General features: G+C 37.6%; 1 long non-coding RNA gene across 1 annotated transcript; it reads right to left on the bottom strand.

Annotated features, from left to right (window-relative positions):
- Positions 1 to 13,588: 13,588 nt before the first annotated feature.
- LOC121068459 lies at positions 13,589 to 35,512 on the bottom strand. The gene is made up of 3 exons (XR_005818895.1): positions 35,418 to 35,512; positions 21,690 to 21,694; positions 13,589 to 13,600 (listed from the first exon to the last, which is right to left on the bottom strand). It is a non-coding gene; the product is annotated as an uncharacterized LOC121068459 (long non-coding RNA).
- Positions 35,513 to 72,089: the final 36,577 nt, after the last annotated feature.

Genomic DNA, 72,089 nt, shown 5'->3' with positions numbered 1-72,089 from the left:
AACTAAAGATGAATACATTCTTCCAATGGAAAATTTAAGTAGCGGCTTAATTGCTTTTGCTGGTGATCATGGTTGGACCATACTGAAAAATTCCTGGCTTTTTGCTCACTTTTACACTGGTGAATCACATAAAGTACTCCGTGGTATAGATAAAGGATACCCTGCTACCAGCATGGTAAACTGATACATTTTATTCAGTGTGATACCTGGAAAGGCTGAATGTCCTCCGGGGCCTTCTCCACTTTAAGGCAAACTAAGAAACTATCCCAGTAACATAGTCCTTTTAATATGTTAGAATGTTCTTTTATCATCAAAGCTGAAAAGCTGAATTTAAGAAATATATATATGATTTTATCAAGTTGTTCTTTCAATACCATATCCATTTGTCCTCTTAAGTTGAAAACTGGACAAGAACAGGCAGTCTTAAAATGGCGCACATCAATCATTTGTGTTAAATGATTTTTGTTATATTCAGCAAGGAGATAGAAAACTCCTGTATGTTGTTATCAACTTCTGGATAAGCCCAATGAATGCTGAATTGTCAAGCTCCCCGCCCCCCCCCCCCCCCCCCCCCCCTTCCCGCCTCTCCCACTCCCCAAATATTTCTTCTTGTTTTAGACAGTCTGAGCAGGCTGTGTCTCTGAAGACTCTGAACTCTTCCATTCTTTCTGCCCATTGCAAGGGATTGCAGGATACTTACCTGGCCAGGTGTCCTGATTTTGGCTATGATAGAGTTAATTTTCCTCTTAGTAGAAAAATAGTACATTTACGATGGTGCTGTGTTTTGGATTTAGGATGAGAATAGTGTTGATAACACACTGATGCTGTAATTGTTGCAGAGCAGTGCTTACACTAAGTCAAGGACTTTTCATCTTCTTGTGCTGTCCTGCCAGCAAGAAGGCTGGGGGTACACAAGAAGCTGGGAGAGGACAGAACCAGGACGGCTGACCCAAACTGGCCAAAGGCATATTCCATACCATGTGATGTCATGCTGAATAATTACTATGGAGTGGCTGGCTGGCGTAGGGGGGAACCGCTACTTGGGGACAGGCTGGGAATCGGTCAGTGGTTGGTGGGCAATTGCATTGTACATCACTTGCTTTGTACATATTATTATTGTTACTATTATCATTGTTATTATTATTAGTAGTATTCATTTCTCTTTATTTGTTGTCCTACTAAACTGTCTTTATCTCAACCCACCAGTTTTTACTTTTTTTTTTTTTTTTTTCCTTTCTAAATCTCTCCCCTATCCCACTGGGAGTGGAGGAGTGAGTGAACGGCTGTGTGGTGTTTATTTGCCTTCTGGGTTAAACCAACAACATCAGGCAGCCTGTTCCATAAGTCTAAATGAATGAACTAGAGGAGGAGCAGTGCTCAAGTTAAAGTCTGTCCCACTCTAGCATGTTTTCAAGTGGCACTGTTGCCATGCTTTTGGCTAATGCTGAGTGCCAGTCTCATAGTGCTCAGGTTTGGTCATAGATACTGTGAATCAAGAACCTAGACTCATGGACAGTACAGTTAAAGCTACTTAGGAGAGGAAGAAAGTTTGCCACACTGGTATGAGATGCTCTAACTCAGGGTTAGGCAGCAGATTTTAGCCTGCTTTATTTACTTATACAAACACAACCATAGGAAAAAAGGCAATTAACTGTAATCATGAGTAGGCACTGCAGCACTCAAAGGCATTTATTTGTCAAATGAAAATACTGTGTTTTCACAAAACACCAAAGGATTTCACTAAGAGTCTTTTATTTCTGTCTAGTGTTCATTTGTGTATCCTTTCTATTTCAAAACTTGTGGACTTGATCTGGAATGTGCAGAAGTCCAATATCTGTTTTAACTGGTGTGTACCCAAGTACTTTTTAGTCTTGCAGAGTTTTCAAAGCACAGTAGTGGAGTAGCAAAGGAGAGATACAAATTAAAAATAGGTGATAAATAAGTCTCTAAAATTTAAAATGCCTTAAAGAATGGTGGAAAAGAAGTGTTGAATGAATTCATGTCAAATTCTCCTTGCTTTTTCTCTTGAAGGCAGATACTGAAAAACTCTTAAAACTTTTGTATACCTCTTCGGCTTGTCATCTCTTAAACATGTAGGTTTAAAATTTACATCAAATGAAGATCTCTAAAATACTAGCCTATAGGAGAAGATATAGAAAAAAAATCTTATTAAAATAATAAAATCTCTATCATATTTGTCAAAAAGAATGCAGATTTATAGATTTTATTTTACTTATCATCAATGTCTTCCTTATTCAAAAATGGCAACTTACAAATTCTCCAACAAAACACCATGTAAACAAAAACAAAAGATGTGTCAGTATAAATGCTTTTCTTAAGTCATATGAGGAATCAAAGTGAGATTGAGTTTTAATGAATATTGATTATGTTTCTATTAGATATTTAAGTTGCATACTACATTATTGAATAAGTGAATGAGGTTTCTTTAAATAATTTATACAGAGCATGAGAAAAATGGTATCCAATTTTGTTAAGTATTTCTAAAATTAAAACAACAAATTTTCTTTCATACAATATGTTTACCCCTAAAACAACGGAAACAGGAAGAATCTGTGAGACTCTTAACTGAATCCTGATGCAAAACACTTGGGGGTAAAAAATCAAAGAGCATCAAAAACTTTATCTGTCCAACATTTTCTGTGCTTAGTAAAGCTCTAAGATATTTTGAGTTGTAAGTGGATATCATGGATGTAAATAATGTCAATGGTGGAAACTCTAAGAATATATAAGAGCAAAAATATTTAAATTTCTTGTGAACCGTTCACATTAAAAGCCTTTATTAAGTGTTAATGAAGAATATTTTCCTAAGACAAGTTTGAATCTTAAACTTATTTACTTTTTCAACATATAATTTTGTTAGTTTTTGTTACATTTCAAAATAACAGACTTCTGGAAATGGAACAAAATCTTTTTTCCATATTGTAATTATTCCTATTAAAATATTTGATTTAATAAGACTTTAAGCAGGTGTTGTGCACACAAATTGCTATATAACAAAAAGGATTAGCAGATATTCTGTTTTGAGGTTTTAATACCATTTTAATATAGTAATCTATAAAATTATCTATTTTTGATACAAGAAAATTAATGAATCATCGAGAATCATGATAATCAACAAAGGTAAAAGTGGCATAGTCTATTCTTTTGAAATATGTATCAGAGATGTAAATTTTAAATGAATGTTCTACATTCCTCTCTCTCTCTCTCTCTCTTTTTTTTTTTTATTTTTTATTTTAGTATAGCCAACAGAAGATAATAATTGCACTTATAGTGGTAAAGGGGGGGAAGTAGTTTTTCAGGGTATGTTTTAAATTTAAATCTAGAAAAAGATTAAAAATGTAGAATTCATTTCTAGACATCAATATCCATTTTAAGATACTGTTTTCAAACACATGGTCTAATTTAGATACTGGACAGGGAGTTTGTCCTCTGTTCAGCTGTTATATTTCTCAGATTTCTTTTGTGAATTTAGTTCTGTCACCTAATCTCAATTTCCTGTTTGAAAAATAGTGTTGATAATTCTATACTTAGCAGAAGTAAATTAAAAATATGCATCTGTGTTTGAATTTTTCCTTTATGTTCGTATAGCACTCAGATGAGAGTAGTGGACTAACCACTGTTAAATTTCTATAGGCAGAATTGCTAAGGATGAGGTTTGAAAAATTAGGATGAAATTTCTTTTGGGATGCTGACTATAATCATATAGTCATAGAATCAGTTAGGTTTGAAGGGACTTCCAGAGATCATGTATTCCAACATCCTGCCCAAAACAAGTCCAGTTACAGCAGATTGTTGAGGGTTATGCCCAGTCAAGTTCTGGCTGTCACCAAGGAAATAAATTTCCCAGTCTCTCTGGGCAATATATTCCAGTAATATGTAGTGATTTAGATGGCCTTCTAGAAGGGAAATATGCAAAGAAAGGACATGGTCAGAACATATGGACAAGACTCATTAACCTCAGGCAGATTTTTGCTACTTCTAGGTATAGTCTGCTTCTTTTTGCATATCCTGTATAAACACATTTTGTTACAGATACAATAATCTACAGCAATAACAAATAAAAATAGCAAATCTCTGACTCTATATTCCATTATAAAATTTCAAGTGTCTGTATCATACTTAAATTTTGCAGTCAAAATGCATCTCCTGTTGTTTTATACAACTCCTTTAAAAGTAATAATACGAAGACAACAGTCAGAGTAATAAATATAAGAACCTGGTCAATGGCCAGTAGAAATTTCTGCCAAGATCTCCTTTACCTTAATGGTCTTCAAATCATGTTATTTAGCAATAACATCATATGTTATGCTTGTTTCTTTATAGTGAAGCACATGGGATTTATGTATGAGTGTGTTGAAATGTTTTGAGGAATTTCATAGAAGTTAAATCACTGTAAAACACAAAAAAGAACCTAGATCTAGTCATTAATGTCTCTGATAGCTTGTTTTATTTTAACACTATTTTGTCTGAGAACTGTTTTTGCATCTTGTTTTTAAATATCATTTCAAAATTCATTTTTTTTTTACATTTTGTTTTATTTTATTTTTTTTAACAAGAAAACTATTGAATTTTATTGCATAATTTGTATTAAAGCAAACCTAAAAATTAACTTCAGAAAAAAAAATTCTAACTTGCAAAGCAGATGCACGACTGTATTTTGGCACAGCTTCTTTCTTCCAGTATTTTCTTCCAATATTTTACTATACTTTATAATTATGTATGTATGTATAACTATGACTTTATAATACTTTACTACTACCTCTTTGTACAGAAGTTAATTTGTGTTTGCACAGTTCTAATTCGAACATTATTATCTGTCATGCTCTGGAAATAATTAGTAATAATATTAGTGAATAAACAATGAATCATCAAGAACAATGTGTTTTGGAACAGAAAGTATCTAGATATATGTGTGGTTATGCAACAGTTGGAGGAATTCTTCAAATGTGACCCATATATGAACTAAGAACTTCATGCATAATATCTTAATGCTGTTTAGGAGGCAGAGTTTGGACACTGTGAAGAGAAATAATGGGCTTATCCTAACGGAGTATTCATTTTTAACTGTTCAGCCACCCTGAGTATCAATATTTTGTAGAAAATAAATTGCTAAATGTACAACTACAAAGTACAATCCTGTAAGTGCTTAGGTTAAAATTCACAAATGTACTCAAAACTGGGCAAGGTTTCAGAAGGAATAGGAATAATGCTTGAAAATTTACCCCTTTAGCTTAGCAGATATCTTCTCATTAGAAAAGGCCTACACACTTATGAGTTAGGTCATGTATGTGTAATACATTCAAATAAGGAAGCAAGATGTAATGAGTGGTGATTTGTTAAACTTGACAGTCTATGAGCAATTATGTCAATTTGAGTTTAGAAATCATCTCTCATGGGAATAACACAGTGGAAAACAACTTAATTTAGACTTTCAAAAATATTTTGAAACCTCCCCCTTCCTTCCTGACCTGCAAGTTTTTTTTTTTTTGTTTTTTTTTTTTTTTTTAACAAGTTATTGTATCAGTCTAATTAATTGAACTTATTTGCAAACAAAGCCTTTGTGTTATCAACAATAAGTAATGGTGTATAGCTCTGTTAGCACATTCAAGATACAGCCACATAAATCTTAAGAAGTTAATAAACAGAGCTGTCACTGTAAATGCAATAATGTGCAGACTTCTCTGTGAATACTTAAGAACCAACATGTGCAGATCGTGATAGTGCCAGGAATGGTCTTCTTTCTCCTCATCCTTTCATTTCTCCACACTGATAAACTGCAATGAGCCTCTTCATTCACATAAGAGAGAAAGTCTCAGTAGCTTCTAAGCTTTTAGTGAACCTTGCCACTAAATGAATGACAATTATTCAAGTATCATTAAGGTGTGCCACTTACTGCAATAAAAGCCAAAATGTCTCTGTGGCCAGTGTCAATATATGACTTCTAGTAGCTCTTATTGTGGATTAAGAAGGCATTTAAGGCACTAAGGTATGCTTGTCACCTTGAACAGTAAAATACTCTGGTATTTTGGGAGACCTGCATAGGGACACATTGACTTATTTAGTTGTATGTCAAGTGATCATCATTAACATAGTAAAACTTATAAGATTTTTAAAAAGAGAAGGAAGAAAAATAACAAGATTGTATTAAATGAGGCTTTTACTTTAACAATCACCTTAATTCCAAGTCCTTCCAGATACAGAATCACAGAATCACAGAATCATCGGGTCCAACCCCCCTGCCAAAGCAGGTTCCTTAGAGCAGGCTGCCCAGGTAGGCATCCAGACAGGAAATACACACTATTCAACTTCATTAAAAAAAATGTGTATATATATATATATATATATATATAGTTTCAAATTCATTTGGATGTCATTAAAATTTTCATTATATCTACTCTGTTTACAGGAAAGACAGTGAGTTGAGATGGGCTGATCCTCATTTTTATTTTCATGTTGTTGAGGTTAATTTTTGTTTCCTTGAAAATAACAGAAATACATGTAAAAAAAGAGAAAAGCATAGCATATCTAGAACATGCAGCTGCCTCTTACAAATTTATTGTTGGAAAATGGCAGGGTAAACCAGAAAGATGCAAACTTTTTAGCATTCCTAATAAGTTCCTTTTCTTATTGGAAAGCTATATGTTTGTAACCAAGAAGAAAAAGAAACAGCTAATTCTTCTGCACTTATAAACATGGAATAGATGAGTAATATGCTGTCTTCAGGCAGATTTCTTTAAAAGGCAAAAACAAGATAGGCAACAAGAAAAAAAATGATAATTTAGACTGCAGTACAGAGGAGGCAAAGAACATAAAGCACATGTCTCATAACAGGTAGTGCTGGAAAAGAGATCTCACGTTCAGAACCATGAAAATCTGAAGAAGTCACTATGTTTGTCAGAATCCTTGGTAAGTCTCATCCCTCTTGTCCATGCATTTTCCTCCTATCATTACTGAAAGGTTTAAAGTAAAAAAAATAAAAATACATAAAAAATAAAAAATATCTAATTGTCTCATTACTTTCTAGAATTATTCATTCATCAGTTGCAGTCTATTGCTTTGTTTCTTACTCCTCTTGTTTTCATGATGCAGTGTTAACACAGTTCCTAGAATTTATCAATAGCTGATTTGATTTGATATGAGCTTGCTTTTCTGTTTTTCATTTCTGTTAACCCTATGACACGTTTAATATATCAAGCTGCTCTGACCTGTTGCGCTATGCATAAAACCTATTCTCTTCTCTTCAATCAGACAAACAGTTGTTTATGAAAACACTTCTCTTTGATTTTTTTTTTCTTTTTACCACGAGGAAGAAGAAATATAGATAAATTTACTATATATTTTGAAGTCTCTAACATATGAAAAATGTCTTATTTCTCCTATGTACTGGGTCTGGCTGGGATGGAGTTAACTTTCTGAAGTGGCCCATACAGTGTTGTGCTCTGCTAGAACATAGCTAGAACTGTGCTCATAGCTAGAACAGCGGGGATATTGCAGTAATGTATTGGCAATTGCTGATCCGTGCTGGCATAGCATCAGGACTCTTTCCAAACCCCCAGAGCCAGGAGGCTAGGGGTGGGCAAGAAGTGGGGAGAGGACATCACTCTAACCTAACAGCTGCCTTAACAGCAGCTGACCTAAACTGACCAGTGTGATATTCCATACCGTGTGGTGTCACGCTCACCAACAAAAGGTGGGAAAGGGGCAGGTGATGTGGAGCTGTTGTTATAAAGATGTCTGTTCTCCCAAACCACCACTATGTGTACTGAGGCCCTACTTCCAAGGATGTGGCCTAACATTGTTCATTGATGGGAAGCAGAGAATATTTTTTTTTCTCTTTCTCTCTGTGCTTCCATGCAGCCTTTGCTTGTTTATTTGTTTTGCTTTGTTTGTTTTTGTTTGTTTTCCCTCTTTCTTTTCCCTTAAGTTGTTATCTCAACCCGTGAGCTTTTTTTTTTTTTTTTTTTCTTTCTTTCCAGCATACTCTATTCTTCCTCCCTCTTTCTTTTAGGTTGTGGTGGAGTTGAACTTCCCAGTAGGGTAAAAACACCACATCCTATCAGTTTAACATATTGTGGAAATAAAATAACGAGGAAAAATAATTACTGGGTTTCTGTAGCACCTTACAATATCATGTTATTTATGGGTAGAACTAGTGAATTCCACTTTGACTAGGTAGTTTATATTTTCTTTTCTAGTTCATTGTCCTGTACCATAAATTCTCTAAGTATGCTTTTATTGTCTTCTCTTCCCCTTCACTTTTTCATACACTGATTATGCAATTATACACTACTTCCCCTACATCATATAGCTCATTAATCTGATACATGGGTGGCAAGCCAATATAGAGATATAAAACTACAGTTGCTTTAAGGGGATGAGCAGCTAGATGAAACATTAGTGAAACACATTCACAGGTAGCAACACATATTGCCTCTGACAAATTGTTTCTGACAAATATCATCATGGAATTGGTTGATAGAGTTGACAGAATTGGAAATTAGGTTTTGATCAGACTCATCAAAAACAATGAACACCTTTCTGTTGAACCCAAAGCCCACAGATCAAGGGAGAAAATATTTTTAGAGATAAGGGAATTGAAATACCCATGAAACTGAGCACTTTCAAAGAGCAAGACAATGCCAGCTTCTCAGAGAGGACTTAGCACATGGGTTAGTCAACTTCCAAAAAAAACCCTTCCATTTCACCATATATCTAGAAACCCATTTCAGACTTAGTGGATGCCATCCCCTTTATTCATGCATACATCACTGAACAGAAATGTTGCAGTTTTCCATTTCCTGCCTTCCTGCAATCACTGGTAGAACCTCTTCTCCCCCAAATTGATCAATTTCTCTTTGCTGTTCATCTGCTGCATCAGGAAAATAGGAATATTTTTTTGCTTGTCTTGTATTATTTATTTATTTATTTATTTATTTATTGTTTTCCCTGTTTCCTCTGGGGAATATGAATACATTTTTATTCATTTGACTTCATAGCATATCCTGAAAGCCACAGCTCTAATAATAAGGAAAGGCATGCATGGCAGAACCTGTGCAATATATGGGTGATAACTTTTCCTAGCTGTTTTCCTTCCATTAGTTACTTGAAGTTCACTATATTAACATAAACTCTGCCTTCAATCTGCAGAATGTCATGCTAACAGTTTTGCTTAATGGATTTTTTATCAGCATTTAAAGTCTTTGAATGGCAGACTGTTGTGGGAGATTAAGGAGACACAAGAGAAATAGTTGAAGTTGTAAAAAAAAAAAATTAAAAATAGTACTAAAGAAAAAAAAAACACAAAATAGAACAACCAAAACAACAACAACAACAAAACACAATTATATGAAAAGTGTCTAATGTCCATATCCTATGGATGCTGAATTTCTCTATTTTTATTTTTTATTTTTTTGAAAGACAGGAGGACCATTTAGGTTATTTTTAGAATGGTATTTGCATGGAAGAAAAGTTAAATTCTTAATTCTTGGGACCACATCAAGAATTTTCCAAAATAACGGTTTAATAAATGAGCTCAGAAAGGTATCAGAAACAGGTGAGGGAAACTGTCAGGATAGAAACAGCTGAAATGAGATCAGAGAGAGAATATCAATTGATAGAACATTTTAATCCAGGGAGAGCAGCACATTCCTGTCCAAAGACACTTTATTTATGCTTTATACTATTTTCTGTTGAAAGTCCTGATATAATCAGGAAACAAAAACAAGTTAAGCTCCAAGTTAGGTATCTCTAAGGTAGTCTGTGAACTTTTTGTTTGTAAAAGTGGATTCATTAAGTCACTAGAGAAAAAGTAAACTACAACAATTTCCATACATAAAGATTTTCAACAGGCTATCAAGAGTGCTGCCCATTATTTTTCAACACAAATTTTCCTGTATACAGTAAACAAAAGCAGCTTTCAGGTTTGCTTCTTTTTATAATAGTGGTGTTAAAATGCAACTTAAAACATTCTTCACTGATACCTGCCATACAGCCCACCTAGAACCATCTCTGTATTTGAGAATGGATAAAGTTGAGTCCAAATCCTAATAATTTTATCTGTTTTCAGAGATTTTTCAGAGAAAGTTTTAGCTCTCTAACTATAAGATGGCAGTGTGGACTGATGAAACTGCCCAGAACATTGGTCAGTTGAAGAGGATTTGTCAGATAATGACTTATTTAAAAACAAAAACAAAAACAAACATGCAGCATATTAAGCATAATCTTAATTTCATTATGGCCCAGAGTATCATATTTTATTATCAGGTTTTGACGTGCATCATTTTATTTATTGTTGTTGCTGTTTGTTTGTTTGTTTTGTTTTGTAAAAAGCTGTGCAAGACAGAAGTATCCTACAGTTACAGGAAAAAATACAAGAAAAGAAAAATTCAAAATGTTTGCACAAAACAATTCTGCAACCAACAGTAAATTTTGGTATCCACTTTTTTTTTTTTTTTTGGAATGGAATGGAATGGAATAAAAAATATTCTATAGAAATTGAATAGAGTAGAGAAGAGTAGAGTAGAATAGAGTAGAGTAGAATAGAATAGAATAGAATAGAATAGAATAGAATAGAATAGAATAGAATAGAATAGAATAGAATAGAATAGAATAGAATATTTCAGTTGGAATGAACTTCAAAGATCATCTAGTCCAACTGCCTGACCTCTTCAGGGCTAATCAAAAGTTACAGCATATTAACACCCAAATGCCTCTTAAGCACTGACAGGCCTGGGTCATGAACACCTCTCTAGGAAGCCTGTTCCAGTATTTGACCACCCTCACGGTAAAGAAATTTTTCCTAATGTCCAATATGAAAACAACTTTCTGCCATTCCCTTATGTTCTATCATTGGTTACCAGGGAGAAGAGACCGGCATCTCTCTCTCCACTTCCTCAAGAAGTTGTAGAGAGCAGTGAGGTCACCTCTCAGCCTTCTATTCTCCAGACTAGACAACAAAGTGTATTCAGCCTCTCCACATAGGACACCCCTTCCAGTTCTTTCACCAGCTTTCTTGCCCTCCTCTAGATGCTTTAAAGTATCTTGACATTCTTTTCATATTGTAGAGGCCAGAACTGTACACAATATTAAAAGTGAGGTTACAGCAGGGCTAAGTATAGCACCTCTTTTGACTGGTTGGCCCTGCTGTGTTTAATGCACCCAAAAATGCAATCCCAAAATGCGATTAGTCCTCTTGGCTGCCAGGCACACTGCTGGCTCATGTTGAGCCTGCTGTTGACAAGCACTCCAGATCCCTTTCTGCTGAGCTGCTCCCCAGCCAGTCATCTCCCAGTCTGTACCTGTAGTTTCTATATCAGAATTACTTTGAAGTGCATAAGACATGCATTTCTAGGTTTGTTTGTTTGTTTGTTTCACAATTTCCATGTTCTTAACTGATTTTTCTTTTTAAATAAGGGGAAAAAGAAATCCAGCAGAAGAGTTTTATGGTAGTTCTAACAAAGCATAATTTTCTGGGAAGGCATGATTGAGAAAAGCCTTTACATGAAATGCCAAAGAAAATGATACAGAGTTTTCAATATAGTTTGAATGAAAAAAAAAAAAAAACAAAAAAAACAACTCATGTCAGAGAGGTACTTTAACATGATGAAATTGATTCTGTCCATCCATCGAATGTTTCCTACAACAAGAATAAACTTGGTTTTAATCTAAACATCAAGGCATTACGTACTTCTACGTATGTCAAGCTATCTACTCTGATTGTCTAATGTAACTTGCACCTTATAATACATAATTCATGTCATAGGAAGTGAAGCATTATCACTTTTTCAAGGGTAAAAGTGACTTTACCATATTTACTATTCAAGAAGAGTAGTGGATATTTCAGTTTCTAGTCTCAGAGTTTATAAATCAAACAAATGTTAAATGGTCACATTTGTAAAAATCCTTCCATAAGAAAAGAAAGAACAAGAAGCATCCTTGCTACTTATGGCTTTTTCTACTGCTTTTTAAATTTTGGTATGAATATGTTCCATGTGGGGAAAAACAAACAAACAAAAAAAGACGAGGAAAATCACCAGATGATTTCATAATATCGTAAGTTACAAGAAAATATTATCTTTGGTAAAAAGTTTGTGCCAGCGGGAATGGAAAAAAGAATGTTTAAATTGGGTTGATTTCAGATAATTTTTGAAAATATTTATTTTCTGATACACCTTATCTGCTACAGGAGAACATTTCCCAATCATTTCTTCTCTTATTCTCTCAGTTGGAAAAGCTTTGCCTCTGGCTCACACGTTTTTATGGCCTAGGTATATTATAGGAGACACTTGTAAGGACATGCACTTTCCAGAAAGGTTAGATGAATGATTGAAATATAAAGCCAGATAAAATCAGACTTCATAGTAAACAAAATAACACTGTAGCAATAAGATGATAGCCAAATCTCAGATCTGTACTATCATTTGAGATGGCTTGGGGTATTGTGCTTTACCCTTAGCTTCAACTCTAAAAAGGTACAAGGGTCTTACTAGTTCTGGGTCCTATTTACCAGCTTCTTGTCTTATATTTTCTAGTGCCTTTAAAATAGTACTAGTTGCCTGTATTTGGGCAACCAAGCCCAGAGGCTGGAATGTAACTCAGTCAGATAGCTGAATGTAAACAACCACAGGCTCAGTGGGGGGGGGGAGGGGGGGGGGAGGGGGCTGGAGGAGGAGAGTTGTAAAATAAAGACTTATAAGAATCAACAGAAATCAACAGGCACCTAATCAATACAGTCAATGGAGAAAGGAGGGTATTTAAAGTAGGAAACTAGTGGTGAGACACCACTGACTAAATGTTATGATTGCAGTTTAGATGGCTAGTGCAGTGGGCTCTACATGTAAGCATAATCTATCTTGCAATAGAATGTATGTAGATATGCGTGTATACGTATCAGACAGCTAGAGATAATTATAAAGGGAAGGTTTAGAAGACTGTCAAATCAGAACAGTTTTAAGCTATAAGGCAGCTTTTCTAACAACTCTTTAACTACACATTTTTTGTTAATGATTAGTTCTTACCCAATATTAAGCAATGTCACTGCATATACAAAACCTGTTATTTTTGGACACTTAAAGTCTGTTGTGAGCATGCCATACCACAGAACTGATGTGTTTACACTGATACATAGAATCATAGAATCATGGAATGATTTGGGCAGAAAAGAATGTTAACAATCATCTAGCTCTGCACTCCTCTTCCTGGCCTCCCCCCATGTCACTAGCATGTGTAGTTTGCATTGACAAGTAGGCTCATAGCCACAGAGGTGATCAGGCTGGAGAGCTGTTCAACAAGAGAACAATAGAACTGTTCAACAACAGAAGTATATTGCATAAATACTTATTCTACATGTTCCTGTCTAAATTACTATGCAGCATTGGTAGAAATCCCTAAAGAATTGCCATTAGACAGAATATTTATTTTAAGAAAAGTTTTCCTGTCCAGTTGAAATTCTTTGGAGAAAACAAAATATTATCTTTAAGCCTTTTCTGCCTTTAAGGATATCATCAAAGAGATCTGGGAATCAAGTTGTTCTATGCATGCTGCCTAAGGCAGTAAACAGATAAGAGCAGATCAGATTACTCTCTCTCTCTATGGTCCAGTGAAGTTGTTGCAAATCAATATTGTAATGAAGTGTTATACATACACTCATCTTTTCCACCAAGAAGTCATAACTGAAATGATTAAACTTGGAGTGTGTTTAGGATACCTAATATAGAAAAGTGTAGAAAGTTGCTTCTTGAAAAAGGTGCATCTTTAAGAACTAAAATGCAGGAAATTAATGGTTTCAGAGTAATCTCTTTTCAGTGATGCTTTTCACTTCAATATCTCATATGTGCTAAGCATTTTGAAAGCGAAAATGTTAGCTGTTCAAGGAAAGTCCTTCAAGGTTCACTAGTGTGTAATACAGAAATAGAAAAACGGAAAGAATTTTACAAATGAATTTTATAATTCATTTACCAAATGAAAAGATCTGAATATCCACATTCAGTACAAATGAATATGCCATGATAGGGAAAACAGAAGTTTCTTTGATCCTTCAGTAGTGAGAGATAATGCAACAGTGGTCATCACTACAGTATGTAGGCATTTTTTATATTGATATGTCACTATTTCCACATGAGCAACAGGGAACTGATTCACAGTTGAGCTATAAAAAGATGCAAGCAGTGGGAACTCTGTTGCAAGGTGTCCCTTATTAATGTTAAGAGAAAGGGAAGTATTACAGGGCTGTTATATTGCTGATAAACTACTGGATCTTTATTTATTTACAATATATATTTCTTTATGCAAGAGTTTTGTTTAAAAAATCTATACACTATAAAGTATTAGAATAGGCCTGGAGAGATTATCATGCTGCTCTGTAACTGAACTGTCTCTCACTATCACAGCTTTATGGGCATGTTTTTTGCCGCTGTTTTAGTTGTTGTTGTTTTCCCTCATACAATATATATATATATATATTTTTTTTTTTTTCTACACAGAACTAACTGCAATGGATGTGCTAATATTCAGGCTTTAGTTAAGTTCTTTATGCTTTTGTGGTATGTTGTCTTTTTGCAAGTCATGGGAGTACAATTTCCCCAATTTGACACTACAGTTGTGTTTGTCTTTTTGAGGAAAATTGTGTTGCAAAGGTTATATAACAACTGAAAGGTCACAGAAAAGCTCAAAACTCTTTTTCAACACTGCTCCACCTGTCTTGCCAAATTCTAAAATGCCATAATTGGACCTACTTAAGAATTCTAGTGTGGTTTCATGAATGTTTAGAAAGATTGATGCATATTTATATTTTCTGTTTTGTTTTCTTTAGAACAACAAAATACAATACTTCAAATTTAAATCTACTTTGAACTGTGGAAAGATCATTTCAAAACATATTAGTAGGCAAAGAAAAAATAGATTATTGCCTACTTTTTTTCTGAGTTGGAGAATCTGTACATTCACATACATTTACTTATATTTTGTGTAAACAGAACAGAGTCCTATCAGTCATTTCCTTTGTGATATATTTCAAGCAGTGTAAAGAGGAAGCAAAGTTGTTTTGGCTTAATTAATAAGCTACTGTTAACACTGGAAACTTAACTCATGAAACTGTGGGTAAGGTTAAGGTATAACAATATTTATAAAACATATATATAACGATATATAATAAGACACTTTTAGAGCATGTGTCTATATATGTGTATATATATGTATCATTTTTGCTTAACAGACAAATAAAGGAGAAAATATAAATTTATTAAGCAGACAGCTCATGTACACATACTTACTAGTTTACTTGCACGATCGGGGAGGCAACTTATTTTGGTGATTTAAATGTAATAACCTTTGGTCTAAATGTGTTTTTGATAAATCTGTAAACCTGTATATGAGTTCCCGGATTTATTTTTTTTTTTTATTAATAGATCCTCTTACAGTCATCTTAAAATAAACACACAAACATTCAAATGAACCATCTATGTTTTCCTGCATATGTCTGGAACCTCATTAGGAAATCGTCTCTATAACAATATATCTTCTCACAAAACTTGGCTAACTCACCTGCTTAGATAAAACCTTGTTCTCTGTCCTAGTATGAGGCATTTTCAAAAATTCCACTATTTTAATGTAGGACTAGGAATAGGAAACAGCATATGCAAAATAAAACGGACTGAGAAGGCAGAGGAAAATCAGGTTACAGGGGATTACAGAAGCATTGTTTTGCAAGAAAGGGAGGTTTCTGGGGTTACTTCCCATTTTCTATAGATGTATCATGCATTGTTTTTGTTTCACAGTTCTTAATATATATATCTGTACTTTCCATGAATGACAATAGTTTATTAGGGCAGGGGTTGATGCTTTTAGGGTAGAAAATATATTGCCATGGTGGACAGCAGGGAAATATCCTGAGATAAATCAAGAGATTATGATAGTACTCAGATGCAGAACTTTTTTTTTTTTTTTTTTTTCCCCAAAATTTCTCCCCATTTTGAATACTCATTGAGCAAAGTGATATAAAAAATTTAGACTGACAGTACATACAAAGCCCTGCTGATTTGTCTTTCCAATTAGTTTTGTTTTCAGGATATTTGGAGAAGACAGAAAGAAAGAAGTTGAAGCATGAAAGCTGAGTTTGTTAATAGTTTTCTTTTTCCATGGTACCTTTATTTCCTCTTGCTTCAGTTTCCTCATGTAGAATTCACCTTAGCTCAATGAGGATGCTTGCACGTCTGGGATAGTCACGCAGAACACTTCACATAGTTGACAGTGAGAAGGCGGCAATTCTGCAGTTCAATTTGTCTGATCTATTTAGACATCTACGTTGAGATAAGACGAATTTGTCTCTGAAAGTGCCTATTTTTCTCTTTCTCTATTGGCAATAGAGTATGAAGTCATTAGATAGGATATACACGTTTACATTGACATGTCTAAGCTAAGTGAGACAAATCCCACCCTTGTGCTCAGCAGGATGAATCACGTCAAAGCCATCATTTAGAAGAAATATATATGTAGAAGATATATGACTGCAAATATCTTATATTTGTCTGTTATTTAGACTCTCCACTTTTTATGACACTAACTTTGAATGCATATTAATTTTTTAGTAGACTTTCTCTCGTTTATATATACACACATCTATATATATAAACTTATAGATAACTGCTTTCTTATTGAGTATTTGAAGTACTAGAATTTAGACATGATTTTTATGCAGCATGTCATGGCATAAAACAAAAGAAAAAAGTAACCAAGAAATATTACAAAATTTAATATATATATCTATCTGTAAAAGATTCATATATATATCATGACTTCTAATCTTTATTGGTTTCAAGGACCTAGTCTGAAAGAAGATAAGCAACTTTCTGGATGCCTGAATTAAATTTCTGATTAAACTCTCCATTTATGTTCTGTTTAATTTCACACATATTTTATTCTTTCTTGATTCTTTCATGTTCACTATATATTCTGCCTGCAAATTTAAAATTATGTTCAATAGTACTATCGACAAAAGAGCTATTCTTAAAGATTCTGAGCATGTTAGTTTCCTGAAATTTAATTTATTTCTTGTCCACCTTTTTTTTTTTTTCTTTCTTCCAAAAGCTGAGGTGAATAACATAATGCTAATGAGAAACTGAGATACTGTTTCATCCTGTAAATTATCATTTGTAGAAAGTCCAGTTTATAACATCACAAGTACATTTAAGTACTTAGAACAGAAAAATAAAACTCTCCATCCACTCTCCTGGAGCGTGTGCGTACACACACACACACACACACACACACACACACACATTCTGTAGTTATAGTAAATATTTAATTTCAAACCTCTTTATGATTCTTATTCCTTTGTCCAGTTGTGGAAAACTGATATGATTATAGATGCAAGAAATGGTTGGGCTCCTAAGGGAGCCATGTTGTCCAAATATTACTTAACATTTCAGGCTTAGTTCTGTTCGCTCATTGCCTCAGTAGTGGGAAGCTAATACAACCTATACATAAATAACAATCTTGATTTCACATGCACTTAAACACTTCCATGTATAGATGCACTGTAATGTACAAATTTTTGTCAAGATATTCTCGAGGAAGCACTTTATTCTGAGTATCTTTTATAAAGACATTGGCACAGTTTGGGTAGATAGAAGTTTAGTTTGAAAGTAGAAATAATGTTTTCTGATGCTTGATCATCTCATTGAAGTTTAAATCTTGGTTATAATCTGTTACCTGTAAAAAGGAAAGATGGCAGATCTGTGTGTTTATACATATTTCATGGTTAATGGTATGGGGGAGGAGGAACACCCATAGACTTGCAAAAAGTTGAGGAATCTTCAAGCATAAAAGTCCTGACCACCATGAGCACAATGAGTGGATGTGAAGTCCACAAATGTATCATAGAATCATCAAATAATAGAATCGTTAAGGTTGGAAAAGACCTTCAAGATCATTTGGTCCAACCATCACCCTACTACCGATGTCACCCACTAAACCATGTCCATAAGTGCCAGGTCCAACCTTTCCGAACCTCCAAAGGAAGAACAGGTTCCTGTAAACAGATGCTGTATGGAAGGCATAGCAAAATGATAATAGACTGGACACCCTTTACAAGGCCCAATGAAACAAAATAGTGACACTAACTTTGTATGTAAAAATCAAATGCTTATTTGGGAAGAAGGTGTCCAAAGTCTTCAGCAGAAACTTTCCTGAACAAATCATCCTCAAGATAATTGTACTTGCACAAAGGAAGAAACAGAAGTGCACAGCTTGGAGCAGGATGTGAGGACTTGTAGCTGAGTGAAGTGCAGGAAGCAGGGTCTTTTCCTGTTTGACAGTCTCATTGCTCCTCATCATACTGCCCCTCAGTCATTGCTCATCCAGGAAAACCACATTCTCACAAACAACAGAGAAACACAGATTTCACACAAGGGTCCACAACATTACATCTGTCACTTTTTTTCTGAGTGCTCAAAAAACTATAAAGATGTATTGTTATTTATACTTTTCAGATTTTTACAGAGGACCTGGACTGAAATCAGATACCAATTTGTCTAATTCTAGATAAGAACTTAGTTGCCTGTGTGTTTAAGCCTGGGTAATGCTTCCATTGGGAGGTAAACAGTCACCTTCACACTGGCATTTTCTGAATGTTCTGAATATTTTTTCGATGCTGATCAGTACTACTTGGGAGGTGAACATGAAAGATGGCTTCTAGTTGTATTTTCTATGTGGAGATATTTCTGTTCTAGGTTTTCGCTATAAATCAGAGTTATGCTATTTCTTCTACATACTGAACTGTCATTGAGGCATTCATTGCTAAAGCATAATTCCTTCCCCTCCTGCCTTTCCCTGGCCACACAGCAATTTAGAGAAATTTAGGTTAGAAGAGCAGAGCTAGTAACTTTGCAAATAGGCAACTCTTCCTGTAACTAGCCTTGCTTTAATGCTGTATGTCTCTAAGGAGACAGAACAAATCCTGTGTGTCTGCATTTCCTCTAGCATTTGAGATAACTGTTACGATAAAATCCTGGACTGTGAAGCACTGATCTTTTAAATCATTTAATAAAATGGATAGAATAGCTTTATGATGGGATGTTGACTACCTGCTTTAAATTCAAAATGCTATTGACTTCTTATCAAGTTGGAAAGACTTTTTTTCCTCCTTTGGAACAGATCTTTTTTCCAGCTGAAATAGTGTGGTGAGCCATCAGTGATCAAAAGTTTACTCACAACTGCATTCTCTCTTGCTGTTTTCCAACTGAGAATGAGAAGTAGAAAATTTTGATTCACGGAAAGATATTTTTCACCCACACATAAGATAACCATTTAGACTGGTGTCTATTTTGTTAGTTTAAATATTACAGTATTGTGATGAAAAAGTAACTGGTCTGCACAGTAATTTTATTTGAATGGCTTTCCATTAATACTTAGTCTCAAGCTCTAAAGTTAAGCTAATGCAATATTGAAAATATGAATTAAGTAATTAACTTGCAATAATTAAATGAGTATTATCAATGAAATTCTTTATTTAAATAATTTGCTTCATCAATTCTTTGTCTTTTTTTTTTTTTTTTTATCTTACCCTTCCTCAATTGGAAATTGATCAACATCAAAAATATTTTTTACAACTACCACAGATTTCACTATTGCTGCTGAAGCTGAAGCCCTTTTTCTTTACAAATCAGAAGTCCATTTCTGATGAATCAAACTCTCTGTAGTCATTTAGCACTATTGTTCAGAGTAAAACAAATTGCTGTATACACATAAACAAGTTTTGATGATATAGACTCTAGTACAAATTTTAGACATAATTGATAATTTCAGAAATAGTTTTGACTCAGTAAAACTATGTGAATTATTTCAATTAAGTATATTTCTTACCAGTGGAGTATATCAATGCAAAATCATCATCTGCTCCCAGTTCTTAGTTCACTAAACTGAGAGAGTTCCTGTACTTTTCTTGTATTCACCCAGAATGACATTTCTCAGTACAATTTACTGCATACATATTGTCTGCAGAATTTCCAAAGATATATTGATTTACCTGTTGTAATTTTATCTGCATAAAAAGTCATAGATCCAAAATATCCCAAGAAGCAGTTCGTAGGGTACCACATACTTTTGTTTGGTGAAAAAATAGAAAAAACAAACAAAAAAAAGTTTATTACCATTAATAATTTAGCAGCAACTACAGGATTGGCTGCCTCTACAAGTTAAACTTAAACTTTCCTCTTTTTGTGTCCATCCAGCTGCTTAATTTAAGGTATTAATTTAAGGTATCTTGGATGTGCGCAAGTCGATGGGGCCCGATGGGATGCACCCGAGGGTACTGAAAGAACTGGCAGAGGAGCTGGCCGAACCGCTTTCCATCATTTATCGGCAGTCCTGGCTATCGGGGGAGGTCCCAGTTGACTGGCGGCTAGCCAATGTGACACCCATCTATAAGAAGGGCCGGAGGGCAGACCCGGGGAACTATAGGCCTGTCAGTTTGACCTCAGTGCCAGGAAAGCTAATGGAGCAGATTATCTTGAGGGTCATCACGCGGCACTTGCAGGGCAAGCAGGCGATCAGGCCCAGTCAGCATGGGTTTATGAAAGGCAGGTCCTGCTTGACGAACCTGATCTCCTTCTATGACAAAGTGACGCGCTTGGTGGATGAGGGAAGGGCTGTGGATGTGGTTTACCTTGACCTCAGTAAGGCTTTTGACACCGTTCCCCACAACATTCTCCTCAAGAAACTGGCTGCGCGGGGCTTGGACTGGCGTACGCTTCGCTGGGTTAGAAACTGGCTGGATAGCCGGGCCCAGAGAGTTGTGGTGAATGGAGTCAAATCTGGTTGGAGGCTGGTCACAAGTGGTGTCCCCCAGGGCTCGGTACTGGGGCCGGTCCTCTTTAATATCTTTATCGATGATCTGGATGAGGGCGTCCAGTGCACCCTCAGTAAGTTTGCAGATGACACCAAGCTAAGTGCGTGTGTCGACCTGCTCGAGGGCAGGAAGGCTCTGCAGGAGGATCTGGATAGGCTGGACCGATGGGCTGAGGTCAGCTGTATGAAGTTCAACAAGGCCAAGTGCCGGGTCCTGCACCTGGGGCGCAACAACCCCAAGCAGAGTTACAGGCTGGGAGATGAGTGGCTGGAAAGCTGCCTGGTGGAGAAGGACCTGGGAGTATTGGTTGATAGTCGGCTGAATATGAGCCAGCAGTGTGCTCAGGTGGCCAAGAAGGCCAACAGCATCCTGGCCTGTATAAGAAGCAGTGTGGCCAGCAGGTCTAGGGAAGTGATTGTCCCCCTGTACTCGGCTCTGGTGAGGCCGCACCTCGAGTACTGTGTTCAGTTTTGGGCCCCTCGCTACAGGAAGGACATGGATGTGCTCGAGCGAGTCCAGAGAAGGGCAACAAAGCTGGTGAGGGGTCTGGAGAACAAGTGTTACGAGGAGCGGCTGAGGGAGCTGGGCTTGTTCAGCCTGGAGAAGAGGAGGCTCAGGGGCGACCTTATCGCTCTCTACAGTTACCTTAAAGGAGGCTGTAGTGAGGTGGGGATTGGTCTGTTCTCCCACGTGCCTGGTGACAGGACGAGGGGGAATGGGCGAAAGTTGCGACAGGGGAGTTTTAGGTTGGATGTTAGGAAGTACTTCTTTACCGAAAGGGTTATTAAGCATTGGAACGGGCTGCCCAGGGAGGTGGTGGAGTCACCATCCCTGGAGGTCTTTAAAAGACGTTTAGATGTAGAGCTTAGCGATATGGTTTAGTGGAGTGCTTAGTGTTAGGTCGGAGGTTGGACTCAATGATCTTGAGGTCTCTTCCAACCTAGAAATCTGTGTCTGTGTCTGTGTCTGTATGTGGCTTGAATTATTTATTTAGATAGATATTAAGAATGAACACGTTAATTGTGATGTCAAGTCAGTAGTTAATATCCATTTATGGTTAATGGTAATAGGAAAAGACAGATGAAGTAGTTGTGCTATTATCTCAAGTGGAAGGAGGTACCTTTGTGTATTTTCACTTTCATTTGGTGAGAAATGAACTTGTATGGTCTTTTTTTGCTTAAAATCAAACATTTGAATTTATTCCCTATTTTCAAATTTAAAAAGCTATGTGGCTATGTAAATAACATAAAGGAGAGGGATAAAAGGACGTGGGGGGGGGGGGGGGGGGAGGGGGGAGGGGGGGTGAAGGGAGAGAGAGAGATGAAAGATGAATTTTCTATCAACCCAAGAAGCCAGTTCACCCACTTCAGCCATCAGTCTTACTATTGCTGTTTGCAGTAGAAATGCCTGGTTGCATTCTGTACTAAATTTCCCCAAGTAAACAGGGATAATTGAAAGTGAAGGGGTGGGGAAAATATGTGGGGGAAAAAATAGTTTCCTTTTAAATGAATCAACACCATATATATATATATATATATATATATATATGTGATTGTTGTCATCTCTTATAAACTTAGATAGATTAAACTGAGGTCCTTAAATGGAGTTTCCCATCTATACCATTGGATTTAACCAGATTAACAGTAAAATTCTTGCAGTAAAATATTCTCAAAAAGTAACCAGGCTAGCACATTATGGAAGTAAATTGTTCCGCACAGCTCCTAGAAAACTCTCATTTTACTGCTTCAGTTTAAGAACTTCCAGAAACCTTGTGTTTCGGTCCATGCTTTCAGACTGAGGGAAGAAAAAGCCCTTCTGATGTGTTCTTTTACTCTACAGATAGTATGGGAGACCTTTATGATGTAATTAAGTCAAAACAGCAGACAGCTAATAAAAAATGATATATTTTATTAGAGTCTGGGAAGAAAGACTTTGTAAAGTAAGTATTTTTCACTTAGAGATGCTGGTCCAACTTCTTGTCTGTCTCTAAGCCAGCACTATTGTGAGAGGATTTACCTTTCTTAATGGAGGATACCACTGAAGGAGAAGATTTGGAAGACACAGGAATAAAGTGAGTTCAATTAGTATCTTGACCCTCCAGACAAACTGGGGGGTGGGGTGGAAGAGACTACCCTCTGGAGTACAACATTATTGTTGCATACATATTGTTATATATATATTTTTTTGTGCAAGGATGTATGGTTCAGGTATATACAAATGAGGAAAACCTGTAATCACATTCTGGGAACTAAGTTAATTATTTTATAAGATATAAAGTATTAGTTTTATCAGATATAATAGTAGTTTATAAGATACAAAGTTCATTAATTTATAAGATATAAAATATTTATATTCTTGGTTCTTGGTCAGCTCACAACTTAGAAAAATATTTTATTGTTATATCAATGCAAATGATTTTAGTATTAAAGTTTCTTTTTTTTTTTTTTTTTTTTTTTTTAAATTGTGGTTATTTTAGTGAAAACTTCCTTAATTAAGCAATTATCCTATGCTTCTATGGAAATGTTTATTTGTAACTCAACTTCGGACTGTTCTATAATATTGAAACAATTTTTCTCAACATCATCTACCTAACTCAAATTTCTGAGATTATGCATGCTACACAAGGAATTTTTTTTTGCTTTATCAGAGCTATTACAGTTCTTGAGTTTATAGCTTTACTAAAAAAGAAATACATAAACAAAGAATGTAGTTTTGATATTGTAATACAATTGGCATGTGTACACTTTGTGGCCAAATATGCTAGTTCTTGGGATTACATATTTGGCAGAAAAAACAGAAATCTACAGCCAAGAACTGTCAGGGCTTGTAATTGCTTTTCTGTGATATAACTGAAGCTAAAATTCATACTTATTGTTTCTGTCAGTTTCTTGATCAACACAAACAAGCAGGAGAATCAGCCTGAAGATGACCTGCCCCAAAGTGGATGAAAAAATGGACAAGTGTAAAATCTTCTAATGTCCCACTGCAGCTGCAAGTGATTCTAATTTAAATACATATATATAAAAAACAGACAGGTATTTTATACTTTTAGAATACTAGTACTATTTTAAAGCATCTAAAAAAATAATCTAAAATGTATTACAGTATATTGTATACTCAGATATTATGGGAGCAGAAATTTAAATATTTTAATGCTTCTTTTAGTTAGTTATGAAGGAATGCCAAGACAGCACTAGTAGAAATATCTTGTTTTCTCTCATATAATTATTCCTAGATGTTGATAGCTGTTTTGAATTAGTCTACACCTATATGTACATATATAACTTTCTCCTAGATATTATGTATGGCTTTTTGAGATTGCAATTTTATGAGAAAAAAAAAAAATGCTTCATGGCATATTCAAATTTCACTGCACTCAATAGTTGTGTTTCTCACTTCAAACTACTTCAAGATGTCAAAATCTCTAGTGGTACAGCACAAGAAAGAAATGAAAAACTTCTGGAAAACAAAATAAAATGCCCTCAGTTAGTAATAAAACAAGCAATAGGCCTAAGGTATAAAAGCTATAGTCCAAGTACCTAAGTATATAATCATATTATACCATAATCGGAATGCAATTGATATATTGATATTAGATTAACATAAAATGTAAAGGTAAAATAAATTAAAACTTATAACAATAACTTTTGATATGTTTTCTGTGATATGAAAATACTTTTTAATTGTTTCTTACTTTGCGGTAGAAGCACAATATATAAACTTTCCACGACAAAGAATTTTTTCTTATAGATAATTCAATTTAAACTTGAGAACAATTACTGGTCCATGGTTCTATGTCCAGGTAGAGATTGGTGACGAGTGGTGTCCCTCAGAGGACTGTCCTGGAACCAGTGCTTTTCAATATCTTTGTCAATGACATAGATGATGGGATCGAGAGCACCCTCAGCAAGTTTGCAGATGACACCAAGCTAAGTGGTGTGGTTGATACAACAGAAGGAAAGGAAGCCATACAAAGTTACCTGGACAGGCTGGAGAAGTGGACCCATGTGGAACCACATGAGGTTCAATAAGTCTAAGTGAAAGGTGCTGCACCTGGGTAGGGGCACTCCCAAACAGGAGTACAGACTGGAAGAAGAATTCACTGAGAGCAGTCCAGCGGAGAAGGACTTGTGGGTTCTGATGGATCAAAAGCTTGACATGAGCCTGCAGCGCATGCTTGCAGCCCAGAAGGCTAACTGCATCCTGGGCTGCATCAACAGAGGAGTGGCCAGCAGGCTGAGGGAGATGATTGTCCCCCTCTACTCTGCCCTTGTGAGGCCCCACCTGGAGTACCGCATCCAGGTCTGGGAACCCCAGCACAAGAAAGGTGTGGATCTGTTAAAGCAAGTCCAGAGGAGGGCTACAAAGATGATCAGGGAGCTGGAGCACCTGCCCTATGAAGAAAGGCTGTGAGAGCTGGGGATGTTCAGCCTGGAGAAGAGAACATTCGGGGAACACCTCATTGCAGCCTTTCAGTACTTAAAGGCTTATAGGCTTATTCAGTACTTAAAGTACTTATAAAAAGGATGGAGAAGGACTCTTTACTTGGGTAGATAATGATAGGACAAGGGGGACTGGTTTTAAACTACAAGAGGGGAGATTTAGATTAGACGTTAGGAAGACATTCTTCACTCAGAGGGTGGTGAGGCACTGGCTCAGGTTACCCAAAGAAGTTGTGGATGCCCCATCCCTGGAGGTGTCCAAGGCCAGGCTGGATGGGGCTTTGGCCAACCTGATCTAGTGGGTGGCATCCCTGCCTATGGCAGGGGCGTTGGAGTTACGTGATCTTTAATGTCCCTTCCAACCCAAGCCATTCTATGATTCTATGATTCTAAACAAATGCAAAAGTGCAACATCTTTTCTTTTTTATTTAATGATAATATTTGAATGATAAGCAAGGACTTCTTGTTGGTACCATGTGTATGTGAAAATGTGTGTGTTTAGACATATAAACACTTTATATAGAATATTTATGCGTACATAGTGTATTTGTACCTTTTATATATATTTAAATGTATGTATGTATAATGTGTATGTATAAAGCAAATAGGCTTATGTGAGAATGATACTATTGTCTCTCATGAATGGGTGGAACCTATTATTTTGCTATATGTAAGATATGTTTCTGTCAGATTATGTTGTGGGAACAAAAATCTTCAGATAAGCTCAGTGAAAGGAGAATTACAAAATCTGTAATATGTGTTGACAATATGAAATAATATACTTTGCTTGCTTAAGTTAAAAAAAATTGCTGAATTACTGAATTTGATTATTTCTGATATGATTTTTTTTTTCTCACAAACAATTGTACAGTTATTTCCCAGAACTTCGAATTTTATAAAATACCTTGTTTTATGCTTGGAAATGTAGATATCCCTTACTTAGTCATTAGACTTGTATAAATCTTTTATAGAAATACAAGAAGAATGTATTTATATCTTGTAATATATATTATTTGGGATGCAAGAAAATATCTTTTTGGAAAAATGAAAACTGTCATAGTGAATATTAAGATAAATTTCTAGAGGTGGAATAAATTATCAATGGAGCTCCACAGCAAAGAGAAAAAAGCAGAAAATGCATAATTCATTATGACGTCTCTGCTATGGTTCTCAAGACAGATCTTCCCTGGGACTTCTGGTATCATTCTAATTATTAAATAAATAGTAACAACTGAAAAATAATACTGAAGTGTTTGGGTTAACATTGTAAAATGCAGCATAACAATATAAATTTTTCAGTGATAACTCATATCTCATTAATTTACAGTAATTTGTTGAACATGTCAAAGTCATGGGTAAAGCTAAGAACAAAAGATTATTCCCTGAAAGTGAAAGGTAGAAAATTCCTGCCTGATTAAACACTTTTACAGAGTTATAGACTCAGAATATCCTATGCTGGAAGGGACCCACAAAGATTTTTAAGTCCAACTCTTGGCCTCACACAGGATCACTAAAATATCAAATCATATGTCTCAGAGTGCTTCCCAATGCCTAATTAAATTGTGGATCTCCTTATAACAAAAATCTAGTTAAAAACTCAGTAAGATTAAAAAATTAGATTTGGACTTTTTGATGATTTCTGGTCACAACATTTGGAATAGATTCTGACACCTCATACACAGAAGTTTAAGTAAATCCCTATCAATTAAAAAAAAAAAAAAAAAAAAGAAGAGGAAAAACAGTATGGGTGTAATAACAAATATGACAGTGCAAGATTCCTAAATTTTTCCTTGCAAATTCCGGAAAGAGTTACAGAGATAGAATATTTATCTCAATGGCTCTAATCCTTGATATTTTATAATATTTTTAAATCTCTCTTAATGTAATAATAAATCCAGAAGATATTTATAAGCAAGAATGGGTAAATAGTTTATGAAAGAGGATGTGGTCCTGAGGCTAATAACAATTTTAATCAGTATGTAGCTGCAATGTATACTAGGACAAGTGAGAGGGTCAAATTCCTGGACAGCAGATGTCCCCAGGATTCAGAAGCAATAGAAAGGAAACAAGGTCCTGAAAACTGTACTAGAGTTCTTACAGACATGTGTTGGCTTGGTTCAGGTTTGTCCAGCTAATATTACAGATTTTGATTTCAGCAAGGTGTGGAGTCTAACCAGGACTGTTTTCTTGCATATTTAACTTTAAAGTAAAATACAGCCCAGAATCATCTGTATGATACTGTCATTTTAGCTCCAGTTTTCTCATTAACTCACTAAATTTGATAACATTCCAATCCGGAATAATAGTCTGCAACTTTAATGGAAGTCTTGTGAGCTTTGAGGTACAAGACTGGAAAAAACTGTTTTCGAAGTTTGTTCAGTTTGGATTCTCAGTATCTCATTGGACTACTTCCTATTTATAAAGTCAATTCTGACTATAAATTGTTGATATATAGCTGTGAAGTAGTAATTATAAAACAAACATTGTAAAGGAAACACTTTTACCAGGGGAGCTTTACTTTGTATTTCTGCTTATTCTCAAGACCTAAAAATTCAGGCCAAAGGGGAGACAGCAGGCAAGTACCATTACACTTAATGTAAGTACCATTAATTTGCGATTTAGAGGTTTGCAATTTATTTTAGCTTTCTAAGAAAACAGGAGGTGGATGGTAGAAAATACTTATGTACTCATCATCAGTGAAAATCAGCTAATCCTGACTTTCTGTCTCTCATCTAAGATATTGTGAATCGTTATGCACCACTATCAGGAAGCAATGATGGGTGGTTTCCTATAAGGGAAAGGAAGCCAGCAGGGTAACAGCAGGGCTGGCAGGGCAGAAGCACAGCTCCACAGTAGCTGAACAAGGTGAGCAGAGCAGGTCTGGTGTTGATAAGCAGAGTCGGCCAAGAATCTGGAGTTTGCCAGACAAGTCTGTGGTGATGAGGAAGGCTTAAGATGCAGGCCAGGATGTCAAACCAGCAAAGCAAGGCCAGGATCAGTGAAGTGTAAAGCCAGCTACTGGCATACCTGTGCTGTAGCTCAGGTAATAACCAAGGCAAAGCACCTGAGCTTCACTGCAACTCCTAAGCCAAGGCAGGGAAGCCCCAGCAAGGCTTCTGATGGCTTTCTTGCACCAGCCATTTCCACAACAGCTGGATCCAAGTTTGAACAGCTGTTCTTGAGAACATCAGAGCTGGTCTTGATTACAGACAGACAAACCCCTTCAGCACAGTCACAGAGCTCAGTGGTGAACTCTGAACTGCACATCTTTTCTTCCCTGAACTTAAATTGATTTGATTTATTTTGTATTTAAGGATGGTAATCCTGCCTGTGAAGTTCCACTTTTGGAATTAATGTAAATTTTATAAGCACATTTGTTCTGTGTCAGTTCGGTGGTGGCTAATTATATTCCCTGTAAGGACCATGGTTTAAATTATGAGGAAAGTTTTCCTTGTATATAGGTCAGAATATAACTTCTAGTATGCTGGAGTGCACATATTGATTGGACAAGGCACATTGAACATCTTGCATTCTCATATGAAAAAAAAATATATATTGATAATAATGGAGAAGCATATCTACTTAAAGTGATTTAATGTTTTAGGCATTCAAATGGTCAGTTAAAGGTTTATCCAGAACAGAGTTCTGCTGAATTGAGGACTGGTAATTTGTTTTCATTAAAAAGCATAAAATATTCTAATCCTTCTAAATGTTTCTCCTAGTAACCTTGAACTGAATAATCAGTAAGGCACCAGTTCGTTATAATAAATGGCTGTTGGGTATTAATGTGACTCTTTCCTGAGCCTAACATCCCTCTTTCTCAGGCACAGACTTCAGTTACAAAGCTTTGGGTCCATGTTCTTTATCACATCCATCTGTTGCTTTGTGCTAATCTGTCATTATCTTAAAGACTTTGTGTTAGAGAGATCAGCTATTAATAATGACTGTATTATTATTATTATTATTTTCTGCATGTCACTTCATTGTAATTTGCTAATGCTTTTATGAATGGGACAATACTCTCCATTGGAAATATTTTATCTTTAAGCTCTTCTGTAACTGCTGTGTCTTACTATCTAGAGTAATCACATTTCTGCATGGAATGCCAGGTACATTATATGAAGTTTTTGGTGCATCTGTTCCAGTCTGTCATAGAGTTCTGGCCATTATTAGAGATCTGAACCTACCAAAGTTTGTGATTTATCATCTGTTTCAGGTCTGAAGTGGGGCGGTCATGGACCTAAAGACAGCTTAAAAATGACGTGATCCTCATAACTGTTAATAATTGAACAATGTTGGTGAGCTATCAGCTGGAGTGTTTGTGTACATTCAGCTTAGATTTTGGGGCAGGTAGGTTTGCAGAGTGAATCCTGCAGATTAATGACTAGTGAAAGGAGTAGAGAACTTCAACAAAATGTTGGCAATAGGCTTGCAAAGTATAAAAAGAGTAATCTTTGCAGACAATGATGGCTTAAGTATACATTTGATACACACCATGAGTGCTATTTTGAAGTCTAACATAAACTAGAGGTATTAGAAACCTTTAGGTCACAAGTGTTCTTGGGTGCCCAGAATGGCTTGTTAATTCCCAAGCTTATCAGGCACTTCATGATAATTTGTTTTATTTCATTCACAGTGTATGTTCTTTTTTTTCCCCAGTTGTTTCTTGAATTCTGTTTTCATAATTAACAGTTTATAATGCACCTTGATGTGCGGCATATTCATTCACACATAGTTTTCTGCCAATATTTGTGATTCTATTGTATCTGACAATGTTAAAGCAGTGATTTTTAATTGTCAGCTTGCTTCTCCAGCCAGCAAATGTGCCAAGATGGTTTGTTTGTATTTCAGGGTTCCTATTTTTCAACTCGTTTATCTTGCCACATACTCAAAGCTACTTTCACTTCAGCTGCCAAAATTTCAGTGCATGTCCTGGAAATATTTCAGTCTGTTAGCTCAAAACATATCTTCCTGGGTCTTCTTGACCCCTATCCAATAACTAAAAACCCCTTGTTTTTTATTGCTTCCATTAACTCAGTTAGACATAATCTTTTCTACCAGTTTTGGCTGCTTCTCCATTTTTCTTCCCTTACTGCTCCTAGATGGCAGAGCAGGCAATATGAAAGAAGAAATGGATCTGTACCATGGAATGTCTCAAAAGTAGTGATTGCGGTCTTGATAATATAACAAGTTTTAAAGCTTCACCAAATGGTCTTATTGTTAAAATACTTTTTTAAACAAATGCAGAATTCTTTCAGGTACCCAAGTTCCTCTTCAAAAAATCCTTTGTCTCTCTTTATGTTACTGACCTTAACCTTTGCCTTATAAAATAGGAACTTATACTGCATTCACTATGCTGCCACATCCTTTATAATTTACGTAGTTTATGGACAGTCCTTGTGGTCTGAAGTCTTAACTTTAACAGACACAACATTATTTCTGTCCATAATCTCCATACCTATCTATAAAACAGTCCAGTTCCAGTGGTTTCTTTTGTGATTGATCTGTCACGTACATTTGTCTGCATTTCTAGTGCCTGAATAATTTTCTAAACAGATACTGAAATCTTGGGTCTTAAATCATCAACTAATGTGTCTTCTCCCTTCTTAATTCCGCTACAACAACGTTAGATAATTTTTTTTATTTACCTTATTGATTTATCTCTCAAATGATGATTATTATTTTTTTTTTCACACTTGGTTTCATTGATTTTTATAGTGTAAAAATCTAAATATTGTATCAAGGAGGGAGAAAATGAGAAAGACTACGGACTAGAAATGCTAGTTGGGAATCATCAGATATTTATACAAATGGTTATTTCACCAAAAAAAAATATAAATATATATATATATATATAAATAAAACCCACAAACAAAACTACATAAAACTAAAAGCTTTATTCCTCATGTAATGATATTTAAGACAAAGTAAAAGATAGTACCTACTTTTAGATTTCTAAGAAGAAATAATGATTGAACAAGATGAATACTAGGATGAAGAGTTGCCAAGCTCAAGTATGTTACCTGCTCACATTCACTGAATTTGAATCAATTGTTCCAGCAGACTGACTGAAGAAGATTCAAGTGACCCTTAGCTATGTGATAGAAGCTTAAAATAGCTGGTGGAAAAAGCTGGAAATTACGTGAAATTCAATTAATATAATTTTAGACATTGATACTTAATCTTAGATAAGGGCAAGGATGCTAATAAATAGGAGTGAATAACTGAATGATCTGATTTAATTCAATTAATCTGACTTTTTGGCCCATGCCATACTGTTTGGATTTGATGGGGCCAAGATCTAGAGAGACACAGAAGAGAGAAGACATCTGAGAAGGTAGAGAAGAAACTGAAGAAACAGATGAAAGAAGTTGCACTAAGCAAACTAAAATCTATAAAACATTAGACTGTATTTACTTTAATAAATTAAGGATGACAAAAGAATATTACTGAGAACTTGAAGTCAACTCAGTATAGTTAAATAGTTAATATAGTCCCTTGTCTGGTTTTGCTTGTGCTGAATTAACACCCTCCAAAACAATTTGCAAGCATGGCTTGCAAATTAGCACAGGCCAGAAACTCTTCCCAGCTAGTACTGTAGGTAGGAATCACTCCATGGAAGTTGGCTTTGGTATCACGAACCCAGTAGGTTTTAATTTTCATGTAACACATATAACCTTAGTAGGATGATGTAAGGAGTTAATATCTTGGTTCTAAAGGTAAGTTTGATTACAGGCAGTTTTCTAAAGACAAACTACTGATTTATTGAAAGAAAAATTTTATAGGTATGATGCCTGTAAAGCACGTCATGAGGAAACTAATCTGGTGAGTGTCTCAGAATACACAGAAAAATCTTTGGAAAGATTGCAGAGGCCTGCAAAACAACAACAACAAATTGTTTATTCAATAGAATAAAATGTTTTCTGCTTGGGTTCTGCTACCGTTAAGCTCTTCTAAGTTCAACTTATACTGTGTTAACATATATTAAAAATGTACTTTCTTTTTTACACCATCTTAGAACCTAAAGCATTAGGACTTGTAAGATAAAGCTGATTTCAATATGAAGAGCTTAGATTACAAGATTACTTAGATTTACAAAATACTGTGATGATGAATAGATAAATCAGAGAAAGAAGAATGCATTAATAATCTCATGCGTAATAGAAAATATAGAGGGTTTACTTGAAGAGATATATTTTACATATCATGAGGAAAGAATGAGACCTGCATTCTTAAATACATGTGGTTGACCTGTTACAGTTGATAGAGATTTAATTATATTAATACAGTTACAAAATGTGACTTTTCTGTGTGTGTATAAACTAATTTGTTTATGGCATGTGAATTTTAATTGGGGATGATAAACTACAGCTGTTTATGGAATTTTTGAGTCTTTTGTTTTCTGTTAATGCTTAATTTAAGCACATCAATAACATGGAGATTTGTGTTTATGATTTTGTATATTAGTTCTTGAAAGAAGAATATGTGATCAGCATGCCTATAGCAAGCAAGATTGATACAGGGGAAAAAAAAAAAGAAAAAAAAAAAAGCTTTTCACATTCACAAATATTCAGAGGCAGAAAATTACTTTATCCTGTAAATACTTTAGACATTAAAGTAGATTTGTTGACATGATGAATAGTATGCATGCAAGCATTGCATTCTGTACTTTGTAACTGTTGTAAACAGTCTATTAATCTCTTTCATTAAATGCAGGAGTTTCAAAATTTAAAAAACTTGGCTGCAACAGGTTTACCAGCCACCTGGTGTCTGAGGTTATTTCTGGCGATGTGGTGGGTTGACCCCAGCTGGCGGCTTAGCCCCTCCATCCATATACTCTCTTACTCTCCCTGAACAGGATGGGTAAGAGAATCAGAGGGAAAAAGGAAGAAAACTTGTAGGTTAGGATAGACAGTTCAATAAGTAGAACAAAAGTAATGAAATAAGAAGTTAATTTACTACTTCCCATTGGCAGGCATGTGTTTAATCATTTCCAGAAAAGTAGGGTTTAAGCACACCCAGCAGTTAGTTGGAAGAAAAATGCCAAAACATGAACACTCCCCCTCTCCCCCCGCCACCCCTATTTACTCCTCCTCTTCTCCCTAAGTATGTATTGCTGATCATGACATCATATGGTGTGGAATATCCTTTCGGTCAGTTTGGTTCAGGTATCCTGTTTTTGTTCCCTCCTAACATTCTGTTCACCTCCAACCTACTCGTTTGGTGAGGGCAGAGTGTGTGTGGGGGGGAAGCAGGCCTTGGCACTGTTCAAACACTTTTCAGCAAAAAAATAAAACACTGATGAATTATAAGTGCTATTTTATTCAAATCTATAACATCCCATACAGACTGCTATGAAGAAAACTCCATCCCATCCAGAACTAGTACAACCTCCACCCTTTATTCCAAACTATTTACATCTTGCTCAGGTCATAGACTATCTAGTATATCCTCATTAACACCCCTCTTTCTGTCCCCCTCCCCCTCATCACCTTCCCTGTCCAGCTTCCCATCCACTGTTATCAGTCCCTTAATCTATGTGCCATCCCTGAATTGCATATCACAACCCACAGTTGCATATCACAGACAAGTCTAGAGTACGTGTGGACATAAGGCCGCATAAAACCCTATTTGACAATATTTACATATTCCTCCTTATGAAGAATAATTCCATCTTCAATTTATATAATCTAAGTTTGTAACAACTTGCTTTTAAGCCACATTTAATTTCCCTTGTACTATCATCCATAATTTTGCTCTGTAATTATCAACTATCTGCCTTCCTTGGCACTCTCCTTTTCTGGCACCATTTCTTCCAGTCCTTCTTACATTTGATCACCTCTAAACTGCAGATGTCTTTACTTTATGCAGCCAAGGGCTGAAAACAGTGAGAAGTGAGATGTGAATGAATATCGGGTGCCTGAGTACACCAGCTGCATCATATCAGAGCACAAACAGCTTGTGTTCAAAATTAGCTCTGTTACAGTGCAACTGCAAACTCCCCTCAGTCTTCTCTAAAACCAATAAATTGTGAGAAACAACATTCCTAGGGCCTCTCTTCCTTGGCTCAGGAGCTGCATTGAAGCTTGATCCCCCCATGCCTTGGTCTGTACTTGAGCTGCAGTGAAGATGCGGCTGTGCCTAGCTTTGAACTTTGATGATCCCAAACTTATTTTACTAACTTGGCTTCTTGCCTTGACCTGTACAGCTCTTCCTGCTTGGAAACTGTGGGACCGCACCCTTTGCTGGTGAAGCTACAGTCTCTTTTTGCCTTGTAGTCGCCTCTGGCTCCAAGCTTGTCTTCCCTTAAAGATCATAGAATAGAATCATAGAATCATTTGGGTTGGAAAAGACCTCTAAGATCATCTAGTCCTTTAACTGAGCACTGCTAAGTCCACCATTAAACCATGTCACTAAGCTCTGTATCTACATATTTTCTGAAGACCTCCAGGGATGATTACTCAACTACTTCCCTGGGCATCCTGTTCCAACACTTTCCAACACTTTTAGTTGGGAAATGTTTCCTAATATCCAACCTAAAATACTCCTCTGGTACAACTTAATGCCCTTTGCTCATCTTATCACCTGGTGCTTGGGAGAAGACACTAATCTCCACCTCGCTATGGCCTCATTTAATATAACTGTAGAGCACAATAAGGTCTCCCCTGAGCCTTTTCTCTAGGAGCTCCCTCAGCTGCTCCTCATAAGACTTGTTCTCCAGCCTCACCAGAGTTGTGTACAGAGGGACAATCTCTTCCCTAGTACTGCTGGCCACACTATTTCTGATACAAGCCAGGATGCTGTAGGCTTTGTTGGCCACCTGAGCACACTGCTGGCTCATATTCAACTGGCTATCGACACCCATATCCCTTTCTAACTGGCAGCTTTCCACCCACTCTTCCCTCAGCCTGTAGAGTTTCACAGGGTTGTTGTGCCCCAAGTGCAGGACCCAGCCCTCAGTCTTGCTGAACCTCATACGGTTGGCCTCAGCCCATCAGTCCAGCCTATCCAGATCCTCCTGTAGAGCCTTCCTACCCTCAAGCAGATCAACACTCACATCCAACTTAGTGTCGTATGCAAATTTACTGAAGGTACACTCGATAGTCTTGAACAGATAATTTATAAAGATACTGAAGAAACCTGGCCCCAGTACGGAGCCCTGGGGGACACCAGTAGTGACTGGCCTCCAAGTGGATTTAACTCCATTCACCACATCTCTTTGGGCCAAGCCATCCATCCAGCTTTTAACCCAATGAAGTGTACACCCACCCAAGACGTGAGCAGACCATTTCTCCAGGAGGATGATGTGGAAACAGGGTCAAAAGTCTTACTGAAGTCTAAATAGACCACATTTTCCTCATCCACTGAGCATGTCACCTTGTTGTAGAAGGAGATCGGGTTCCTCACTCAGGACTTGCCCTTCATAAACCCTTGCTGACTTGGCCATGTGATGGCACTCAGGATAATCTGCTCCATGAGCTTCCCTGGCACTGAAGTCAGTCTGACAGTCCTGTAGTTTATCAGGTCCTCCTTCTGGACCTTCTTGTAGATGGCCATCACATTTGCTAACCACCAGTCAACTGGGACCTCCCCTGATTGCCAGGCTGCTGATAAATGATGGAAAGCATCTTGGTGAGCAATTCCACCACCTCCCTTAATACCCTGGGGGGATCCCATCTGGCCCCATAGACTTGCATATGTCTAAGTTGTTTAGCAGATCACTAACCATTTCCTCATGGATTATGAGAGCTTCATTCTGCTCCCTGTCCCTCTCTGCCAGCTCAGGGGACTGGGTAGCTGGAGAACAGCTGGAATTGCTGCTGAAGACTGAAACAAAGAAGGCATTAAGTACCTCAGCTTTTTACACATCTCGTCACTATGTTTCTACCACCACACATCCAATAAAGGATGGAGATTCTTCTTAGTCCTCCTTTTCTTGTTTATGTATTTATAAAAACAATTTTATTGTCTTTAACAGCAGTAGCCAGATTGAGCTCTAGTTCTTTTTTTTTTCTTTTTATTTTATTTTTTTTTTTGCACGTCTTTATGACATCTTTATAGTCCTTCTGAGAGGCCTGCCCTTTCTTCCAAGGGTCATAAAACCTCTTTTTCTTCCTGAGCTCTAGCCATAGCTCTCTGTTCATCCTGGCCAGTCTTCTTCCATGTCAGCTTGTCTTTCAGCACATGGGGAGGACAGCCTGCTCCTGTGTCTTTAGGATTTCTTTCCTGAAGAGTGTCCAGCCTTCCTGGACTCCTCTGCTCTGCAGCACTGCATCCCAAGGGACTCCGCCAACCAGTCTCCTAAACGTCAAAGTCTGCCCTCCAGAAGCCCAGGGTGGCAGTTCTGCTAACCCATCTCTTTACTTTTCCAAGAATTGAAAACTTTATTAATTCATGATCACTATCCCCGAAACGTCCTCCAACCTTCACATAACCCACAAGCTATTCTCTCTTCACAAGCAAAAGATCCAGTGGGATCCAGAGCCAACCCTTGTTGGCTCACTCACCACCTGTTTCAGGAACTTATCTTCCACATACTCTAGAAACTTCCTAGACTGTTTCCTCTCTGCTGTGTTGTATTTTCTTCAGACAACTGGTGAGTTGAAATCCCCAAGATATCAATCAAGTTCCACTCTGAGCACTTGATTCTCTTATTTCATTCTGACATCCATTTGTTCTCCCTTTTTCTTTGCAAGACAATTTTTTTTTCAGGAGTCTGTGTCTTCCCATAAATATGTAGGGCTCTCATCAGGTTTAGTCCTCCTTGATAATACAACAGGCTTTTACTGTGAAAGGAAATAAAACTCACTTAAATTATGTTAAATCAAGTGCCTTGTAAATCAGTAGTAAAAAGCTACTTGAAGAACTTGTATCTTCTTAATCAGTTAGTCGTGTTTATACCCTGAAGTATTCATTGTCCACATGTTTGTAATATTAAAGTCTAAAATCAGATGTTGATTCCACTATATATAAAGTTACATTAAATACAGCTTTATTCATATACAATGAAAATCTCATACAGAAAAAGATGAATTCAGACAAGATTTTTTTCCCTGTTTTCTGTTAAGGTAGCCTTAGGCAGATAATCATCGGAGAATAGGCAGGTACCAACAACATGGAGCAAGGGGCAGATGTGCAAATTTTCTTAGGGAATAGAGTAGCTAGGTCACGAGCAATATTAATCCAGAAAAAGACAACTACTGGTGTGTTGTGATTGAACTTTTTCCATGTGATAAAAGACATTCAAGTGTTTTTAAATTTCAGTGAAATGCTAATGCAGAATTCTTTTGAAACAATATGTGGACAGACTCATGGAGAGAGATGCAATTTATAACATCCTGTGCAGCCAAAGATGGATGTAGTACATTTAAATCTGGCTAAGACTTGACTTTGGACTTTAGGTGCAGAGTGCGTAAGCTACAAAAATACAGTACTAGCTTGCAAAAATTGTACAACCTGCAATAGTTTCAGATGAGGCAGTTAAGGCATACATAAATATCTATTATTTGTTTATATAATTGTAGCTGCTGAAAGGACCAGTGCCAGGAGTGTGTAGGTGTCTCAAACAACCTATGTGAAATAGATTAGAAAACAGAAATAGTTTTTTCTGTCTTTTTGAAGTAAGTCAAAATTTCAATAATTATCTCTTCAAATTTCAGTTCTACTCATTGTATTGTGTTTACGTGGCAAGGTTTTGGTAGTAGGGGACTGCAGTGGTGGCCTCTGTGAAGAGTCCAGAAGCTGCTCCATGTAAGATAAGGACCAGTTTCAGCCAGCTCCAAAGGGACCTGTCCCTGGCCAGAGTCAAGCCAATAAGTGATGTTGTTTGCACGTCTGGGAGAGCAGACAGCTTTGCAGACACCAAGGTCAGTGCAGAAGGAGGGCAGGAGGTGCTCTCGGTGCTGGAGCTGAAGTTCCCAAGGGCAATGAAGGGGCAATGGGTGCAAGCTGGAACATAGGAGGTTCCGCTTAAATATGAGACAACACTTTTACAGTGCAGGTGACAGAACACTCGAACGGGCTGTCCAGGGGGATTGGGGAGTCTTCTTCACTGGAGACATTCAAAACCCGCCTGGACGCGTTCCTATTTGACATGATTTAGGTGTTTCTGCTCCGGCAGGGTGATTGGACTAGATGATCTTTCAAGATCCCTTCCAATCCCTAACATTATGTGATTCTGTGATTCCTCAGCAGTCTGTGGGGAGGCCCCTGGTGGCCTCCTGCCCCCCTGCAAGCCATGGGTCCCACATGGAGCAGATCTCCACGCTGCAGCCTGTGGAGGAGCCCCCGGTGGAGCAGGTGGATGTGGCCTGGAGGAGGCTGCAGCCCATGGAGAGCCCCCGCAGGAGCAGGCCCCGGGCCGGAGCTGCAGCCTGTGGATTGGAGCCCATGCAGGAGCAGGGCATCACAGTGGGATGGAGAAGAGAACTAGAAAGGTAAAACTAAAAAAACTCATGGGTTGACATAAAGAGAAGTAACAAGTAAATCAAAAGCATGCAAGTAAAGAAAAACAAAGAATTCATAGAATCATAGAATGGTTTGGGTTGGAAGGAACCTTAAAGATCATCTAGTTCCAACCCCCCTGCAATGCACAGGCACACCTTCCACTAGATTAGGTTGCCCAGTGCCCCATTCAACCTGGCTTTGAACACTTCCAGGGATAGGTGTCCTGGTTTCAGTTAGGACAGAGTTAATTTTCCTCCTAGTAGCTGGCAGGGTGCTATGTTTTGGATTAGAATGAGAAGAGCGCTGATAACATGCTGATGTTTTAATTGTTGTAGAGCAGTGCTTACACCAAGCCAAGGACTTTTCAGCCCCTCTCTGTCCTGCTAGCGAGCAGGCTAGGGATGCAGCAGAAGCTGGGAGGGGACAGACCCAGGACAGCTGACCCAAACTGGCCAAAGGGGTATTCCATACCATCTGACGTCATGCTGAACAATATATAGGGGTGGCTAGCCGGGGTGGAGGGGTGGCCGGCTGCTCGGGGATAGGCTGGGCATCGGTCAACGGGTGGTGAGCAATTGCATTGTGCATCACTTATTTCGTACACATTATTACTATTAATACTATTATTATTATTATTATTATTATTGTTGTTATTCTTTTCCCTGTCTTAATAAACTGTCTTTATCTCAACTCACAGGCTTCACTTTCCCGTTTCTCTCCCCCATCCCGGAGAGGGAGGGGGGAGGGTGAGCGAACGGCTGTGTGGTGTTTGACTGCCAGCCGGGCTAAACCACAACAGCCCATTTGGCGCCCAACGTGGGGCTCGAAGGGTTGAGATATCGACAGATTTGACCAGAGTGTGTTAAACTAAAATTGGTATAAGTATTCGACCTGCTTAATAGTTGCTAGTCACAATGTTGATTGCCTTAATCTCAAGTCTGCTGTGCCTGTTCCCCAAATTGAGTTTTATAGCAAGTTACTTTCTGTATGTGCTCCCTGTCGTGCTGTTTACCCTTTCCGGGCCCTGGTTTAAGATTGTTATGGTACTGTGTGGTGTAACGATGGCTTATGAAATGATGAAGTATCTGGTCATGACTCTAACCTGGTATTTGTACTCAGCACTGTCGTCGACTCTATACTTCGGAAACCATATCTCAGAAACTATTAGCAATTACACCTATTGCCTTTTTTCATCAGGGAGTCAGTCTCTGGAGGGGACAGGGGAAGATATTTTTTCCTACCTGTTCACTCTCCCTTCCTCCTTCACCACCCTCTTATCCCCCGAGCTAGTTACGGTAGCTCTCCAAGATGTTGAATATCCTTGGGATACTCAGACCAGCATGTTCTTGTTGTTATGTCTCCTGAATGCGCTTCAGGTTTTGTTTAAGGTTAAACAACTACTTAGGAATCTCATCCGGAGATCTGTCTTGAGGCGGGATATTTGCGAGTGGCAGGGAGTGTGGGAGGATATGGGCAGGTTTCTAGGGCAGTGGGCACCTCCAGTGTTTTGGACATTCACCCCTGAACAACTGCAAAATCCTAAAAAACTGGTAGAATGCTTGAAAAAAAGGTGTCATGACTCTGGCAGTTCCAAAGTGACACAAATCACTGTGGCGTGCTGGGGTCTGGCTTGTGCCTATCGAGCTGCAATTGATGCTACTATCAACCTAGTGACAGACCCTGCGGCCGTTCCAGTCCCGGCTCCTGCAGCCACTCCAGCTCCAGCTCCCGCAGCCGTCCCAGCTCCAGCTCCCGCAGCCGTCCCGGCTCCAGCTCCCGCAGCCGTTCCAGCTCCCGCAGCCGTTCCAGCTCCCGCAGCCGTTCCGGCTCCAGCTCCTGCAGCTGTCCCGGCTCCAGCTCCCGCAGCCGTCCCGGCTCCAGCTCCCGCAGCCATTCTGGCTCCAGCTCCCGCAGCCGTCCCGGCTCCAGCTCCCGCAGCCATTCCCACTCCTGTGGCTGGGTCAGAGAAACGAACTGTAGCAGTGCAAGTTGACCCTGCAGAGGGTATTCCAATCCCTGTGGCAGACCCTGTGGCTGGGTCGGAGAGGCGAGCTGTAGCAGTGCAAGTTGCCCTTGTAGAAAAGGTGAAAAAGTGGTATAGAGACGCAGGTCGTTTAGAACGCAGAAAGTCTTCTGCTAAGTCTGGGTCTGGAGAAGACGAGGCTGGGCCATCAAGTGTGCAGGAGGATGAAGATGAGGATGAGGATGTCAGTAAGTCAACAGTAACTACCCGAACCCTATACCAGCGTGAGCTACGAGATGTGCGAAAAGATTTTGGTCGCTGTATAGGTGAACAGCTTGTCACCTGGCTGCTCCGGTGCTGGGACACTGGAGCCAATGGTGTGAAATTAGAGGGCAGGGAAGCCAAGCGGTTGGGATCCCTTGCTAGAGATGCAAACATTGACAAAGCAATTGGAGATGGAGCACGATCTCACAGCCTCTGGAGGCGTCTCCTGTTAGCTGTGAAGGGAAGGTATCCCTACAAGGAAGAACTTGTATGTCTACCAGTCAAGTGGACCACCATGGAGAAGGGAATTCAGTACCTGAGGGAATTAGCCGTACGGGAAGTAATTTATAAGGACTTAGACGATGCACAAACATCCACAGATCCAGATGAAGTCCAGTGTACTCGACCCATATGGCGGAAGTTTGTACGGAATGCACCATCAACATGGGCCAGCACATTGGCAATAATAACCTGGAAAAACGGTGAAGATCCCACAGTGGGTGACATGGCTAAACAACTCCGGGAGTACGAAGGAAATCTCTCCTCTTCCCTACAGGCCTGCGTCTCGGCTGTGGAGAAACTCTCTGAAGAGTTCCACCAACTTAAAGAGAATTTATCTTCCCCCCCACCTGAACAAACCAGTGGCCACCAACTAAAAGAGAATACTTTGGAGAAACTTATTGAAGAGGTCCACCAACTTAAAGAGAGTGTATTTTCTTCCCCACCTGTACAAACCAGCGTCTCAGCTATTAGGGGTAAACGTGCATCCATGCAAAGAAGACAATATGGTGGGTACACACCCCGCACCACCCTGTGGTTTTACCTACGTGACCATGGAGAGGACATGAGAAAATGGGATGGAAAATCTACTGAGACCCTAGAGGCACGGGTACGTGAGTTGCAAAAGAAAACAATCGGGAGAAAGGGGTTCTCTGAAAAGTTTGCTGCTCCAACTTCTAGCAGGCAGTCTTTTAAACACAGAAATGAAGATTCTGACCAGGACTAGAGGGGCCCTGCCTCCAGCCAGGGGGAGGAAAGGGACAACCGAGTTTATTGGACTGTGTGGATTCGATGGCCTGGCACGTCTGACGCACAGAAGTATAAGGCTCTAGTAGACACCGGTGCACAGTGTACTCTAATGCCATCAAGCTGTAAAGGGCCAGAGCCCATCTGTATTTATGGCGTGACAGGGGGATCCCAGCAGTTAACTGTATTGGAAGCTGAAGTGAGTCTAACCGGAAATAAGTGGCAAAAGCACCGTATTGTGACTGGCCCGGATGCTCCGTGCATCCTTGGCATAGACTATCTTAGAAGAGGATATTTCAAGGACCCAAAAGGGTTCCGCTGGGCTTTTGGCATAGCTGCCTTAGAGACAGAGGACATTAAACAGTTGTCTACCTTGCCCGGTCTCTCAGAGGACCCTTCTGTTGTGGGGTTGCTGAGGGTTGAAGAACAGCAAGTGCCAATCGCTACCACAACTGTGCACCGGCGGCAATATCGCACCAACCGAGACTCCCTGATTCCCATCCACGAGCTAATTCGTCAACTGGAGAGCCAAGGAGTGATCAGCAAGACCCATTCACCTTTTAATAGTCCCATATGGCCAGTGCGAAAGTCTAATGGTGAGTGGAGACTAACAGTGGACTATCGTGGCCTGAACGAAGTCACGCCACCACTGAGTGCTGCAGTGCCGGACATGCTAGAACTCCAGTACGAACTGGAATCAAAGGCAGCCAAGTGGTATGCCACAACTGATATTGCTAATGCATTTTTCTCCATCCCTCTAGCAGCAGAGTGCAGGCCACAGTTTGCTTTCACTTGGAGGGGAGTCCAATATACTTGGAATCGGCTGCCCCAGGGGTGGAAACATAGCCCTACCATTTGCCATGGTCTGATCCAGTCTGCGCTGGAGCAGGGGGAGGCTCCTGAACACCTGCAGTACATCGATGACATCATTGTGTGGGGTGACACTGCAGAGGAAGTTTTCGAGAAAGGGAAGAAAATAGTCCAAATCCTTCTGAAGGCCGGTTTTGCCATAAAACAAAATAAAGTTAAAGGACCTGCACGAGAGATCCAGTTTTTAGGAATAAAATGGCAAGATGGACGTCGTCAAATCCCAATGGATGTGATCAACAAAATAACAGCTATGTCTCCACCAACTAGCAAGAAGGAAACACAAACTTTCCTAGGTGTCGTGGGGTTTTGGAGAATGCATATTCCAAATTACAGTCTGATTGTAAACCCGCTCTACCAAGTAACCCGTAAGAAGAATGCTTTTGAATGGGGCCCTGAGCAACGACAAGCCTTTGAACAAATTAAACAGGAAATAGTTCATGCAGTAGCCCTTGGGCCAGTCCGAACAGGACCAGATGTAAAGAATGTGCTCTACACCGCAGCCGGGGAGAATGGCCCCACCTGGAGCCTCTGGCAGAAAGAACCTGGGGAAACTCGGGGTCGACCCCTGGGGTTTTGGAGTCGGGGATACAGAGGATCTGAGGCCCGCTATACTCCAACCGAAAAGGAGATATTGGCAGCATATGAGGGAGTTCGATCTGCTTCGGAAGTGGTCGGTACTGAAGCGCAGCTCCTCCTGGCAACCCGACTGCCGGTACTGGGTTGGATGTTCAGAGGAAGGGTCCCCTCTACACATCATGCAACTGATGCTACATGGAGCAAGTGGGTTGCACTGATTACTCAGCGGGCTCGAATAGGAAATCCCAGTCGCCCAGGAATCCTGGAAGTGATTATGGACTGGCCAGAAGGCAAGTACTTTGGGATATCGTCAGAGGAGGAGGTGGTCCGTGCTGAAGAAGCCCCACTGTACAACAAGCTACCAGAAAATGAGAAGAAATATGCCCTGTTCACTGATGGGTCCTGTCGTATTGTGGGAAAGCATCGGAGATGGAAAGCTGCTGTATGGAGTCCTACACGACGAGTTGCAGAAGCTGCTGAGGGAGAAGGTGAATCGAGTCAGTTTGCAGAAGTGAAAGCCGTTCAGCTGGCCTTAGATATTGCTGAACGAGAAAAGTGGCCAGTTCTCTATCTCTATACTGATTCATGGATGGTAGCAAATGCCCTGTGGGGGTGGCTACAACAATGGAAGCAGAACAACTGGGAACGCCGGGGCAAACCCATCTGGGCTGCTGCATTGTGGCAAGATATTGCTGCCCGGGTAGAGAACCTGGTTGTAGAGGTACGCCATGTAGATGCTCATGTGCCCAAGAATCGGGCTACTGAAGAACATCAAAACAACCAGCAGGTGGATCAGGCTGCTAAGATTGAAGTGGCTCAGGTGGACCTGGACTGGCAACATAAAGGTGAATTATTTATAGCCCGATGGGCCCATGACACCTCAGGCCATCAAGGTAGAGATGCAACATACAGATGGGCTCGTGACCGAGGGGTGGACCTGACCATGGACACTATTGCACAGGTTATTCATGATTGTGAAACATGTGCTGCAATTAAACAAGCCAAACGGTCAAAGCCTCTCTGGTATGGAGGACGATGGCTGAAATACAAATATGGAGAGGCCTGGCAGATTGATTACATCACACTCCCCCAAACCCGCAACGGCAAGCGCCACGTACTTACAATGGTGGAAGCAACCACCGGATGGCTGGAAACATATCCTGTGCCCCATGCCACCGCCCGGAACACTATCCTGGGCCTTGAAAAGCAAGTCCTGTGGCGACATGGCACCCCAGAAAGAATTGAGTCAGACAATGGGACTCATTTCCGAAACAACCTTATAGACACTTGGGCCAAAGAACATGGTATTGAGTGGGTGTATCACATCCCTTATCATGCACCAGCCTCCGGGAAAGTTGAACGATACAATGGACTGTTAAAGACTACACTGAAAGCAATGGGTGCTGGGACATTCAAAAATTGGGAAACACATCTGGCAAAGGCCACCTGGTTAGTCAATACTAGAGGATCTGCCAACCGAGCTGGACCTGCCCAATCAAACCTGTTATGCACTGTAGAAGGGGATAAAGTTCCTGTAGTGCACGTAAGAAACATGCTGGGTAAGACAGTCTGGGCTACTCCTGCCTCAGGAAAAGGCAAGCCCATTCGTGGGATTGCTTTTGCTCGGGGACCTGGATGCACTTGGTGGGTAATGCAAGAGACTGGGGAGGTCCGGTGTGTACCTCAAGGGGACCTAATACTGGGTGAGAACAGCCCATGAGTTGAATTATAATATGTTAATTATCATATAACACTGTATGTCATCGCTACCATGGTTGCTATATATCATAGATGAAAATGGTGATTAATTAGAAGGTATTGGAAAGAGTGTAACCTGAGCATGACATAAATGGTATGGAATAAGGGGTGGATATCTGTCCTGGTTTCAGTTAGGACAGAGTTAATTTTCCTCCTAGTAGCTGGCAGGGTGCTATGTTTTGGATTAGAATGAGAAGAGCGCTGATAACATGCTGATGTTTTAATTGTTGTAGAGCAGTGCTTACACCAAGCCAAGGACTTTTCAGCCTCTCTCTGTCCTGCTAGCGAGCAGGCTAGGGATGCAGCAGAAGCTGGGAGGGGACAGACCCAGGACAGCTGACCCAAACTGGCCAAAGGGGTATTCCATACCATCTGACGTCATGCTGAACAATATATAGGGGTGGCTAGCCGGGGTGGAGGGGTGGCCGGCTGCTCGGGGATAGGCTGGGCATCGGTCAACGGGTGGTGAGCAATTGCATTGTGCATCACTTATTTCGTACACATTATTACTATTAATACTATTATTATTATTATTATTGTTGTTATTCTTTTCCCTGTCTTAATAAACTGTCTTTATCTCAACTCACAGGCTTCACTTTCCCGTTTCTCTCCCCCATCCCGGAGAGGGAGGGGGGAGGGTGAGCGAACGGCTGTGTGGTGTTTGACTGCCAGCCGGGCTAAACCACAACGATAGGGTATCCACAACTTCTCTGGGCAACCTGTTCCAGTGCCTCACCACCCTCTGAGTGAAGAATTTCTTCCTAACATCTAATCTAAATATTCCCTCTTGCAGTTTAAAACCAATTCCCCTTGTCTTATCTGTATCTGCTTGAGTAATAGATGTTGAGCCATTTCCAGGAAAGCAGGGATCATCATGAATAGTGATTACTTGGGAAGACAAACACCATCACTCTAAACACACACATCCCCACAAATACCTCCTGCTTGTTTACCCCAGTTTTACTGCTGAGCATGATGATATATGGTATAGAGTATCACTTTGGTCAGTTTGGGTCAGCTGTCCTGGCCGTTTCTCCTCCCAGCTTCCCATGTGCCCCTAGCCTCCTCACTGGCAGGGCAGCATGAGGAAAAAAAGTCCTTGACTCTGTGTAAGCACAGCTCTGTAACAACTAAAACATCAGGATGTTATCACCACGGTGTGTTTTCATCATAAATCCAAAATACAGTGCCATACCAGCTACTATGAAGAAAATGAATTTTATTCATTTTATTTATAAAATCTTTTTTTTTTCATTATTTTATTTATTAATATATTGTTTTTTCTTTTTACATTGTCAGATGTCAAATTCTGATAACTTTGCTATCTACTTGTCTACTTGGATATTGTTTATTTCTAATAAGTGAATGGAAGAGTAAACTGATAGGGATGTTTTTGACCAAAGATGCCAATCTTTTAACAAACAACAGCAAATACTTATTAATGTCTTTGTCTGAGACAAAAATAGAGCTCTCTTTCAAACATTTGTGCTTTACAGTGTCATCATTTATAACCCACAACTAATCATGAGACAATCAAACATTTCTTTTTCCTCTTGATGCTTCCATGGTTATTTGGAGAACATGAGAAATGTATATATATATGTATACATATATATATGTATATATATTACATTAATATTATGACTTTTATTATACAATACTAATATAATATATGAATATAACATGTATTATATATATAATTGTTTATGCACATTATATAATGCAGTATACATATAGGTATTTTTCAAAACTGTGTCTTCTACCTTGCAATAAGATATACTTGATTTCCAACAGAACTGCCACAGAGGAGATATGTACATTCCCACGTTTTATTTTTGCCAGAAACCTTCTGACACTACTCCAACTGGCTGGTACTGTCACATACCCTGAAATCTGTGGCAGGCTTGCTGGAAACTGAGGTATGGATTTTTACATGTCCCTAGGCCACATTTTTCTCCTGTCGCTGGTCTGTCATGTATGAAGTTGGCAATATTTCTTTAAAAAGAATTACTGATTTTTATCCCCATTTCAAGCGTAGACATTGCAGATACTGGTAGGTTTTGTTCTCATATATTAATCCATACATACACTTGCTGTATTTTTCATTTTAGAGCTTAGTACTGTAGTCTCATCTCACAGGCTGTGGCATGCACTTTGATAATCATTTATGTGGAACAATGACTCTGAAGTGAGCCTATGTAATTTATGTCTGTGTTACTTTGGTTCTTGCATCCAAAAATATTATCAAGACCCTAATCATATACATTAGAAAATAAGACTCACAGATAATCCTTGGAAGACTCCTGGAAAATTCTAATCAATAAAGGCTACATTTGTAGATAAAGACAAAATCAAAGATATTATCACAAGATTCTGCAATACATGCACATTTCAGTTTTGAATTATTGTAATACTTTTTCTTCTAGCTGCAGAGCTTGATCCTTTTTAGGGATTAGTGACCTTATCCCAGTTCCACTGGAACTCCTGATGAAATGTTCATTTTTGGCCACAAGGAAAACAATGTTAATTTGAAACACTGATAGACAGACTTATTGACAAACACAAGTGTGGCAGTGGGATATATCTATATTAGGTTCTGAAATCCCGAGCACATTTTTATCCTGAGTATATGTACACTCGCCTGTGGACAATGATTCATTACTGATATTTCCTGTATCCAAGAAAGTATCTGACACCTCATGGAAGAACTGTTGATTTGAAGTTGTCATTGCTGCAGTCTGGATTATCTGCCTTCATTTTCTGATGATTTTGTGTTCACTCATTTGAAACTTTTTTGTTTCTTTGGTTGTTTGCTTTGATCTTTTTGTTATTTACTTAAGAGCCAGAGTGTACTAGACTACTCAAGTGGTAAAGGGACTTAACTCTACCATGTTAGAAATTGGTTCTCTAGGTTAGAAATTGTCATGTATAAAAAAACACTTATTTTTACAGTAAAAGTAACAATGGTACATAAAAGTGATTCAGAAGAACACTTTCAAACCTCTTCTTAAGCCTGTCTTCAATTATTTGCATTTTCTGAGTACTTTGAGAGTTTCTCCAGCTAAGAAAATCCTTCCTTTCAAGTTATGTTTCTTGTTTGTCTACCACATTGTCCCCAGATAAGCCCTAATTAGTTTGGGTTCATTCCAGCTTACTTTAGGCATCTAACCAAAGTGGATAATTTAGGAACATATTTAGCTATAGCTTCCTATATTCTCAGTAGAGAAAGGCACCTGAATTGTCCTTTCTTTATTAACTGTAAAGGAAATTAAGAGTAATTCCCAAATTAGAGGATTCTATTTGCTGACTGAGATAGCAAGGATTAACTTTAGCAGTAGAGTGCATGTGTTCTAGATGGAAGTCTGGGAGAGTACAGTAATATCTATTTTAGCAAGCAGAAAATTCAATACGAGCTGGTCTATAGAATGAAATAGTTGACTATGCCTGAATGCATTGAAAGGACTTTATTTTGGACTCTTGCCTGGTCATCTAGTCAGATGTCCATTAGTTGTAGTATTTCTCATTCATTCTCACATATTTTCGAGGTTACCTTGTGCTGAAGATAATCCACTTTGCACACTGAGGGAACACATACGTTACTGAGCAGTGCAGTGCAAATGTAGGAAGACTAAAGATCACTTTGATGTGATTTGCTATAGCTTTAGGACAATACTTCACATTTTATCTATTGAAAAGAAGTTTACAGAAATTGCCTATCATGGAAACAAAAACAGCAAGCTAACTGGAGTACAGATCTAATGCATCCATGTTGCGTTACTCTATACTATTCCTTTGCATGGTTTATTTATTTTTATTTTTCACTGGGAAGTAAACTCTTTTGAACATATCAGAGGTACACTGGAGGGCACACTGTACTATGCTAAAATGCAAAGTAAACTTCCAGTTCAAACAAACAAACAAACAAAAGTCCTGCACACTAAATCTCTAGTGCATAGATGTATCTAGAGAAGGCTGCATGATGCTAATGTAAGTGCAGGAAATAAGGTTAATCAAGAGATTCACTTAAAAAATATCACAGTGATCCAAACTTAAAATACATAACTTTAAAGGAGCAATAAAGTCCATCAGAAGGACACCAGGGCAGGTATTAGAAACATAGAACATAGAATAAAAGTGTCAGAAAAAAGAAACTGAATGAGCATCCCTTGTGGGATTAGGATTTGAGATGAAAATGAGTCTGATCTTTTGTGCTTGAAGCATGTTGTAGCATGAAACATCAACAGGCTTAGAGTTTAGAATTGGGCTGATGCTTCTTCAGAACTGTAATATAATTGCTAACATGAAGGCGTACTGACAAGCCTATACTACAGTTACTTTATAAAATATGTCTCAGATAAACAAAACTTAATAAAAATAAAAATATTAAAAAAAATACTAAACTATGCTCCTTCATATCTTTTGAAGCATATCAAGTTGAGCTTATTGGGTTTTAAGCTTATTGTAAAAGTACAGCCCCATGTTGTCAGTACATTTTTTGGAGCTGTAAAACAGGTCAATGCAATTCACCTTTAAAAAACAAACTGACAAATATTTTGTGTTGGAATCAGCAGCTTGTTGTAGCTGCTAGTAATTAGTCTTTGTTGCCTGGGCCACATTCTTATTTGACTTTGTAAATTTTTATTTGAACACCAACTGTTACAAAGCATATGGACTGCCATAGTAATTCCATATGCCAGATGATAACTGGCAGTTATCTGTGCAGGATTCAGACAACGAAGAGATTACAGAATACCACTGCTGTGAAGTAGACATCCTTAAACTGTACATCTATATAAACAGGCACCCCTGAAATTTTAAAAGGCACCAGTAGTAGATTTTCTGTCTTTAATGTTTTCAAATCTTCTTAGGCTTTTTAATGTAAAAACTGGTTATTCATACATAACTCAGACCTTAACAGAAAATACTTAGTACCATGGACAAATGCATATTAACTGTTTGTTATCACAACATTTAGCTTCACTTGTTTGAATAGTGCCACTTTTTTGTTATAAATCTCTCTTTCTGTGTTGGAATCCAGATGCTTTAGGATAAGCTACAAATCAACTTAAGCAGCTTAAATCTAAGAAATTAAAGGTCTTTGCTGTAATTTCTCAAGGAACCAGCTGGTCAAAAACATAGTATTGGTACAACTACATTTCCAAGAACAGGATCTTTCTGACTTGCACAAGAAACAAGGGAGAGACGGACATACACTTTACCTCAAAAAGCAAAAGTAAGACAGAGATACAGAATACCCCAAGTTGGAAGGGACCCACAAGGCTCAGTGAGTTCAACTCCTGTCTCCACACAGGACCACCCAAAAATCAGATCATGTGTCTGAGAGCATTGAACAAATGCTTCTTGAACAATGGCATGCTCCATGACCACTTCCCTAGGGAGCCTGTTCCAGTGCCCGACCACCCTCTCGGTGAAGAACGTTTCCCTGATATCCATCTTGAACCGCACCTGTTGCAGCTTCAGTCCATTCTCTGGTGTCCTGTTGCTGTCACCAGAAAGTAGAGATAGTGCCTGCCCCTCCACTCCCTTCATGAGGAAGCTGTAGATTGTTATGAGGTCTCCCCTCAGTCTTGTCTTCTCCAGGCTGAAAAGCCAAGTAACTTCAACTGCTCCTCATATGTTTTGCCCTCCAAACCCTTTACCATCTTCTTAGCCCTCCTTTGGACACTCTCTTAACAGTTTAATATCTTTCTTATACTGTGGTCCCAAAACTGCACACAGTACTCAATATGCAACATGTTTACTTGTATTTAAAAAAATAATAATAATAAAAAAAAATAAAAAATATATATTTACTGTCAAAAAATAATGTGCCAATGAGTTTTCAGAACCATAAATAAGCTTCTAAATAAGTGCCATTCCATCATCATCCTTTTGGAAAACATTAAAAAACTTTCGTTGATGTTTGAAAATAAAGGACATCCATAGATAAATCCTTGCTGAAGCTCCTTTCTACAGAAAGATAAATAATGAAGAAAAACTCTGCTACAGAATATGTTTCTGATTACTATGAGAATTATGTTTTATCTTCATATGACAGGCCTTGCTATTTAAAAAGATTGACAACGATAATGTTCTTTTGAGATGTGCCTTCTTAAATATTGTATTTAAATGGAAAATCTGTACTGCACTACTTCATAACTTCAGTGATATGTAAATGCTAACATCAGCTGTTCTTACTAGACAAAGATTCACTAATCACAAACTGAAATTATTTGATCCCCTGTGTTGTTACTGATGATAGTGTAAGCAAGGATTCTCTACTGGTGCTGGGAATTATATATTTTTGGTTTTTGCAACTGTAGATCATTCTGATGGATATACCATCTGGTAAAACTGTACTGAAAGAAATACTAAAAACAGATCGTTCACTATTTATTCATATCTGATTTTTATTATATATATAATTCATTTATTTTTTTTCTCTACCTGCTGTTTTTAGAGTTTTGGTTACACATTTGTTCTGGAAAGTGAATAGCACACAAAATTATGGGAAGAGTTCATTGCCCTGGCTTAAGAATTTATTTTTTTTTTTCTTAACATGCACTGTTTTTCAACTGTGTTAAAAAAAAAAAAAAAAAAAAAAAAAAAAAAAAAAAAAAAAAACAACGTTCAGTGCCTAATTACTGGAACATCTTTTTCGTAGGAATTACTCCTCTGGAGTCCAAAACTAAAGTAGAAACCAATGAAGCAAACTGACAATAGAAAAATTTCCAAAGTCCTTTCCCTACTTTGTTCCTTTCCCTTTGATTGATTGTTCCCCTTGGACTTCATCTCTTGGCAAATTACAAAGTAGCTGTCATCTTCGGAGGTCATTAACCTCATCTAAATTAGGAAAGCAGTAAAGATTTTTTTGTTGTTGTTGTTCCCCACTGTTCAATAGAAATGAGTTCAGGCGATTTTCAGATCCAAAAAATGCAGTAATGTACCAGGGAGTGAGCAGGTTTTTAGAAATAAAAATACACTTGAAATCTTGTTAGTGCATAAACAATACCTTAGCCATACATGACAGTTTTAATTCTAGTCCCGATTTTAAAATTCTTAGGTTAATAACATGAAATTTGAATTCAAAGGTGAACGCCATTTATATTTTCATTGCACTTCACTTTACTTCACTTCACTTAAAAAGAAAGTTCGTGGTTTGCAGACAGATGTTTACAACTTGCTAATTATGTTTTCATACTGATGAATTCAGATTTAACCAGTGTTTGGAAAAGTTTAATTGAGGATAAGATTTATCCTCTTTATAAGTTTATTTTGCATCTCATATACATATATGTACATATAGATAATTGATTAGATTGTGCTTGAAAAGGATAACATGAATGGAAAATAGTAGAGGACATTTGCAGAGGAAATTGCTCATCCTTTAAAACATGGACATTAATAGATAGAAAAGGTGGTCTCCTAAGCCACAGTTGTGATTTCCCAGAGTTTCACCACCTTGTGAGCTTGTGAAGTCTAAAATTATAACCTTACAATTAAGTGCATTTTATTGCTCTTATAACTTTATAGACATTTCAGTGTTATCTGGGGAACTACAGTCTGGTGAGCCTCACCTCTATGCCTGGGAAGATCATGGAACAGATCCTTCTGGAAGCAATGTCAAGCAAGGCACATGTGAGACAAGGAGGTGATCTGAGACAGTTGTCACAGCTTCACCAAGGGCAAATCATGCCTGACCAGTCTGGTGGCCTTCTACAATGGAGAGGCTGCATCAGTTGACAACAGAAGACTGATTCATCTACCTGGACTTCTGTAAGGCCTTTGAAACAGTCCCACACAACATCCTTATCTCTAAATTGGAGAGAGATGGACTTGAAAGGTGGATTACATGATAAACAAGGAATTGGTTGATGGCCACAGCCAGAGAGTTTTGGTCAGTGGCTCTACGTCCAGGTGGAGGCCCATGATGAGCAGTGTCCTTCAGGGGCCTGTCTCGGGACACATACTGTTTAATACCTTTATCAATGACATAGACAGTGGGACTGAGTGTGACCTCAGCAAGTTTGCAGATGACACCAAGCAGAACGGTGCAGTTGATACAGCAGGAGGGAGAGATACCATCCAAAGGGATCTATCTGGACAAGCTAGAGAAGTAAGCCCATGTGAACCTAATGAGGTTCAACAAGTCCAAGCACAAGGTGCTGCACCTGGGTTGGGGCAATCCCGGACATGAGTACAGACTGGGAGAAGAACTAACTGAGAGCAGCCCTGTGGAGAGAGACTTGGGGGTTCTGCTGGATGAAAAGCTTGACATGAGCCAGCAGTGTGCATCTGCAGCCCAGAAGGCCAGCTGTATCCTGGGCTGATTCAACAGAGGCAAGGCTAGCAGGTTGAGGGATGTGATTGTCCCCCACTGCTCTGCCCTCATGAGGCCCCTCTTGTAGTCTACTTGCAGTAGACCACTGCATCCAGGTCTGGTGACACCAGCACAAGAAAGATGTGGACCTGTTACAGCAGGTCCAGAAAAGGGCCATGAGGATGATCAGAGGGCTGGAGCACTTTTTCTATGAAGAAAGGCTGAGAGAGCTGGAGATGTTCAGCCTGAAGAAGACAAGGCTCCAAGGATACCTCATTGTAGTCTTTCAATACTGAAAGGGGATTATAAAAAAGGATGAGCGTGACTTTTTGCTTGGGCATATAGTGATAGGATAAGAGGAATAGTTTTAAGCTATAAGAGGGGAAAATTAGACTAGATGTTAGGAGGAAATTCTTCACTCAGAGGTTCTCTCACCCAGAGAACTTCTCTCACCCAGAGAAGTTGTGGATGCCTCATCTCTGGAGGTGTTCAAGGACAGGTTGGATGGGGCCCTGGGCAACCTTATCTAGTAGTGGGTGGCATCCCTGCCCATGTCAGGGAGATTGGAACTAGGTGATAATTAAGGTCCCTTCCAATCCAAGGCATTCTATGATTCTTTGATCTCAGAACAAGGACTACGCTTTAACAGAGACTTACACACTGAAACAGAACTGTGAACACTGAGAGAACTGGGAAAGGTGGAAAGTATTCCCAAAGAGACCTGAGGCAGGAACAAAGTTCCCTCCTGCCATTCAAACTATGCAATGGCAGAAGCTGCAGCCCTTTGAAGGAGCACTGCCAGCAGGGGAAGAAGGGAGAGCATGCCCCTGGCTTGAGACATCTGAGGAGTGAAGATAGGAGTGCAGATCAAATCCTGTGGAACACTGCATCTTAGTATCTGGCTTCTATGGAACTGGAAAACATTGGCATACTCTTCAGGATCTTGACTGTACATGTTAACAAATTAAATAATATCAGTTCACAGGCAAGGATACTGGAATTAAAAATGTGTATATAATTTAAATGTTAGCATGATCCTCAGCACAGCTTTTGGCCAGGACAGTTAATGCTCTTCCAAGCAGAGTGTGGAAGCTTGCCATGGGCCAGGCACCATTCTATACCAACAGATTTCATGTGGACACTGTTATGGATATTCAAACATTTCAAGAGTATAGACACAATCAGACTGTGCCAGCCATGTTTGTGTCTATGGAGCAGGCACTGGAAGTTCAACAGACTAGATGTGCCCAGAATAATAGAGATGGAGGAAGCAGTGGGATAGTGAGAAACCAAGGTACTGTAAGTTCCTCTCTCCCCTCATGTGCATATGACCTCATCAATGTGTATAAATATCTGAGGGGACAGCGTCAAAGGGGATGGAGCCAGTCTCTATTCAGTGCCCAGCAACAGAATGAGAAGCAATGGATACAAAGAGGGCAGGCCCAGGACAGCTGACCCAAACTGGCCAAAGAGGTATTCCATACCATCTGATGTCATGCTGAACAATTATATGGGATGGCTGGTGGGGGTGGGGGGACCCACATGCTTTCATTTTTTTCTGATTCTCTCCCCCATCCCAGAGAAGGACAGGGGAGGGTGAGTGAATGGCTGTGTGGTGCTTAGCTGCCGGCCAGGTTAAACCACAATAGTGATTCTGTGATTCTGTGATTCTGTGATGTCTATTGCTACTGCTGCATCAAGCTTGCTCCGTTCTTCAGTGATAACACAAGCTCCACACTACTTTTATACAGATATGTGGACATATGTGACAGGAAACTTTAAAATAAAATAGTAAAAGTAGAGTAGAACAGAGCATTCTTGTATTGCTTAATGTGTAGTGGTTATGATCTAGCTAAACTGACTCCTAAGTGAAGAGTTCTTGAACTTCACTCTGTAAGCTTTCCTCAGTTTGCATAGGTCTGTAACATGGGGGGAAGGTGGGTAGCATATTAGTGGTTCCTTGGGAAAGGTTTAGCAAGAAAATAAAATAGGACACCTCTGAGATCAAAATAGGAACAGTTAACATAAGTGCAACACTGTATGATATTTTGTGAGGTAATTCAACTAGATAGAAAGCACAAATGAGACTTCCAAATAACAATAATATCAAATGGACTTCTAATGCCACTTTAGTGTGCTCATTTAGTTCAAAAAACATCCTGAGAGACTGAAAAGTGGCCAGTGTAACACCATTACTTAAAAAAAAGCCTAAGGACAGGATAAATTACAGTTTTGGTAGTTCAACTTCAGTTACAGGAGAAGAACAAATATTATTTTTATAGATCTAACAGAAACTGCATGTGTGTGGAAAAATACAGTTCCTACAGGAAGAGGCAGTTACTCTGAAGAAACATATTAATGGATTGTAAATGTTAAAGTATTTATAACTGATACCCAAATAAAAACTGTTCTGTTTGTCAAGTTGATATCCTAAGCCACACATATTTTGAGGCCAAGCAGAGTGTTATCTTATGATCAACCTATCAGCAAAATAAAAGCAAAAATATTGCAAGTTATTTTTATGCAGAAGTGACAAGTGTGACACATACATATCTTTAAAAATATTCCAGGAGGAAAAAAAAAAAAAAGGAAAAAAGAAAAAAAAAAAAGAGAAAAAGACAGTTCTGTTGATTTAAATCAAAGAACATCTGAAAGCTTGAGGTAATCAAATATCTGGGGACAAATGTATTATTACTAATTAATTCAAATTCATCATAAAGCCAACTATGCTAGGAAATAAGACAACTATTTACACTAGAACTACTTGGAAAAATATTTCACTCCACAAAATTGTTCTTCAGCTGATTGAATCCTTAGCTTTTCACTATAGCACTGAACAAATTCCTTTATTTCTTCAGCAAAATAAGAACAGTTAAGAAATTGTTACCAAACTTGATCCCTCTTAATGGCTGATCCCTTCAAGTAATCTGAAGTGGTTTTATGTATTTTTTGTCATTGGCTGTTTGACAAACTCGATCAGTTCATTGTTCTAATCTGTATTGTTACCAGAAGTAGCTAACCAAGAAGATTTTAAGTCAAAATGGATTGAAAGGGGTTGAAGTGTATTATTAATTTATCCAAGGCACATAATTAGGCAATCAGTGACCTCTACACTGCATATCAATATCATCAGTACAGCAAACAAACCGCAGCACTAAGCAACTTACAGATTTTTAATTTATCACTATGAAATTAAAAACACCCATCTCTAATGCCCAGAATTACTTGTCCTGCATGTCTGTTGAGTTACGTGAATAACTCCCTCAAAAGAAAAGAAAAGAAAAGAAAGGAAAGGAAAGGAAAGGAAAGGAAAGGAAAGGAAAGGAAAGGAAAGGAAAGGAAAGGAAAGGAAAGGAAAGGAAAGGAAAGGAAAGGAAAGGAAAGGAAAGGAAAGGAAAGGAAAGGAAAGGAAAGGAAAGGAAAGAAAGAAAGAGAAAGAAAGAAAGAGAAAGAAAGAAAGGAAGAGAAGAGACGAGAAGAGCAGAGAAGAGAAGAGAAGAGAAAAAAAGAAAAGAAAAAAGAAAAAAGAAAAGAAAAGAAAAGAAAAGAAAAGAAAAGAAAAGAAAAGAAAAGAAAAGAAAAGAAAAGAAAAGAAAAGAAAAGAAAAGAAAAGAAAAGAAAAGAAAAAAGAAATACAAATTGCTTTTACTAGTGGAATTTTTAACAAAATAGACATAAGTGATAGCTGGAAGTATTGAGCAGAGAAGTTTTCATTTGCATTTGATTCCATTTTTGTTATATTAAAACAAACCTTTTAGCAGATAAAATCAAATATCAGAAATCTGAGTGGTGTATTTTGTGTCATCATTTTTTTGTGAATAGCATGTTCTGAGAAAATTCATTTTTTTAAGAATGGAAAACTTAAGAATGGAGAAAATTCATTTTTTTTCAACTTCATTTTTTTAAAGCAAAAGTACTGAAAATAATGCTTACTTTTCTACTAATTTATGTTGGCCCAAATGATGATTTCAGGATTACAGCCTAAGCCTGCACAGAGGAATAAATATCAGGGAGCATGCAATTTCATTTCACTATCTCAAAAGTCACATTGCTAGTCAGAAATCCAACAGCATGTTATAAAAATGGGTTCAGAGGAAGAAGGTAATTCTGTAACCTGGAGTAGATATCCAAACCATCGTTTTATTAATTGTCATAGAAGTGTGGACTAAGTATATGACACACTGTCTTATAAAGACGTGTTATATTTTATATAACTAGGGACTCCAGGTGAACTATTGTTCTATTTTGATGAAATTAAAATTAAAGGAAGTGGGAACTTTCATTTTTGCTGTCTGTGTGCATGGATTTTGAGAAGAGGGATCTTATATATACACATGTACCTATCCACAATTAAATTTATTATAGAATAACTTATTAGATAATATGGAGAACTTTGAGATCATATTTAAAATCCCAGGCCTAATGGACCCGTAATTGTAGATTTTCATGTTCCAATAAAATTCCACCTACAGTTAAATGCTCTTGTGCTCTCCCACTGCACTTGAAGGACAAGGACAACATTTATCCACTTGTTGTTACCCTGCTAGAATTCACACCAGATGTCAAACTTACTGACTCCTCTATTTTTCAACATTTCTAGAGCTCCCACGGTATTACTCATCTCACCTGCCATTAGATGGCTGTCATTTTCCCTTCTGATTCTCTACTTCTGTTCTTTTCTTCTAGTGTTCCTTTTTAATCAATGGAGAAGGCTTCTCCAGACAGGAATTCATACAAACTTTTTCAGACATATGCTTTACAATGCATGAGATGATTAACCCTTTGAGAGGGACCTTTTTTCCCCATGACTAAAATGAACATAGAGTGTATAGTTTAAAGCATTGACTTTTATGAGTTAAGCTATGTGAGATAAATCCTTCTTTCCCACAAATACATGGGGGGATTTGTGGGACATAGGAGGTACATGTAAGCAGTGCATGACAGAGTATGGGAAATTATGCTTGTTGCAATGACTCTGAGATAGAATTATTCAATACAAACCAATTTTGAATATTGAGGGTAGGGGTAGCCAGCTTTCAATGGATGACAAAAACCTCATAATGTTTTCTCTGTATACAATTCATGAGCACAGACGTATTTATTACCCCGCAGGTATGGTAAATGATTGGAGCAGTAAGGCTAACAGGCTAAGAATTAATATATTCACTGACCTGATAGTCTCTTCTGGACAGTGGTTGTCAATTATGAGATAAAGTAATGTTAGCCTTCATTGCTCCTCCACAATAACACAGTTGTGCTTCATGAAATTGGGACCTGGGTCACAAACAGATGAGCCTTATAAAAATAAGTCATAGGTTACAGACTCATAGACAGTCAGGTTTGTAACTTGGAAGGCCATTAGCTGACCTTACAGGGCTTTCAGTACAGAGCAACAGAACTGACTCCACATAAATACCTTTCAAGTACTACATTCCACAGCTATACATTTCCACCTGTTGTTGGCAGATAATGTAATTTGTGTTGATGTCTCTCTGCCAGAATTGCGACTACCTGGAGAATTTCATGATTAGGAACAGTCCCCTACCTTCACTAGTCAATTAGGGTCACAGAAGGACAATCTCAGGCTTGACATGTCTGGGTTCTCCATAGTCTTGAAAACACTTGACTTCTCCGGATTGTTCTTCTCAGGAATTTCTCTATTTGCACTTCAGTAGCACTTACCTAAGTTCATTGTATATTATGGAAGATAAGTAGAAATAGGCACAATGGGTTCCAACTGTGTAGAGAATAAAGCAGACTTTGTGGGGAATCTTACATATTATGGATCTCTGAAAATGTAATATTAAAATACCCATATTTGTAACAAAAAAGGAGCAAGTAGAATTGCTATGACATATTAAGATCTTTAGAAAACTTGAGAAAAACAACAGCAGCAATAACAACAACAAAAAACTCATATTTCTGTATTGACTCTTAAATAGAAATAATGTAAAAAATTCTGAAACTTTTAAAAATGCTTGAGAATTTTTAGTTGCATCACAGAGAAGGCAACCTCTCTTAAAACTTTTTAGCTCTTCTTGAAATCACTGAGGCTTCAACATGACAAGCATTTGAAAGCTTAAGTATAAATCTATCTTTTGTGCATTAGCATTATGTGTATATATATATTTGTATGTCTGCATATCCCTACATTTATCTGCTGAGAATTAGTATATGCTAAGCTTTTGCTTAAGAGATTAATTTAAAAAAAAATCTCAGTGATATGTGGAATCATTATTATGTTAATGAAGATCTTGTAAATAAATGGAATTTTAAAAAATTAGTTAAATGAGAATGTATACCAGTGATGCTTCCTTCATCAGAAGACCCTAGTAACACTCATTTGATATTGAAAACAATGGCAAAGGCTGCTGGTATAAATGAGTTTCAAAGGGCTTAAATAGAGGCAAAATTCATTCTGAAATGGTTCTGGGAAACTATTTAAAAATTGATATTCATTAAAAAAAAAAAAAAAAAACTGATTTGTGATTTTGCTCTGACCCTTGTATGTTTTACAAACATGCTGTGCTGTGTTTGCATAGTTACATTGGTACATACACAAATGAAAGACAAGCTGAACCCTTCCTTTGAATCTAAAGTCGTTTCACTACTAGCTATTTAATTTTTATTTTCCTACTTCTTTCTTTTTCCTCAGGCCTGTTTCTTTTACCTTGAATTTTCTTGCTGATCATGAGATTAAACTGAAATCAGACTAGTCATAATAAATATCAGTTACTTTACCTATATTCATTTCAATCAGAATTCAATTATAATTAGAATTTGTTGCCAAACATTAAACTTTATCGAGTCAGATTAACTTTTTATTAGCTTATAAATAAAAGAAAAATTATAAGAAACATTACATCAAAAAAAGTGAATTGCAGGGTGCCCTGGTTTTGGCTGGAATAAAGTTAATTTTCTTTCTAGCAGTTGACATGGTGTTTTGGATTTAGGATGAGAATAATGTTGATAACACACTGATGTTTTAGTTGTTGCAGAGCACTGCTTACACTAAGTCAAGAACTTTTTGACTTCTCCTGATGTCCTGTCAGCGAGGAGGTTGGTGGCGCACAAGAAGCTGGGAGGGAACAGAACCAGGACAGCTGACCCAAACTGGCCAAATGGATATCTCATAACATATGGAGTTGGTTGGGGCACATCGGCTGCTCGGGGACTGGCTGGGCATTAGTCATTGGGTGGTGAGCAATTGCATTGTGCATCACTTGTTTTGTATATTCTTTATTTTTATTAATAATAATATCATGTATTATTATTATCATTATTATCATTATCATTATTATCATTATCATTATTTCCTTTTCTGTCAAACTGTCTTTTTCTCAACCCATGAGTTTTAACATTTTTTCATTCTCTCCCCCATCCCACTTGGAGGGAGTGAGCGAATGGCTGTGTGGTGCTCATTTGCCTGTCAGGTTAAACCACAACACAGGGTAATTCAGCAGCTTCCACATTTTAATGTATCTACCATGTAATATATCTACTTGTACATATTCGTATTAAATGTACCTCTGTTTCTTGAACCTTACTTTTTTTCCTGTTTGCCTTTATGAAGCACCTGGTTAAGGCTAACACTATCTACATGATAAGAAGCTGAAGTAAGATATGAAAAAAGTATATTTATATTTAATTAAAATATTTTTCCATTTAAATAAAATTTATATTGTGACAGATATCCCAAATATTATCTGGAAATGTATCTTGGTGACTTTATTTACAGAAAGCTTTCTCAAATCTCCTGTAAGTAAAGCTGATCAGATTTAGATCTGTATTGTTTTGAAAGTTTAAATAATTGACTAAAACAGTTAATTACTGCAGAAATTCATACCAGAGCCAATCTTTTAAAACGACAATGCACCATGCTCTCTGGTTGTGTTTTTTTTTTTTTTTTTTAATCTGTGTATTTTAAATTTTGCCAATAACAAAAAAACCTCTTCAGTTACAGAAGTAACTACAATCTAATGTATGGATATCATAGGCTGAGTTAAACTCTGTAGCTTGGTCTTTGCTACCAAAACTGCACCAGTGGGCAGTTCAGGGCAGGCAAATTTATTCGTGCAGGAGGCAGCGTAAATCACATAGTCATAATTGCATTCAGTAAATTCTATCACTGTATAGATTACAGCAGTGATGAGAGAATCTTCTGTGTAGTGATGAAAAATAAAACTTTTGAAATAATTGGTGTGTTATATTGATTACATTTTCTACGTGATATGTCAAGTAGATATATCAAGACTCTAGATAACAGAAAATCCCAAGAAAAAATAAGTCAAGTTTGTCACCAGTACTCTTTCACCCAATGCAATTACTAGAAAAGACTTCTTATTTAACTTGTCTTCCAGTGCCAGACACTTATATTATGGAACCCTCCCCCAAAAAACAACAACAACAACAACAACAACAACAACAAACTATTAAAACAAAACAACAAAACAACAACAACAAAAAAAAAAAACCACAAAACCAACCAACCAAAAAAACACAACTCATTAACAAATGACTGACTACAGTGCAAACTCTTTCTTACAATTACTGCTTTTTTAGGCTTGTTTATACATGTTGAATTTGTATCTGCATTAGGTAGAAAAATAATAATAATAAAAAAGATAAGCTTTCTGAAAAGGAAAGTCTAGCTTCTAAATATTCTTTCAGCATTTACCAATTGACAAGCACTACATAAAAAAGCAAAGAAAAGAAATCTATATGTAAGAAATATTTTTATATTTCATATTCTTCCATGAATCACTTCCATCATGCCATATCCTGAGAGAAACCTGTCTGAAACTCAGAGGAACTTATATTTCTGCTGCATGATTTTCACTAAGCAATCACAAAGGACATCTGTATAAGTACATGGGAAGCCAAATGCAATACAAGTTCTTCACATTTGATGATTAACGGTCTAAACTGAAAAGTCAAACAAGCAGCAAATTATGAAAATATATGTAGCAAATGTCCAAATGTATATATGTTGTACATTTAATTTGCCCAGTTCCACCCTATTTTCAGAGTTTTCTTATTCTTAATTCTCCTATGTCATCTGTAATTACTGTTTCTTTTTTTTTTTTTTTTTTTTTTTTTTTCACAGCACAAATGTTATCCTTTTCTTATCCTCACTACTTTTACTAAAACTTACCAAATGTAGGTGTATTGTTTCTAAATCTTACTTCCACAGTGGAAATACAGCAGAAGAATGCTGAGAACCTGTGAATCCTTTAAGAACCACAGTTCAAGATGTGAGGGATTTGCTTCACAGGATATCTATCCACGTTACTTGTGTGGTGGTGGAGTTGGAAGGCAGCCTAGAGTGCCAGCAGGAATTCTTGTCTTTCTCCTCACATCCAGCACATTGCAGGTCAAGTTTGTAAGTAACAGTAGTAAACAGGCTTGGATGCCAAGGTATTTTGAGTAATTTCTTAGCATGAAACTATAAGGGTATGTGGAAAGAAAGAGAATCTGTTTTACTACATCATTTTATTGAGAATAAAAGAAACAGCTAATAAGCACAGATACACAAACATTGAGGAGCAGGTCATAATGGAGACAATAATGAAGACCACAACTATTTGGCTGTGGAATTATGGGCCACTAAAGGAAATAGGCAGAGCCTTGGAAACTGATAATGGATAGGAACATGGTTATCAGGAGTATTGTGGAATATCTGGAGGGGGTTTGAGGGACAGTGTGAAACATTTTAGGATATCAGAAGAGGCCTGTGGGTCTTTGTAAAACATTATTTATGGGAAGCAGGGTGAGAGGTGTATCACAGTGATTAATAGAGGAACATGGACATGTGGGAAAATGGGGAGAAAGAGGGATAAGATAAAAGGGGCTTGATGCACCAGGCTGACAGTCCTTAAATGTGTCTGACAGAGCCTCGTGCCCGATCACCATAGCCTGGTACTATCTATTAAAATTCCATTCGTAACTATTTCTTTTGTGTAATCTCAGTCTCTGGTGTGAGCGCTACAAGGTCTAAGCACCAGTTAATGGAGTACAGGCTGCAGGTCACATGATGCGTAGATCTAGATCTAGGGACAGCCTGTTCCACCACGAGCCTCTTCACAGTCCGCAGGGGAACTTCTGATCTGGTGCTTGGAGCACCTCCTGCCCTTCTTCACTGACCTTGGTGTCTGCAGGGCCGGTTCTCACTCCTCGCTCTCGCAGCTGCTGTGGTGCGTATGTGTGAGAGGTCTATGTGCCAACACCCAGAGAAACGTAGCTGTGTTTATCTTTTCATAGAATCATAGAATGGCTTGGGTTGAAAAGGATCTTAAAGATCATCTAGTTTCAACCCTCTGCTCTGGGCAGGGTTGCCAACCACCAGAGCAGGCTGCCCAGAGCCACATCCAGCCTGGCCTTGAATGCCTCCAGGGATGGGGCATCCATAACCTCTCTGGGCAACCTGTTCCAGTGCCTCACCACCCTCTGAGTGAAAAACTTCCTCCTAATATCTAACCTAAACATCCCGTGTCTTAGTTTAAAAATATTCCCCCTTGTCCTATCACTATCAACATATGTAAACAGGCATTTCCCCTCCTGTTTATATGCTTCCTTCAAGTACTGGAAGGCCACAATGAGGTCTCCCAGAGCCTTCTCTTCTCCAAGATAAACAAGCCCAGTTCCTTCAACCTTTCTGCATAGGAGAGGTGCTCCAGCCCTCTGATCATCTTAGTGGCCCTCCTCTGGACCCATTCCAAGAGCTCCACATCCTTCTTGTGCCGGGGGCCTCAGGCCTGCATGCAGAATTCCAGACGCGGTCTCACAGGAACAGAGAAGAGGGGGACAATCACCTCCCTCTCCCTACTGGCCACCCCTTTTTTAATGCAGCGCAGGACATAGTTGGCCTTCAGGGCTGCAAGCATGCACTGATGGTTCATGTCCAGCTTCTCATCCAGCAGGACCCCCAAGTCCTTCTCCACAGGGCTGCTCTCAAGTTCTCCTTCTCCCAGTCTATATAAATACCTGGGATTGCCCCAGTCCAAGTGCAACACCTTGCACTTGGCCTTATTCAAAATCATTAGGTTCTCACGGGCCCACTTCCCCAGTCTGTCCAAATTTTGCTACTGAATTCGCTCTTATTTAGTAGGATACTTCAGGCTGGTCTAGCTAGTGACTTGAAACTATTGCTGGACTAGGGAGAAAACATGGGGGAAGTTTCAGCTGCAAAACTAGTTAATTTATTTATAAATTAAACAGATTAAACAGATTATAGACTGTTCTCAAAAAAAACAAATAAACAAACAAAAAAAACAACTCAGTTTTCCAGATGACTGTTTTTGTTATGGTACATCTCTCTTCTTAGCCTTAATAGATAATGATTCCACAAACAAACAAACAAACAAACAAAAACTGTACAATTTTAAAGGTAGTTTAATATTTCAGAAGCCAGAGACAAGAAACATCAAACAAGGGAGGACAAGCTAATGAAAAAAATCACTTTGCTTTTCTGTTGACATTGATACAGATACATTCTGAACAGAACTTATGATTTTGACAGTTTTCCAACAGACAAATTTTGTCTTCGGTATCTCAGTGTTAACCTCAACAAGGCCCTGGGCAACCTGATCTAGTGTGTGGCAACCCTGACCATGGCAGGGTGTTGGAACTAGATGATCTTTAAGGTCCCTTGAAATCCAAGCCGTTCTGTGATTCTATGATTCAATATATGTGTTCAGAAGAGAACTGCCCTGGATATTTAACAACTTCATAAGTCATCCAGAACAATTTCTGTACTACATAACAATTTGTACATGGTTTTCTGAACAACAAAAATAGTTTCAAAGTTACAGGCCTTAAAACAACGATGAAGATTGGAATACACTGCCACAGAGTCCTGAAATGTAATTAGGCTGTTTAAATATTCCTTTTTTATTAAAGAAAGCACAGCTTTATTTGTGCCTAGTAAATGAAGGAATGTAAGACTGATTACTAAGGCTGTATTCTTGTAACGTAAGTAAAAGCCAGTATCCAGCCTTTGATGTCTTTGAGCTCCATAACCCATTCGGATACTTCATTTGATAAAAAAAATAGACCTCTAGAAATCTTCAGACACCAGAATGTGAATATTAAATAGCAGTATCTATCATGTTAATAATACTCCTTGAACGAAACACAAATGCTGATTCTGGATTCATTTTACAATCACTGTGTCAATGGTAGAAAACATGTACCTTGTCATAAATTTTAAACATGGAACTTGTAAACAAGACCACCTGTTTTCTCTACAGTCCAGTGTCACATGCAATTTTTTTCCTTAAGTAAAGCTGAATGGCAAAAATAAGCTTCTTAAATTCCTGTAAAGACTCATAACCGATGTTTTAACATTTTCCAACATGTTGAGCTGACATCAGTTTCAATCTACTCCTATTTAATGAGTACTCAGTGAGTAGGAAAATGAGATGCCTCCTTTAGGTATTTGACAAAGGATATAAAAGTCTAATTCTGACACTTTCTAAAAATGAAATGTTAACTGCTTTGTTTAGTCAAACATTTTGATGAAGGCAAGTGCATTTCACAGAAAAAGAATAGAAAGATGATTCTAAAAAGGTTATTGCTTGGTATGGAGTAAGACACTAATCATTAGAGCTTAGTGATATGGTTTAGTGGAGGACTTGTTAGTGTTAGGTCAGAGGTTGGACTCGGTAAAGAGACTTGGAGGTCTCTTCCAACCTAGCTGATTCTGTGATTCTGTGATTCTGATGTGTCTTGCATGCAAAGAAATAGAATGAGGGGTACAGATCCAATTCAGGTAAAATTGTAGTCAGGTGAAATACACCTCATGTACATATTTTAGAAAATGATAGCTTTTGTGACATAAACAACAACAGGAGTTTTAATATTAGGGGAATTCTTATTCATATAATATTGTCTGAAATGCAGACTGGTTTTGTTGCATAACAGGAATACATGTAAATCAAGTGGAATAAACTTACGTGTCTTTCACTTTCAGATACAATAATATGTAAGTGTTCACAGAGAAAAACCGGGCCACTGTAAAATAAGAATGACTATATTTAATTAAAATGCAATGATACTCAATTCTCTTTTAGCACAGAAACTTCAGTTATGTGACATAAGACTGCAACATTCTTTGAATATACTGTTGGCCTAACTGAAGACAGAGGAAAACCAGAACAGTCTAATTTGATTAGAATTAGTTAGAGAAAATTATTTTTTGAGAGATTTGAAGAGTTATGTATGTAGAGAGCGAGAAATATTTGTCCACTTTTCTACCATTTAATCTCTGTTATGCACGATCTAGACTTGCTTCCTTTATCTGTCCTTATTCTATTCCTTCTATTTTATTTTTCTTTCTTTCTTGTCTTGTATCTTTTTATTCTCTTTTTTATTACTATTATTTATTTATTATTTCTTCTCTAGCAACTGTCAGACTTGCAACCTTAAAGTTCTTTCGTCTGGTCAAGTGTAGACACAGCATTAATGGATTTTAGGTACTTTCCCTCCTCTCTTCACAGCATGGTCCAAAGGAGGCTGTTAGTGCTGTGGGAAGTCTTACTTTGGAGCTGCTTTGGAAAACAGTACCACTTTCCCTTGTTGAATGCTTACTGTTCATGCCGTGAATTCCTTAGGCTTATTTGGCTTTCAGAAATGAACTTTATCCCAACACGATGGAGAAGTTTATGTTACCAACACTTGGTTGAATTTCACACTGTGAGTTCCAAAAATTAAATTTGCTTTTATCTCTTGGACGCTAAGTAAAAAAATAAACTCTAGAAATTGAGATATGACAAAAGTAAATATAATACTTTTCCAGTAAGCTATGTAAGTAAAACTCTCAGAGGTTTTCTTTCCTAAGAATTAATTTGAGACTTCTGAGAAAACTTTCCTATCAAAATGTCTCTATGCATTGTCAGTCTCTTTGGTTTGCATCCCATTCATTTGGAGAGAAAACAACAGAACATTGAAATTAGAAATGAAGAATTAGCATGCTAAATGTGTGGGATTTTTACTTCCTTTGTAGGATGGAATAGGGACATCCATATTTCACCAGATGAAAGTGGTTGATGAGTCCTTCATCAGCCTTTTAGCCACCATTCAGAATTAGATTAGTCACATATCTAATCCAATAAATATTTTAGCAAATTATAGGCCCAGATGACACAAAAGAAAATAAATGACTCAAAATATTTACCATAAAATATGAAATTATTAAAGAAAGCACTTGCAATGAAAGCATGATTCTCTTTATTAAAGGAGGTTAGTTCATGTCCTTAAGATATAACATTTTTTAGTCTTTACATCTTCAATCATTCTCCCTGTTATGAGTGAGTCTGGAATGACTCTAGATGTTCTTGGATGGATAACATTTTAGAGGACTTTTTATAATTTCCTTTTTGAGTAGAGTCTTCAGGTAGATATAAAGTATATGACAAGAACAAGTTTTATTCCACTAAGTTTGCCTGAAAATTTACTGTTAATAAAATACTTCTTGCCTTAAGAAGTTGGATCACTTCTGAGGTCTATAAACAAAACAAAACAAAATTTAAAAGCCCTTAAAACAAAACAAAACAAAACATGCCCTTAAAAAGCCCTTTAAATATATATATATATATATATATATATATAAAAGCCAACATTACTACAAAGTGCAGTGATTAAGATTAGCAAAGCCAATGCTACTTCCTGGCAATTGGAATTTTTCTTATGAGCCAAGGAAAGCTAGTTGAAATTATTTTCTACTGTTTTATTTTTTGATTCTCAAAAGAAGGTTTTGCTCTCTAAGCCATTCTGAAAACAAAGAAAGAAACAAACAAACAAAAAAACAGCATGGTTTACGTTCTTATTTATATTATGTGAGTCGAGGAACAGAGCTGTTTACAAGAGAGCTCCAGAAGAACCCGACCCTTTCTGGAGACCACTGTCTCAATGTGTTCCTCACTTTCTTGCCAAGAAATGAAAATCTGCTATAATGGTACCATTTTATAAGAGACCACTCTTTGTGAGATCCCACAGAATGGACGGATCTGCTGGCACAGATTCTGGGGCTGAAATAACAGCCACATTTTTTACTAGGTCACTTTCATACTCAGGGGACAGCTGTTTAATGATATAGTATACACTGTGAATGTCTACATTTCTACACTATAAATGTCCTTTTATATAAACTTGATTTACATGAAAGCTTGATGGCAGAAATTGTTTGAGATACATATATATATACGCTGCTTTCTCACTTTCATGTTATCACTTCACTAAACTGGCCATCATGTCCAACACAGCAGGTTAACAATACATCTTTATTAGATTAGATGTAATCAAACAGGAGAAAATGCTGTAAGATATGTTCAGAACACGTTGATTTACACTAAGTTAACTATACGTCAGATTTCCCTATAGAATCTCACGGACAAACACTACTCTTTTTAGCGTCAACTGAATGATATATTTCAGGGAAATGTTTTGTTTTTAAGTTGCACATGGTTCAATTCATAGTCATTGGATGGAACAGTGAGATTTTTTGTAGCTGTCTCCTTATATTAAGGACAACACCTAGCAACCTTTTTAGGAACGTAAATCTCTCTGGAGCACTTTCAGTCATGTTCATAGAAGGAGGTATCTTTTTTTCCCAACTTAGCGTTGATATTTTCAAGACTAGAAATTCTTACCAATCATAATTCAACTTCAGATTCTAATTTAAAACTCTATGTTACATCAAAAACTACCTCACAACAGTAAACTCCCTCTGTAAAGATTTCAGTTCTATTGTTTTTGAATGCCACAGTATCATACATTAAATATCTGTATACAGCACAAAAGAAAACCTTAGCTTACCATGTGAAAGACATCCAAATGCCATATTCCACAAGCATTTTTGTGGGTCTAAATTCATTATCTGTTGAATGCTAATTAATAATTATTTTCTCTTGAGCAAGTGATAAATATATACCCACAAATTATATCACTATAAATTTCTTTAATTGATACAGGATAAAAGTAATAAAATGTTAAGATTCTATATTATATATATATATAATATATATATATATAATATTCTATGTTATATATATATAAATAAAATGTTAAGATACTAAAAACAAAAATGCATGGATAATTTCATGTATAACAGGAAAATGTCATAAATTTAAAATATATGCTACAGGAGGTCATAAATTTATAAAAGATTTGAATCATAGAAATAAAATATAACTCCTTTTTAAAACTTTATTGTTCTTAAGATTTAGGCAACTTGTGTAATCTTCTTGATACCCTTGTTCTTAAAGAGTTAGCGAATTTGTGTAACGACTTGGATACCATCAAATTTTAAAACATGTCTAGAACATATCAAAGAGATCATACTTCAGAATTTTGAAGATTTTTATAGGTATTAACATCCAACTTTCTTGCTCTCAGAAGAATAAACAAAGCCTTGGGATTAAGCCTAGAAAAAAGTCTGACCAACCAACAACCCAACCAACCAAAAAAAAAAACTCACCTACAACCTAAAAGCAAAAAAACAAAACCACAGCAGGAAACTAAGAAAGCTGTGTTTTTCTAATTAAAGTTTAAATCTATAATTCTTGCTTCAATACATATAATTTTTGCATATACGAACCGGTAAGAAGGTGCTACATTATTCTTTATATGCAGTATTTTTCTGTGTTAAGGAATTAAAAAGTGTATGAAGTATAAGGTTATTCACCTTTTAATATTCTGACAGAATGTATTAATAAGCCAACGTATGAGGGAGACCAACAATGTGTTTCATGATTTACAAAACAATATGGAGATAAAGCATTTCTATTTTAACTGTTTACAAAAGGAAGTCAAATGAATACTCTGATGTTCTGTTCAGTCTAAACTACTGTTTATGAGTTATCTTAAGCATAAAAAAGTAAGAAATTGTGTTTTATGCTGTTCTTAGTTGATTTTTCTTTTTGACATTCTCAGTTTGTAACATTTTACCACCTTCCATTTTCTTTGAAGTGTGATAGGCCTTGAAGAATAGGAATATTAAGAGCTGCTAAATAACATTAAAACATGGACAGCACTCCCCACATACAAAATGTGCTACTCATGCTTAGACATTCAATAGCTTCAGTAAAGCTTCAAACAATAGCTTCAGTAAAGCATTCAAAGCTTCAGTAAAGATTTTTTTTTACACCAGTCTGCTTACAGTTGAACTTACAGTTCAACTTACAGTTGAACACCTGCAAAACTCACATGGTCTTTTTTGTTTGGTTGGTTGGTTTTTTTTGTTGTTGTTGTTTTGTTTGTTTTTACCATATAACTGATGTAGTTGTAGCTATATGATAATTTAAAAATAACTTTAGACATAACTCTAATTCAAGCCATTATTTCTGTTTTTTAATACTGTAATGAATATCTTGTTGGTTAACACTCATTGATGATTTCCTGTTTAAACCATGTATCTGTAATACTGATATTTGTTCAGAGATTCCTCTGGGGCTTGTATAGCATGTATGTTGCTAAGTGTTTAAATGGTCCATTCTTTAAAAAAATTTGAAGCCATTTTAGTTCTGATAGTAATGGTGACGACATTTTATTCTTTTCATTTGTCTCATTGTGAAAGTCATCATGTATTTTCATAAGGCATTCTAGAATAAAGCTTGAAAAGTGAGTCAAAGTCCCCTTGTTAAGGAGCTTCTTCAAAGACTGATGCAGATATAGACAATGCCATCATTTCAATGATTTACATCAAGAATTTGCTGAAGTGCTGAAGTTCAGGATTGAGCTATATGGCTAAAGGATGTACGGTTTAATGAAGGAGTGTGTATTGCATGTAAGGGCATCAGTTTTGAAGGATTAGAGGACAGTGCTTTTGATAAGCACATTTTCATCTGTCAACGTAAAGGGACAGGGAAAGGTTAATGCCTTTGACTTTCCTAATAGGTTTTCTTTATGAAGTCTGTGACCTAAATTAGTTGTATGGGTAAATCTAGGCCAACTAATTCGGGATTTATTAGCATACTGTCTTTATTTGGTTTGATTTTTTCATCCTTTCATGCTTTGACTGTGGCCTTACCCTAGATTCATCACCTTCATAAGGACAATCCAGATCTCATCTCTTGTTGGTATATGCACAAAGGAAAAAGATTCACCTATTCTGAGATGGTAAAATGCATGCCTTTTCTTTTACTGTCACTGTAGCACGGGTGTAGGACACAGGAGAAGATAACTCAGAAATCCTTGTATTTTGTTTTGATGATCACTGATTTTTTGTTAATTTTTCAGCTTCTTTAAAGGCTCCACATATAGCTAATAGGGCCTATAAAATAGTGAAAGCACTGTGTTTACAAGTTTTATATTACTCTCTAGCTTAGAGGAATTCCATTTTTCTAGTCTTATGACACAAACCAGACCTTGAGTTGAACCTTATTCCTAATTAATCTATAATTTGTAGTAACTGACTTTTGACTTAGCCTATCACTTTTCTGTTTTCCATTATGTCCTGTATTGAGAGTCCAACAACTTTGTTGGATACAATATATTGCCCTACTATGTTGGAAATCAAACCTTACATCCTCAATTAATTCCTAAATTTTGATTGGATCTGTCTTA

Source organism: Cygnus olor, chromosome 3 (assembly GCF_009769625.2).
Source record: "Cygnus olor isolate bCygOlo1 chromosome 3, bCygOlo1.pri.v2, whole genome shotgun sequence".
NCBI lineage: Eukaryota > Metazoa > Chordata > Aves > Anseriformes > Anatidae > Cygnus > Cygnus olor.
The sequence above is the reverse complement of the archived record's forward strand: the minus strand, read 5'-3'. Positions and strand labels throughout refer to the sequence as shown.